Genomic DNA, 60,948 nt, shown 5'->3' with positions numbered 1-60,948 from the left:
GGATTTATCAAGTTGGAAACTCAGTTGATTATTACAAATAAACTGCAGCTGTTGACACTCACAGCTCAGAAAGGTCCACAAAAGCTGCCAAGTGTCAATAAAAGGACAAGTTAGTGACTCAAAGAGAAAGAGAAAGACTCTTGTTGTGGGGCGACATAGCTCAGGAGGTAAGAGGGGTTGTCTGACAGTCGGAGGGTTGCTGGTTCGATCCCCCAAGACAGCTAACCCCTAATTGCTCCCAACAAGCTAATTGGTACCTTGCATGGCAGCCTTTCATCATTGGCATGTGAGTGTGTGGGTGAATGAGAGGCATCAATTGTAAAGTACTTTGGATAAAAGCGCTATATAAATGCAGTCCATTTACCATCCATTAGTTGTCTTTGCCATGGCTTGGAGGCGATCATTTCATACAAGGAAAGACCAGGTGGTGTTGACAGTGATGAAGCCTTGCCAGACCAACTGAACTTGTTTTACGCTGCTTTGATGCCAAGACCACCAGTCCCCTGTATCACTGCCTGATCCCAACAATCTCCAAGTCCAGTTCTGAGGCCTTGATCAAGGGCAATGCACCCAGCCACCCCCAGCCCTTCTCTCCAGTGTGTGCTGTTTCACAGAAACAAACATACCAAATGCTAACCATATTTTCCTACATTTTTTAAAGTAATTTGAAAATTTCTTCATTTTGTCATCTTGTCTCTCATTTGGTTTCCTCAAATGTATAAATGGTAAATGGATTGCATTTATATAGCACTTTTATCCGAAGCGCTTTACAATTGATGCCTGTCATTCACCCATTCACACACACACACACACACACACACACACACACACATAGCAGCGGTGAAAGGCTGCCATGCAAGGTGCCAATCAGCTTGGTGGGAGCGATTAGGGGTTAGGTGTCTTGCTCAGGGACACGTCGACACAACCAGGGCGGGGGATCGAACCGGCAACCCTCCAACTGCCTGACAACCTTTTTACTGCTCTTACCTCCTGAGCTATGTCGCCCCCTATAGCTGTTGCTTCACCAGACTCAAATCCGTAAGTCATAGTGTAGGTGCAAAAGCACATTTAGAGAGTAGAGAAAGCATAGATAGTTTTTAAATGTTGTATTGAAATCAGCTGTGCATACATTTGTGTGAGATGTTATCTACAACCCAGCCCATACCTGTTTATCCAGTACGTCAGATCAACCAACATGAGCCCATGTTCAGCACAGGAATGCTGTATGTCCACTTACATGATGACATGAAGATATCATAAGAGAAAAACAGGATGGCTGTGGGATGGTATTTCCTACTTAAACGCCATTTTGAAGACAAAGGAGAAAGAAGACGGAGTAAAAGAAGGGAAACTGAATAAAGAACGGAGTAAGTAGCATGTTGTGGACTGAGATGGAGGGAATAGAATGTGGTGAAGGGGTGTGGGGAGGAATGGGAATCTGCAGCTATGATCACAATAACACACTTAATTCAGCAAACCAAAAAAACTGACAATAAATAGCATGATTTAGGTTTAACATATTTCCCATTTGGGACCAAACACAAAAAGTCATTTGAACAATACTTTAAAAAAATGTTTATTAAGGTATTTTTGATACTTTATGACGATTTTACCTCACTGGATAAGGAGGAAGTTACAGGCTGTGTCGTTTGATTAAAAGAGTATAGGCTAGGCTACATTTTCACAGTGACAACCTGTTGCTGTAACAAAAAAACAGACCGAAACTTTTGTCAAATAATATTGAACAGACATTGATTTTGCAGTGAAATCAGATGTAAATTCAGCAGGCAACGTATTGGTCTGAAGGCAGTAATACTGGTAAGGGTAAATAAATAAAAGTAACGTGGGTGAACACACCTCAGCACTAACATCAGTCGATAAACGTATCAAATGAGTTGAAGAATCGGTCCATAATAAATCAGCCATTCTGTTTGAGGTTTTGTGAGAATTGTTTTTCTTTCTTTTCCACTCAGTGTAATATTTATGAATAAACTTATTCTTAAGGAAATAATTCAGATGCATTTAGGACAAATATATTGTAGCGATCGCATTCAATGGCAAGCCAAGCAGGTCAAAATAAACTCGTGCTGGTTTATTTTACCTCAGGTTCTGCTCGGACTCAACATCTGCCCCCGAACATGTGATGAAAGCCATTTTATACTGGTCTGGAAGCCGTATGAAAATTACACACAGAATCTGACCATTGACTGTAGAAAGAATAGCATTTCATTTCTTGGCTTTTTAAAAATTGCATCATAGCATTTAATTATCCATCTATCCATTATCTAATATGCCTATTCCTGGTCAGAATCGCAGAGGGTGCTGGAGCCTGTCCCAGCATGCACTGGGCGAGAGGCAGGAATACACCCTGGACAGCCGCCAATCTACTGTATTGCAGGCAGACACACCATTCAGAGTCTCTAATTAGCCTACTGGAGTACTTGGACTACCACGCAGACACGAGGAGAGCAGCCAAACTCCACATGTAAATGCCGAGGCTGGGATTCGAACCCTGGACCTCTTTCTTGCTGTGTGGCGACAGTGCTGCCCACAACACCACTGTGCCGCACAGCAATTAATAATGTTACGCAAAATTATATCTTCATAAAATTGTCAAACAGTTACCCTAACCCTGACAAAGATGGAATAAATACAGTATTGTGAAATAGTATGCTTGTTCTTACTAAAGTTATAGGTCATAATTGTAATAATTAAGGTTAAAAAAAAAAAGAGTGTATTTCAGAATAAGCTAATTTCTGTTGGCTCGATTTGTTAAATGTAAAGGAGATTGTTCAGGGGCTAATGTGCAGTTGAACATTTTTAAATATGCAAAATAAAGTTAACACTGCCAATGTTTAGTTATAATTTTATATGAAATGCAATGGCAGGGATATCAGTATGAATTGTTGGGAGCCTATTTGCCTGTCTAACTGGTAGCCATGGCATTTTTCATCATGAGCAAAAAACTCATAAATGAAAAGAGACAAATGCTTTGGAAAATAAGGAAATGGGTCAAAGAATGAATTAAAATGAATTATGTGACCTACTACAATGAGGGCAACAATTAAAACGTTTAAAACCACTGGAGTAGTGTTAAACCTGTCCAGTAGAGGGTGATAGTGTATCTTGGCCCCATGCACCGTGAGGTAAACGGTTCAGGGAGCTAAGAACAATCCAGTGGCCACAGTTGGAGAATTACTCGGTTGAATCTGGGCATCACCAAGTTTCCAAATCACAGCTACAATTAGATGCTCAAAATTTACAATTAGTTACCTCCATGCCAAAAGCCTATTTGGAATGATTTCAAGAAAATAACTTTTACTGGAAGCGATCAAAAAATTTGAGCACCCATAATTTCCTAAATGGAATTGTCTAATCTACTGTGGTCAGATGAGATGATATTAGAGCACGTTGGTCTTGATTTAAGGATGAATATACAGAGAAGAGCTTCATACCTACCGTTACTGTAAATACGGTGGTGGGTCTTTAATGTTAAGGGGCTGTTTTGCTTCCACTGGTCCTGAGGCCCTTGTTAAGGACAAAGGCATCATGAACGCTGCCCAAGCACCAGGACGTTTTAGCCAAAAACCTGGTTGCCTCTTCCAGCAGACTGAAAGTGCATCTTCCAGGAAGACAGTCACCCCAAGCACATGTTACAATTTACAATTCACAAAGAAATACTTAACAGACCACAAAAACAACATTTTGCAGGCTTGAACTCCATTGAAGACCGTGGTTTCAAATGGAAGGGACCATTCTTAATCAAAGAACAAAAGATATTAAGAATCTGTAAAGATTCCGGATGGAGAATGGGTCTAACATCTCTCCCAACATCCCTGTTTTCAGTCTCATAAAACAACAGAAAAACACTCAGTGCCTTTATCCTGGCAAGCGAAAGGTGAAAAAAGTTCTGAATAGAGGGGTGCCAAATTTCTGAAAATAAATATATCATCTAAGAAATATACCTTATGTAACTCAGTGATTGCATTTAATCATTCATTAAATGTATTGCACATGGCATTTAAAATATACAGTCATGCACAATCATGAAGGGCACCAGATATTTGTATAATACTGAACATTTTTATGGCCCATTTAAATTTTTTAAAATTTTTTAAATGTTTCCTGTCAACACAATGCTATGTTGCGTATGTGTGTCTCTGTGTGTATGCATGTGTGTGTATGTGTGCTCAGTGTGTTCTCATTCTGTGTTTTTACAGGTTGGCTAATTTGGGCCATAACTGACCCGTTTTCCAATCTGGTCTAATGTGATCCAATATCTTGGGGTAGGAGGCGCTGTTACTAAAATGAGTCTCTCAGGGGAGCCAGACACCAAAGGAGGAACCCTCAGCACTGAGAGGAAGAGGTACAAATGCATGAATCAGATATTCAATGTGATATGAGTTAGAGCTGCAGTAAGAGGGTGAGTTTAACTGGAATCTCTCTCTCCATGTGCTGTGAGTTAGAGCTGCGGTAAAAGGGTGAGTTTAACTGGAAGCTCTGTCTCCATGTTTTGTTCACAGAGTCCAGGTAGAAAGAGCCGAGTCACCTGCACCCAGCTGTCTGTCTATGAAGAGTAATGAATCAATGTATAGTCCAATCTACTTCAAAGCAAGGTCTACCGGTGATCACAGGTAATTAAACATGATCGTATTGGCACTACTGTTGAATTAATGTTCAATCTTGCAGACAACTTTATTGTGTAGGTGGGTGTATTATATCAGATGAGGAGTATTTTGTGATATTCAGATGTTCTGTGAGTTAGAGCTGCAGTTAGAGGATGAGTTTAACTGCAAGCAATGTCTCCATGTGCTGTGAGTTAGAGCTGCAGTAAGTGGATGAGTTTAAATGGAAGCTCACAGGATGTTTTGTTCACAGGATATTGCCGTCACTGGAGTTTAGCTCTTTAGAAGAGACGCGTTCAGAGAAACTATCTTCCCCAAAAGAGGTGTGTGATCTGCTTTTTTCTTCAATGTGTTAATTTGGTTATTATGTATTTTCTTTGAACAGTCGGTTTCATTTGATCATATGTTACATATACCATGTACAATGCAGAGATAATGTTAATTGGTTCTGAATTTTGCACATTTCCTAAATAACATACTGTGCCTTTTCCAAATATTAGTGTCAGACATATTATTCACAATTTTGCCCTTCTCGAACATACAAAGCGCATGGCCAGTGTAGCCTGCAAGATGTGATACAGAGCAGGAACTAAGGGGGGGGGGGGGGTTTCTCCTAATCTCCTAATCGGTCACCCAATAGATAACAGTTTTTTCTGGAAGCATTTCACACGGCCTCTGAAGCCTGTTTGTTCACTAACACATCATGTATAAATAATGGGAAGAAGACTAAAACAAAGGCAATACACCACCCAGTGGTGACAATAGTTATTGCATTTGATACTTTTCATTGTGGTGTATTGCCCAGCCCTAATTCCAAATAGAGACTTTTAAACAAGAAGCATTCTGTGTACAGTTCACCTTTACTAAATGTATTACACAGCGCAACTAAATTATTATAAAGAAAGGCATTATTTAGGACAAATAGTATCTACAAAGCCATGAATCAGGAGCAAAAGCTGCACGATCAAACAAGGTTATTATAGTTTCGCATTTTTCATTAGTTTTTATTTTTATTTAAAATAACATAAGCTTATCACTTAAGCACCAATGTGGCCATAACAGTCTTAAAAAAAAACTATTTAACATACTATTTACATGCGCAACTAAAGGCCAGTTCAGATCAATGATTCGCAACGAGAGGAAACAGTTTTAGAATGTTACAGAGAAAATTGCAGCGGTGTGAACTGGTTAGTTGTAGAGCGTCTGAAGCCGTTGCCTAGGGTCTCAAAAGACCCACCTTGTCAAACCGCCAAGTGCAGTTTTAGAACGTTTACAATCAGACGTCTAAGAATTTTGCAAGTTGCATCCAGTCTCGTTGCGCATCATTGATCTGAACTGGCCTTAACGCACTGACGGGTTGGAATTGTGCGACGCACGAGGGCTGCTTAGGCTCAGAGTCACACCGACCGCTCCAGCTGAAGGGACGGTTTGTCAGTGTCTGAACCCCATAATGGCTGACATTGTGGCAAAATGCGACGGTTGGGGTATTTGGCAATATAGGTAGTATTATTCAACACGCAGCAACTTACAGTAACATTGGTACATCAATTAATTCACATAAACATGAATTAATATTATATGCGTTAATTTGCGTTCCAGGCATTTTGTATCGTTTATTTTGGTTTTAAACTACTGAGATGTGTTTGATGTGCAGAACGCGTTAAGAAGTTAGCGCTCTTGTTTGTGATTAAGCGCGTTTTGGGCTAATATCCACATACATTGGTGGTTGTCCGCTGCATTAAAGACATGCCATTTGTTATATTCTGTCGAGACCCGTGTTACAGGACCGAGCGCGCCTTTCAGAATATACGCACGAATAGCCTATAATTGAAATGAAACCGCAAACAGCCAATAATAAATTAGGAGAATAGTTCAGACTATTGTGATGTATGGATGCACATTATATGAATACACATTCATGGAGGTACTGTTGTAGTCTGTATTTTCCGGTCACTTGTCTCCCCAGTACTGTCTCTGTGTCTGTGTTCCCTGAGCTGCTTCACTCCCCTGTACTTGTGTGATTTCACTATTCGGGTGGTTCCGGGTTTTCGTGGTTTCCCCCCTTCTTTCCAGTCTCGCTTTACTTCCTGCTTATTTCTAGTTTTACTAATTTCTACTAATCCCTACTAATTTATAGATTGTAAAGTACTAACCTCACTAATATACTAACATGTGAATATTACTAATGGACTAACACACACTAGTTTTGGGTTTTTTATAGTTTAGATCACTATACTAATACATTAACCAGTCTCCCCTTTTCCATGCTGCGCTGTAGCTCCGCCCCTTTTCTTTCTAGCTTGCTCTAACTGCACCTCTCTCTCTCTGCACGTGTTTACCTGCTTCACCCAGGCCGTCTATTATCATTGTTGTCTATGTGATTCCAGTCCGCGTTTTGTCAGTCCCTTGTCATTGAATTAGTTTTCCTAATGTTCTTCACCTGGATGTTGTTTGTTACTCCTCCCTCACTCACTTAACCCCTCCTTGATTGTTACCTTCCCCAGTGTATAAATGTCAGTCTTTTCCACCAGCTCAGAGTCAGAACGTTGATCGTATTCATTGTGCCGATTATTTGTAAGCCTTTGTCTATCGAGATTCCTGCGACACCCCTTTGCCTGACTTCGAGTTTGCCTGCCCCTTTTGGTTTTGTTTGCTTCTGGTTTGACCTTCGCTTTGCCTTGACTTCTCTTTTGCCTGTCCCTTTGTACTTTCGCCATTCTGATCTCCTGGTTTTTGATTTTTTGCCTGTTTTTTCACTATTCTTTTGGAAACTCGATTCGGCACCGCCCTCTCTCTGATTACCTGGCTTCGAACCTCGGACTGAATGAAGACAACGTTTTTTGGATTTCCCTGGTCTGCGTGTGGGTCCTTACACAGAACATCACAGGTACATTTTAATTTGCTAAATGTTTGAAGCTATACATTTAATTTGCTCTTTCGATGCGCCCTCATTGAAATACATTGAGCCTTGAGGACAGTGCCAGTTGGAATTTGAAGCAAGCCCACACAATTCCTTCAGGAATTGTAACTTTTCTAGTTTCAGACTACTTTCCTAACGGCTATTTTGCGTCCTGTGACTTGGGTTACAGCTGTGAATATGTATGGATTCCTAGACGTGCTGATAGCGACCAGCCTTTCTCATAATTAACCTCAAATACGCAAGACAGGACACTTATACAGTATGCTACCAAATGTATGCCAAGTTCCATTTATTTATATGGGGTGGTCGATATACGTCCCCTTAGCAACCAAAAGATAACGCTGGACCGCCTCTGATTTATTTGCCGGCTCAGAAAATAAATCGCGAAAGTAGGCTAAATTGCAAATCTGTTTACGTTTTCCTGTCTGTCGAACGAAGGTGGTCGATAATAGGTGCTCTCACTCTAATCCCAGATGGGACTCTGGCGCTTTCTCCCCACTTTCGCCATGCCAGGCGTGGACGGATTGGCAACACCTGTGAGGTGCTTGCTTGTGCGACTGCGCCGACAGAAGGATATTAGCCCTCTGCTGGCGTAAAACTTGCACAGCTAAAAAAAAATAGAAGATAGATTTCATATCCAACCAAAATATAAGGCTTAGCTTATGTATGAAATAAATTGACAAAGACGAAAACTAAAGCCATTTTCTCTATATTTTTAGTTTATTTTAGTTAGTTTTGTAAGACACAATACAGATTCAGTTGGTTATCGTTTTTATTTTTATTTCAGTTATCGAAAATGTTTTTTCACACTTAGTTTTCGTTATTTCGGTAGTTTTCGATAACGATAATAACCTTGCTATCAAACACAAGCGTTTAGCAATGCTGCATGCTGTGTGGAAATACATGAAATGGCCAAAAGTATGTGGACACCTGATATACATTATCTTTTCATTTCATTCCTAGACCGCCAGGCCGGTGCTCTAATTCCGAATGATACTTCTGTTGCATTCGCATTGAGACGTCGTATACCAACAAAGTCATGGCCATGACCTCTGCGTGGTGGCGTCACACCCCCTTATATAACCGTGCAACTCCAGACATCCTCTCTTTTTACTTCTCACCAATTCGCAAGATATCAAGAATTTTGGCCACTCAGCCTTGTGACTGCTAGTCAGAGCTTCGGTGTTCCGTCCTCTAAAGGCTGTGGGTGAAACAGTTTGTCGACCGCTTCCCACGTTACCTTGGTGAGTTAGTTCGCTAACTCCGGCCTCGGAAAGTACATCGTTTTTCCAATTTTTGTTGTTACTGTAGCTGTCTGTTTTTCGACATATACGCAGTATTCTAACTAGCATCCTCCGATTCTTTGCTATCTTAGTACCGGCTTCTGCACCGTGAGCGCTCTCGCTGTACCAAGGCAGCATTTTTCACGAACCCAAACTCTGCGTTTCCGCAGTGTGGGCTAGTGTCTTTGTCGATTGAATTAAGAGAATTAAGACTGAATGTCTTTTTTACTGCTACTGGTTATTACAGTTGCTGTGTCTCGCAAAATAGCTACGCCAGTGACCTCGCCGGTGTTTAGGTAATTATTAAACTAGTTCAGGAGAGTGCTACCCGCTTCTTTTGACAGCATATTCCTATATCAGCTATAATTGCACTTCCTTACATGCTTCCCACGTGTGTTCAGTGCAACTCCCAGATGTTCCTGGGGGATGGTCACCACGCTTGCACTGACTGTCTCAGCAGCGATCATCATCATACTGATGAGGCATGCGTGAATTGCCCTACTATGTCCATTGAGCTAATTGAGAGGCTAGATTGGCAGAGGTCTCCTCTCGCTTACCCCCATCTGGAACAATTCATGATGGGGCCCCAACAAAATCCCTGAAACGCCGCAGCACGACCTCTGAAGGGGGTGCTAATACTAAACACATTAAAAAATATGATTTATCCAGCCAGGTTAAATCACATGCTGTCCAGATGGCAGCAATGGAAGAGCCCCTACAGGGACTTTGTAACCCAGCTCATCAGACCAGCTCTACTCCGGCTGTGTCTGCTGGAGCTGGTGCAGCGGAACTCTGTGAGCAGGATAAACTGTCCACTACGGCTTCTTGTTCACAGTTCTATCACGACAGCCCCCCTAGTGAGTCTGTATCACGGACTGATAGGGAATCTAACCAGGGCTCCAATGCGGAGTCCCGCTCTGCGGTTGAAAAGGGCAATGAACATTCTGTCTCTTTAAGAGCTATATTACGAGCGGCGTTGGCTAAGATGGGTAGAGATGACCCCCAGGTTGCAATCACTGACTCCAACAGATTTTTCTGCCATGTTTCGCTGGTGCCACCATTTTCTATGCCCACCTCGCAGGATTACCTGACCAAACTTCAGCGGTGCTGGGCAGACCCGCATGGTTCTGTGAAGCACCACACCAGTGATGAGCGCATCCTTGCCTCTATGAGAGATGCAGCTGCCTATGGGTTGGAAAAGATGCCCTCTGTCCACCCAAACATAGCAGCACTGGTTATCCCTCCTGACGAAGCCCTCCGTGCAGAGGCACGTTGTCCCCGGCCCCAGTGCCGCATGACAGATGACCTTCTCACTTCTCACCCTATGACACCGTAGCCAGAATGGCCCAGATGGGAAATTCCCTTTCTTGGGTGCTGCTGGCCCAGGCACAAACCATTCAGAAGTCTGAAATGGAGTCTGGTCTAAACAGCCTGAATGACGTTGCATTACAGACATTTGCCCTCATTACAAGGGAACTTGGTCGACTGATGTTGCTGCTTACGCTGACTCGACGCCAGGTATGGTTAGCCCAGTCGGCTCTACCAGATATCACGTATGGGAGGGTAGGACCCAGCGCGGAGTGGAAAAAACACAGGAACTCAAAAGGATAAATAAAGACTTCACTATTAACAATAAACAAAACAGGGAACCAAAAAGAGGCCACGATGGGCAAAACCAAAAAACTCAAAGACTAGAAAAAACTTGACACAAAAAACAAATGACAAGGAAGAAACAGTGAACAGAAACAGGCAGGCAAGGCAGGGCAGACAACAAGCAGCCAGAAACACAAGCAGGTCCAAAACACAGGCAGGCAGAAACATTACATTACATTACAGGCATTCGGCAGACGCTCTTATCCAGAGCGACGTACAGCAAAGTGTATAACCATAACCAGGAACAAGTATGACGAAAACCCTAGAGAGAAGTACCGGTCCAAGGGGTGTGTGACCGGGTGCTTCCAGCAGCAGCACATGCTTTATTGGTAATAACAGACGGATGACCCATGGGTTCGATCCACAATTTCAAGGGGTTACCAGCTACAGTTCCGTCACCGCCCCCCCGCTTTCTCTGGGGTCGAGACCACAGTTGTCTCAGACTTCGCCCAGGCCAAAGCCCTCGACAGGAGATAGAGTCACTCCTGCAAAAAGGTGCTGTAACAAGGGTAACACCCTCAGAACAGCACAGTGAATTTTATTCCAGATATTATCTAGTTCCAAAAAAGGATGGCGGTTTCCGTCCGGTTCTCAATTTAAGGGATCTCAACAAGTTCCTCAAGAGATATCCCTTCCATATGTTGCGGGCCACAGACATTCTTCATTCCATAGCCGCAGGAGAGTGGTTCACCGCAGTAGACCTGAACGATGCGTACTTCCACATCCCTATCCTGACAGAGCACAGGAAACTACTGCGCTTTGCCTACAAAGGCTATGCTTATCAGTTTGCCGTTCTCCCTGTCGACCTTTACTTAGCCCCCAGAGTGTTCACACGTTGCATGGGGGCGGCTCTCTCTCCTCTCAGAGTGCAATTTATAAAGATTCTGCCATACTTGGACGACTGGCTTATCTGCATGCCCACATGCCAGATGGCGGTCCGCTACACTGAAAACACAGTAGCCCATATTACCAGACTAAAACTATCTATCAACCATGAGAAAAGCAAACTCACCCCGAGTCAAACCATATGTTTCATTGGCATGTCACTCGACTCCAAAACAATGAAAGCGTGTCTATCTCCCTCACGGCTCACAGCATTCTCAGATGTATCTGCCGTTTCTGGCTGGGTGCACTTCTGAGAATGCACATATTTCAACAGCTGATAGGGTTGATGGTATCTGCCACAGCAGTCATCCCCTTAGGCCTCCTTCACACACGGCCAATCTTAAGGTGGTTCAACAGCCTGTCATTACACCCCAAGAGAGACAGGAGAAAATTAGTCAAAGTTTTGCGCCAGTGCATCCAGGCACTTCGCCCATGACGCAAGGTGGGGTTCTTGCTAGCTGGTGAAGAGATGGGGAAGATCCCATCAAGAAGAGAGGTTGTGACCACAGATGCATCACTGTTGGGATGGGGAGCAGTATGCCACCATCTTCTAGTCCAAGGGACATGGTCAGTAGTGGAGAGACAGGAGCACATCAACACCCTGGAACTCCGGGCAGTCTTCTATGCCCTCAAGCACTACTTGCCCCTCCTCAGGGGAAAACATGTGCTGGTGAGATCGGACAACACTTCAACACATCAACCACCAAGGTGGCGTCAGGTCAGGAAGCTCACCTGGCAATAGCTCATCAACTGCTAACATGGGCATTTCCAAGACTGGCCTCCCTCAGAGCCCTGCATCTACCAGGGGTTCAGAACAATGCAGCAGATTATCTGTCCAGACAGCAGATCCACTCAGGGGAGTGAAAACTCCACCCGGATGTGGTGGCAGAAATTTGGCAACGGTTCGGAATAGCACAAGTAGACCTGTTTGCCTCACAGGACTCCACACAGTGCCCGGAGTGGTATTCAATATGGGGACACCCCGGCCCTCTGGGCCAGGATGCCCTCGCACACGACTGGCCGAACACTCTACTCTACGCATTCCCCCTATTCCCGTTGATTATGGCAACGCTACACAGGATGAAACAATGCAGCCACCGGCTTCTCCTGGTAGCCCCCTACTGACCCCTGAGCACTTGATTTCCAGTCCTCCTCAGCCTCCTCCAAGGGCCACCCTGGCGCCTACTGTGCAGGGTGGATTTACTTTCTCAACTGAACAACACAATATGGCACCTGTGCCCATCCAGACTACACCTATGGGCCTGGCCTCTGTAGAACCCAACAACCTGTTAACCAAATGTGACCCAGTGGTTCTGGAGACCATTAAGAATGCTAGGGCCCCGTCTACGCGGCGGGCTTATGCTAACAGGTGGAAACTGTTCTCGGACTGGTGTGCTCACCAAAATGAGAATCCAGTGAACTGCTCTGCCCAGACTATTCTCCGTTTTCTCCAGTCTGTCCTGGATGAAAATAAATCATACAGCACACTAAAAGTCTGTGCTTCAGCTATATCTGCTAAGCACGCTAGACTCAACAATCAATCAGTAGGTAACCATTACCTGGTCAGCCTGTTCTTAAAGGGTGCTAAATGTTTGAAACCCATGGTAGTTCCCCGGGCATCCCCATGGGACCTACCTATGGTACTAGAGGCTATATCTGCTCAGCCTTTTGAGCCTCTAGCTACAGCAGACCTGAAGTGGCTCTCTTTTCTGCTAGCTATAACATCTGCAAGGCGCGTGAGTGAGCTACACGCTCTTTCCATTAGCCCTGCATGTATGCGATGGAGGTCGGACAACTCTGGAGTAACGCTCCGACCTAACCCGACCTTCCTGCCAAAGGTTGTTTCATCATTTCACATCAACCAGGCTATTGAGCTCTCAGCACCTTTTCATCCCACACCTTTTCAAAGCCTTGGGGATGAACATGCTAATCTTTTATGCCCTGTACGTGCGCTTTGCTGCTACATAGAGGCTACCAACTCATTCCGCCAAACAGACCAGATCTTTGTTTGCTATGGAAATAAATCCAAGGGTGCCCACCACCACCGCGCCGCCCTTGTCATCCAACATCTCATCCAAAATTATGGGCATTAATATGGAGTTGGTCCACTCTTTGCTGCTGTACCATTCCCCACTCTCCTAGGAAGGCTTTATAATAGATATTGGAGCATTGCTGCAGGAATGTTCTTCCATTCAGCCAGAAGGCGATTAGTGAAGTTGGGTACTGATTGGCTGTTTAGGCCTGGCTTTCCAATTGATCCCAAAGTTGTTGAATGTGGTTGAGGTCAGGGTTCTTTGCAGGCCAGTCAAGTTCTTCCACACTGTTCTGGACCAAACCATTTCAATATAGACCTCGCTGTGTACCCGGGGGCATTGTCATGCTTAAACAGGAAAAGGCCTTGCCCAAACTGTTGGGGAAGCACAGAATCGTCCAGAATGTGATTGTATGCTGCAGCATGGAACTAAGGGGTCTGGCCCAAACCATGAAAAACAGCCCCAGACCAAAGGGTGTCCAGATACTTTTTGTCATATTTGTGTATCTGTCCCTGTTGTGGCCGTCAAAAACACATGACACAAAAGGCAAGGATCCCAGTTTGTTTAGTTGAGTTTTTATTTAAATTACTATGATAGAGCACACAGTACTTCATGTGTTTGTTTCACACTGATACAGCACACCTCTACATGTGTTTATTTCACACTGATGCAGCACACCTCTTCATGTGTTTGTTTCAGTCTCTCCTGCGCACTCTGATGAAGCTGAAGAAGGATGAGAAGTTGAAACTGTTTCAGAGCCACCTGAGTCAGGATTGCCCAGAATGCTTTAAGAGTCTGTCTGAAGATCCTTCTGTGCTGGATAAGTTTAGGAAGATGAAGGAATAGTTCAAGAGTCATCAAATTGATAAAAAATGCACTGAGAGAGAGCAAGAGGATTCTAAGGCCCTGTACATAGTTGAGAAGATGCTGGAGACCTGTGGCAGTGAGAAGTTTCTGAAGATCACACTCCACATCCTGAGGAACATGAAGCAGAAGGATCTCGCCGACTCACTGGAGAGAGATGAGCAGCTCAGTAAGAGTTTTCTCTCATTGGTTCTGTGTCTCCATTAGAAGGCTGAAATGAATTTAGCAAACAAATCATGACAGTGATTAATGTTCTGATTTATAGCATTCACACTTATGTAAAGAAAACCAACATGTACACGAAGGCATTTAAATAAAAATGTAGCCTCACACAATGATTATGAGGTAAGCAAACGTACATGAGATTAAATGTCCCTGAGGGGAATTCAAAGGAGGAACCCTGTGCTCAAAAGCTGGTGGTTAAACCACTGTCCCATCCGACAGACTGCCCTGAGTTTGTATCCAGGGCTAAAGAGCACTCAGGATAACAAAATTAGATTTTAAAATCACCATGTGATATTTGAGGAAAGTATTTACCACACCGATTCATCCACAATGTAAACCTGAGAAATTAAATGTAAATGGCCAATTGAAATATTTATCATCTTTTAAACATAATTATTTCTCATATTTCCTCTCTTCAGATGAATCCATAAAAAGAGCCCAGCAGGCACTGAAAACTCATCTGAAGAAAAAGTTTGAATGCATATTTGAAGGTTTAACAAAGCAGGGCCACCAAACCCTCCTCAATGAGGTCTATACAGAGCTCTACATCACAGAGGGGGGAAGTGGGGGGGTCAATAATGAACACGAGGTCAGACAGATTGAGACAGCATCCAAGAGACAAACCACACAGGAGACTGCAATCTTCTGCAATGACATCTTTAAGCCTTTACCTGGGCAAAAGAAATTAATCAGAACTGTGCTTACAAAGGGCATCGCTGGCATTGGGAAAACCGTCTCTGTGCAGAAGTTCATTCTGGACTGGGCAGAAGGAAGAGCCAATCAGGACATTGATTTCATCTTCACCCTTCCTTTCCGAGATCTGAATTTAAAGAAAGAAAAAGCATTCAGTCTGATGCAGCTTCTGAAGCACTATTTTCCACAGCTGAACGAGATCAAAAGTGTTGAAGGTGATAAAGTCAAAGTTTTATTTATCTTTGATGGTCTGGATGAGTGTCGACTTCCTCTAAATTTCCAAAGCAATAAGGACTGCTGTGATATAACAGAGTCATCATCAGTGGATGTGCTGCTGACTAACCTCATTAAGGGGAATCTGCTTCCCACTGCTCTCCTCTGGATCACTTCCCGACCAGCAGCAGCCAATCAGATTCCTCCTGAGTGCGTCCACGAGGTGACAGAGGTACGAGGGTTCAATGACCCACAGAAGGAGGAATACTTCAGGAAGAGAATCAGAGATCGAAACCAGGCCAGCAAAATTATCTCACACATAAAGTCATCCAGGAGTCTCTACATCATGTGTCACATACCAGTCTTCTGCTGGATTTCTGCTTCTGTTCTGGAGACAATGCTGGGTAAAGTATTAAATAGAAAAATGCCCAAAACACTGACTGAAATGTACACACACTTTCTACTCATTCAGACTAATGTGAAGAATCAGAAGTATCGTGGCACCAATGAGACAAACTCAAAGAAGATATCCGCATCAGATACAGAAATCATCCTGAAACTGGGGCAGCTGGCTTTTCTACAGCTGGAAAAGGGCAATCTGATATTTTATGAAGAGGACCTGAGAGAGAGTGTCATTGATGTTAGTGAAGCTTCAGTGTACTCTGGGGTGTGCACAGAGATCTTTAAAGAGGAGTGTGGGTTAGATCAGGAGAAGGTCTACTGCTTTGTGCATCTGAGCATTCAGGAGTATCTGGCTGCCTTGTTTGTGTTTCATTCATGTGTAAATGAGAACAGAAATGTACTCAGAGCAGAAGAATCAGAACCTGACAGTGACAGAGTGCAGCTGTCTGAGTTACACAGGAGTGCAGTGGATCAGGCCTTAAAGAGTAAGAATGGACACCTGGACCTTTTTCTCCGATTCCTTCTTGGCCTCTCTCTGGACTCCATTCAGACTCACTTAGGAGGACTGCTGACACAGACAGGAAGCAGATCTGTTGGAGGAAGACACAAACCAAACTCTTTCTTTCAAAGACTATGGACATGGATAGGAACCACATCACCTGTACCAGACCCACAGACACAGACAGGAAGCAGATCACCTGTACCACACACGCAGGCACAGACAGGAAGCAGATCACCTCTGCCACACACGCAGGCACAGGCAGGAAGCAGATCTGATGGAGGAAGACAGAAAACAAACTCCATGTTTTCCTTCTTTCAAAGACTATGGAGACAGACAGGAAGCAGATCAACTGTACCAGACACACAGACACAGACCGAAAGTGGATCAGCGAGCATTGAGAAAACAGTCCAGTACATTAAGGAGAGGATCAGAAAACAGTCTTCAACAGAGAGGACCATCAATCTGTTCCACTGTCTCAATGAACTGAATGACAACTCTCTAGTGCAGGAAATCCAGAATTCCCTCAGATCAGGAAAACTTTCTGATAATAAATTGGAACCAGACCAGTGTTCAGCTCTGGCCTTTGTGCTACTGATGTCAGAGGAGATCCTGGATGAGTTTGACTTGAAGACCTACAACACATCAACAGCAGGTCATCAGAGACTGCTACCAGTAATCAGGAACTGCAGGAAGGCCAAGTGAGTATTATGTCATTAATAATGTAGATGATTGACAGCATATTTTACAACTTTCTTTTTCTAGTAAGAATAAAGTGCAATAAAGGCATGTGAAAATTTGGTTTTAAAAAATATATTTCTGAATCAAGATTTAACTAGTGCCCTCATTTGATGTTATATAACCAGTATATATGCAGTATCAAATGCAAAACCTCATCACTTATCATATATTTAATTTAATATACAATTACTATTTACTAATTTAATACATTTACTAATTATTTGCAAAGATAGCAATTGTGAAATAAATAAGGAGTTCATTGATAGGCAGAGTAATCTGTTGGATCAACCTTTGTCAGAACATACAATTCAAGCAGATTAAAATGAAGAGAAGCTATATTAAGTTACAGTATTAAGATAAGGGGCCCTATTTTTGGTGACAGCACAGGCACAAACACTCCTGGAATTGCTTTTCTTGCTTCTTGCAAATAAAATACTTTTCACATTCTCCAGGTTTGTGAGTTTTATGGTCTGTAGTTAATCTGGTTGTGTCACCATGGGTTTGTTGGTGAAATCGGGGATGTATCAATAGAACATTCGGCACTGTGTGAGTTTGGTGTTGAATAATGTGTTTGCAGTCAAACCAACACATACCAGGTTTTAACTTGTGCTATTTTGGCATTATAATTGTGCCACACATGTGGAAAGCTATATTCAGTTATGCAGTCCAATGCCGGCTATTTAGGCAGTGGAGTTAATTGTGTAAGCTACTTGAATGAGATAGTTGGGTGACTGGCTTTACACTCCTCTGATAGTGAGCTCCAAATACACTGGAAACTTGTTTTAATCGTGTATTTGGCTGGGTTAGGTCAATGTCTGATTGTGTGGACTTCTGTAATGTAGAAAATGCATTTTAGAATTTTGGATGGATTGGGTGGTACATTACTGTACAGCCCTCAGAAAGTCAGTGCATTCTTTGTGGTGTGCTGTGATCTACACTACATGGCCATATGCCATGGATGTGACATAGACCTCACAGAGGACACATTACAGGTCTTTCATACAGAGAGAAGCAGAGTCGCATGTGACTATCGCTACAGAGATTACAGAGAGTGCAGGGACAGGTTGGCTGAGGAGCCGTTTCACTGGTGAGTGTTCATTCATCTTATCAAGTGCGTGTCTGAAATGAATGACACTTAGTTAAACTAAAGAATTTTTTTGTTTATTTTAAATAGTGGTATGAAACAAAAATTGATAGCACAGAAACAAAAACGTTCATGGGAACAGAACCGTTTATTATAACTCTTATTATAACTGTTTTGTTTGAATATTAACTAAATAATAAATCAAAACTATTCAGGGGCAGCACGGTGGTGCAGTGGGTAGCACTCACAGCAACAAGGTTGTGGATTCAAATCTTGGCTTGGGGCCTTTCTGTGTGGAGTTTGCATGTTGTCCTCATGTCCATGTGGGTCTCCTCCGGGTACTCCGGTTTCTTCCCACAGTCCAAAGACATGCAGGTAGGCTGATTGGAGACCCTAAAATTGCCCATAGGTATGAGTGTGTAAGTGAATGGCGTGTGCGCCCTGCGAATGATTGGCGGCCTGTCCAGGGTGTATTCCTGCCTCTCTTCCAATGCACACTGGGATAGGCTCCAGGACCCCCCTTGACCCTGCTCAGGATAAGCGGGTATAGATAATGGATGGATGGAAAACAATTCAGTTTCAGCTTCATTGGTTTGTAGAGGTCCTCATAATGGTTGAAACAGTTCATAATGTTGGACAGAGAAAATTCTCCCCTTAGAATAACCAGCACGATGAGGTATATCCATGTAAGAAATGGGGCTTATTCCGCAGAATGAATCCGGAACCTACACACAACAAGATGGATTAGCCCGAACTGAAGAAAGCAGGGGCTTTCATAAGCAAAAAGTGTTTTAACAATAACATACATAATTCTACATCTGATTGGTATAGTTGAGGCCAAAAGTTTACACTCACCAAGGCTAAAGACATTCAAACTCATTTTTTCACAACTCTGCACATTTCATGTTACCATACATTTCTTTTGGCAAGTCAATTAGGGCATCTACTTTGTTAAAATCATAGGTAATATTTAAAAAAATCGATTAGAGACAGATTTATTTCAGCTTTAATTCACTATATCAGAATCTCAGTGGGTCAGAAGTTTACATACACTAAGTTGACTGTCCCTTTGAACAGTCTGGAAGATTCCAGAAATTGATCTAATGACTTTTTAGAAGCTTATAATTGGTTAATTGTCATAATTAGGACTTAACTGGGAGTTACTTGGCACCTGTGGCTGTATTTAAGGGTCTACCTTCAGAGCCACTGCATTTTTGCCCTCAATACCATGGGAAATCCAAGCAACTCAGCCAAGACCTCAGAAAAAAAATTATGGACCTCCAGAAGTCCGGTTCCTCCTTAGGAGCAATTTCCAAACAGCTGAAAGTACCACGAGCATCTGTACAAACAACTGCATGCAAATATGAAAATCTTGGGGAAGGAGGCACAAATTCATTCCCAAAGCTGAACAAACTTTGGTCCAAAATGTTCAACTGAACCCCAAGACAGCAACAAAGGATCTGGTGAAAGAGCTGGAGACATCCGGTACCAAAGTATCTACATCTACCTTTAAGAGAAAACTACATCGCCATAGCCTGAAAGGCTGTCGCACAAGGAAGAAGCCCCTACTCAAGACTGGCATAAAAAGCCAGAATACAGTTTTCAGGTGATCACTAGGATGAAGACCTAGCCTTTTGGAGAAGTGCTCTCTGGTCAGATGAAACTAAAATTGAACTGTTTGGCCAGAATGATCAGCGCTATGTATGGAGGAAAAAGGGTGAGGCTTTTAATCAGAAGAACACCATCCCAACTATGAAGTATGTGGGTGGCAGCATCATATTGTGGGGGTGTTTCTTCTGGAAAAGGAACTGATGCATTTCAGAAAATAGATGGCATTGTGTGGAAGAAGGATAATCTAGAAATATCGATGCAACACCTCAAGACATCAGCTAGAAATTTAAAACCTGGTCGCAACTGGGTCTTCCAGCAGGACAATGATCCTAAACATACTGTGGCAGGCTCACGGGTGTGGGGTTTCCACGTCACCAATTCAATAACTAAACACGCACACGAAACACAACTAGAGTGCAATTGGGGAATTTACACACGGAGGGAAAGGGGGAAATCCAGCAACCAATTCACAGTCCACAATCCGTTCTCGTTGTCCTTTCTCCGTATTCCAGGGGTAAACCAAAAAATCAGGTCCTCAGCCAAAACAGTTCGGTACACAGCGGGGTTAGTCAAACAGTCCAGGCCAAACAGGTAATCACACAGATATTTCTTAGCTTCTCTCACTCTCCTCAACACGCATTTCCCTCTTGGTACTTTACGCTGTTTGTGCAACCCGCTTCCCCTTTTATCCCCATGCACTTAATGGCTTAATGAAGCCCAGGCTTGCCTCGTTGGGGCAGGAAGTCCATATAAGGCTCAGGGGTCGAGCCAGCGAGCTGCAACATATCTGCCCTCAATTACCACTCCCCCCACCTCTCCCTGCCGTCTGCCACAATACCTAGTCCAAAGTTGTAACAAAATGGCTTAAAGACAACAATGTGAGTGGCTATCACAAAGCCCTGACCTGAATCCCATATAAAATTTGTGGACTGAACTGAAAAAGTATGTCCGAGCAAAGAGGCCCTCAAACCTGACAGAGTTACACCAGTTCTGTTAGCAGGAATGGAAAAAAATTCCAGCAAAGTATTGTGGGAAGCTTGTGGAAGGCTATCCCAAGCGTTTGATTCAAGTTAAGCAATTAAAAGGCAATACCACCAAATACTAACAAAGTGTATGTAAACTTTTGACGCACTGAAAATCTGATATAGTGCATACAAGCTGAAATAAATCTGTCTCTTAGCTATTGTTTTAAAATGACCTCTTATGGAAATAAAGTAGATAACCTTATTGACTTAACACAGGAAATGTATGGTAACATGAAATGTGTGGAGTTGTGAAAAATTGAGTTTTAATGTCTTTAGCCTAGGTGTATGTGAACTTTTGCCATCAACTGTATTAACTCTCCTTGCAGACTGAACAGCTGTGACCTCGCACGGAAGTCCTGTGATATTGTGGCCTCAGCTCTCCAGTCATCAAACTCACCCTTGAGAGATCTGGACCTCAGCTACAATAACCTGGCAGATTCAGGAGTGGAGCTGCTCTGTGCTGGACTGAGGAGTCCAAACTGTAAACTACAGAGACTGGGGTGAGTAGTGCTGTGTACTATGTGACATTAACTAAATAGAATTAGTGATTATGGCCTTGTAAGGGTTTGAATTTTTATACAAGGAATAAAACTAATAAAAAACTGAAATATCACATTTGCATAAGTATTGCATACGACCCTTTGCTATGACACTCAAAATTGAGCTCAGGTGCATCCTGTTTCCATTGATCACACTTGAGATGATTCTACAACTGGATTGGAGTCCACCTGTGGTAAATTCAATTGATTGGACATGATTTTGAAAGGCACACACCTGTCTACATAAGGTCCCACAGTTGACAGTGCATGTCAGAGCAAAAACCATGCCATGAAGTCAAAGGAATTGCCTGTAGACCTCCGAGACAGGATTGTGTCGAGGTACAGATCTTGGGAATGGTACAAAAAAATTTCTGCAGCATTGAAGGTCCCGAAGAACACAGTGGAGTCCATCATTCTTAAATGGAAGAAGTGTGGAACCACCAGAACTCTTCCTAGAGCTGGCCACCTGGTCAAAATGAGCAATTGGGGGAGAAAGGCCTTAGTCAGGGAGGTGACCAAGAACCCGATAGCCACTCTGACAGAGCTCCAGAATTCCTCTGTGGAAATGGGAGAACCTTCCAGAAGGACAACCACCTCTGCAGCACTCCACCAATCTGGCCTTTATGGTAGAGTGGCCAGACAAAAGCCACTCCTCTGTAAAAGGCTGACAGCCCACTTGGAGTTTGCCAAAAGGCACCTGAAGAACTCTCAGACTATGAGAAACAAGATTCTCTGGTCTGATGAAACCAAGATTGAACTCTTTGGCCAGAATGACAAGCGTCACGTCATGAGGAAACCAGGCACCGCTCATCACCTGGCTAATACCATCCCTACGGTGAAGCATGGTGGTGTCAGCATCATGCTGTGAGGATGTTTTTCAGCGGCAGGAACTGGGAGACTAGTCAGGTTTGAGGGAAAGATGAACAGAACAAAGTACAAAGAGATCCTTGATGAAAATCTGCGACAGAGCGCTCAGAAGCTCAGACTAGGGCGAAGGTTCACCCTCCAACAGGACAATGACCCTAAGCACACAGCCAAGACAACGCAGGAGTCGCTTCGGGACAAGTCTGTGAATGTCCTTGAGTGGCTCAGCCAGTGCCAGGACTTGAACCCGATCTAACATCTCTGGAGAGACCTGAAAATAGCTGTGCAGCAACACTCCCCATCTAACCTGATAGAGCTTGAGAGGATCTACACAGAAGAATGGGAGAAATACCCCAAATACAGGTGTGCCAAGCTTGTAGTGTCATACACAAGAAGACTCGAGGCTATAATCAATGCCAAAGGTGCCTCCACAAAGTACTGAGTCTGAATACTTATGTAATGTAATATTTCAGTTTTTTATTTTTAATAAATTTGCAAAACATTCTAAAAACCTGCTTTCACTTTGTCATTATGGGGTACTGTGTGTAGACTGATGAGAATAAAAATGAATTTAATCCATTTTATAATAAGGCTGTAATGTAACAAAATGTGGAAAAAGTGAAGGGGTCTGAATACTTTCTGAAGGCACTGTATGCTGTAGCATTAAGATTTCCTTTCACTAGAACTAAGGGGCCTAGCCCAAACCATGATAAACAGCCCCAGACCATTATTCCTCCACCATCAAACTTTACAGTTCCCAGTATTCGGGCTAGTACAGTTCACAATATGAATTTCGCCAAACCCAGATTCGTCCATCAGACTGCCAGATAGTGAAATGTGATTCATCACTCCAGAGAATGCGTTTCCACTGTTCTGGAGTCCAATGGTGGTGTGCTTTACACCACTCCTGCTGATGCTTGGCATTGCGCATGGTGTTCTTAGGCTTGTGTACGGATGCTTGTCCGTGAAACCAATTTTATGAAGCTCTTAACAAGCAGTGTGTGTGTGCTGACGTTGTTTCCAAAGGTAGTTTGCTGTCAGGCATTCATCTAACATTGACATTGAGTGATATATGCTACCGCAGTCATTATCGCAGCGTACGAGCACATGATGTGCCCTTAGACAGGGAAGAAAATATCTGAGAGCTGTCCATATAGTTAGTTGCCCTCAGATAACTGATGTGAGCTGAGTGCAGCTGGGTTGGCCACGTCCCATTCACCATGTGACCCTCCTATCATTTTGAAATGATATTGCCTCAAATGTTTGTTTAACACTGAGATCCAAGATAGGAAGTAGAAAACTGTCCTTCTTTGGGAGCTGGAAATAATGAAAATAAAAACTATGTTGGGTTCGATCTCTGGGAACCACACGTATTTCCCCCCTTTTGTAGGACGGGAGACATTTCTTCCTCTTAAACATGGGCAGAGTCATTTACCCTCTTGGGTTTGAGGGTAAATGACTCTGTTTAAATGGGGGGTTTCACTCTGAACTGGAGTCTGTAGCCCTTGGCTAATGCGCTCAGGACCCATTCTGGGCCTGACAGTTTCAAACCCAAGCAGATGGCACAGAGGGGCGGTGTCTCTGATGGTGATCAGGGCATCGCACACACTCGGGCAGGCATGCGAGTGTAGGTCCTAGAACATGCGAGGGAAACAGGCTTAGAAAGAACCATGTAGCGGGGAGCTAACATAGACTCACTAAGCTAAGAAAAGCAGCGTGGCTGGCTGGATATGAGCACTAATGAGCTAGCGTGGTTGGCTAGCTGTCCTGTTCCAGGTTAGCATGTGCAGGAAAAGGGTGTATGTCAAAGGCAGGGAGCCCGATATGGTAAAACAGCTTGTGAGTAAAGGCAGTTAGCTAGCAAAAGGTGAGGTTATCAGCACTGACCCAAATTCTGAAGTTTTCATGCCCAGTGGAGGCCAATATGAGGATATATTCTCTTGCGGACAGTTAAGTGATGAATTTCTTGTGAGACACAAGGTCAAAGCTGTGAGCAGAGTATAGGATGTTCACGAGAAGCCAATGTCAACCAAGGGCAGTAGCCTCCTATAGCATTGGACATGCTACTGTCTGTCAGAGCCAGACTTGGTGCAATGAGACACTCTGCAGAGGTCATGACCGGCTGTCATTCCCCATAGTTGGAACTCAAATACAGGATGATGACAGAGAAGTTTATTTATGGCACCAATGCAGTGATTGGTTGTTGCAGAGATGCACACCCTAGTCAGTGTATTAGTAAGCCACGTGCTTTGGATGCACTGTAGGAGAAAGAGCACTGCGTGACACAGTATGAGAGTCACCAATAACCACAAAGCGACTGCATTAATTATGTTAATAGACAGTAATTTAATTTCCATGTTTGTATGAAAGGTCTTTGGTACCAGGATAATTAAATAAATAGTTTGAGCTTCCTTTAAATGCCAAAATAAAGTCTGACCTGACCAGAACTCTAGTACCTACCGCCACCACCAGCAGACCCCCCGCACCCCCCCCCCGCCCCCTACAGGGACAGGGGCACTGCATGGTAATTATACTGACAATAAATAAGGGACATTGTACTACTGGCATGCCCTAATGATTGAATCTATCATTCCTGTATATGTTGCATGTCCTCCTGTAAGGGTCTATGGTGATGGTCTTTCTGAGGACTGTTTTATACTTGTGTATTCTGCATAATTTGTGTGATTTGCATGGTGTGTGACAAATGGGCTGAGCATTTAAACGGCATGTTGTACAGGTACAGGTTGTTTGCTATGTGACCACACTTGACCCTGTGGAGTGACGTTTGGCAGTAACCAACCAATCATCAACTGTGCTTTGCATGCGGGCTCTGGTTGCAAACTACATGCTTTTAGTTATAGGACATGTATAGGACATCAACTCAGACATGGTCTGCAACCTCTGCACATCCCACACATTCCATGCAACCTCCACACCGATCTAATTTTGCATGTACTCTGCTGAAGTGTAAAACAGCCTTGTGATTTTCCGCCCTACTTACAGATACCTTCAATTCCATATCTTTCATCTACTTTAATAAAGTTTTATCACATCCATACTGTATGCTACAGGAATGAGGCACAGACGAGGCAGACAGTGCTGGCAACATCCCTGTGGAGGACTTGTATTGTGACAGTGGTATGACAATGAATAAAGACAGGGAAAAGTGAAACACAAGATGAGATCAAGTTACTCTAATGTTGGGGGAAGCAAAAGTGCTTGGGAAGGGCAGGCCGTTTTGGATGGTGCATCATGGGGACTGGAATTCTGGCCACAAGGAGGGGCACGTCAGAGTCTGGCACAAACAAACAGACACTGTTAGTCACTCAGTGAGGGGAAAGCCAGCATACCCCTGGAGTGAGACCATGAGGTGCAGAGTGGAGGTGCTGAAACTCAGTCCTGTCCTTCCGGCGCTGTCCAGGTCTGAGTGCGGAGTGGAGGTGCTGAAACTCAGCCCTGTCCCTCCGGCGCTGTCCAGGTCTGAGTGCGGAGTGGAGGTGCTGAAACTCAGCCCTGTCCCTCCGGCGCTGTCCAGGTCTGAGTGCGGAGTGGAGGTGCTGAAACTCAGCCCTGTCCCTCCGGCGCTGTCCAGGTCTGAGTGCGGAGTGGAGGTGCTGAAACTCAGCCCTGTCCCTCCCGCTGTCCAGTCTGAGTGCGAGGAGTGCTGAACCAGCCCTGTCCCTCGCGCTGTCGGGTTGAGTGCGATGAGGCTGAACTCAGCCCTGTCCCTCCAGCGCTGTCCATGGAGCGGCAGGCTGGGCCGGTGAGACACAGGTGAAGTGGAGCTGAGTGGCGAAACTGCTGGAACCCTATTATTTTTGGTCTGATTATTCTTAATATTTATTTTTCTCCCCTAAAAGTGTTTGTGCAGCAAAAACCATAACCTATGAACATGAAACTTCACAACATGGTCTCAAATTCCCCCCACTACTCAGGCCCCAAAACCTAGCCCATAGGTGGCGCTGTAATAATCAAGTTTTGGCGTTTTGGCAACAAGAACAGTGTGGCCTAAAGTCAAAATTCTTTCTTCATGTGAATCTCTCAAGTCATGTGCATCTTTGCGCCAATGGTCTTCTGCTCTAAAAATGTCAAATTTTGCAACTTTTTCTCAATTTTCTCAAAAACCTATTTTCAACATCTCATCAGAAACCATTGGCCCAATCGTCCCAAAACTTAGTCAGGATCATCTACAGACTTCACTGATCTTAAGTTGTTAAAGACATTTCGATACGTCAATCCATTTCCAATATACGAGCCAATCAATTTTTATCAAAATGCCTAAGTACAGTTGATGTCTTGTAGCTTGTCAACGCATTGTCTAATTTTCACGAAACTTCACACGTACGATCTTTACGACATTCTGTGGACGATCCCCAAATTTCTTACAAACAGACCACTAGGAGGTGCTATAACTAAAAATTGCTTTTTTTCCAGTGACAAATTTTCAGAATAAGTTTAAATTTGGTACAGTGGCTCATGGTCACATTTTCTAACTTTTGTCAAAATATTACTTTGATAACTTAATCAATGTGGCTGCCAGCAGCCAATCAAAATTCAGCAGCTTCTAATCTCTATTGTGAACGTCCAATCGACATGCCATACAGCCATTTATGACACCATGAAGAAGCGGTGTACAGAACCTTGGAGCAAACGGCCAAAAGGTGGCACTACAGCAAGAATGTTTACCTTTTAGCCTGTATCTCAGAAATTACTTGACCTAAATTCAAAATTCCTTTTTCTTCTGTTTCCTACAATGGACTTTTATCAATTTGCATCATATATTTGACTTTTTATTATTCATATTTTTCTTAAGAAATGTTTACGTTGCTTGGAGCCTTGAAGCCAATTCAACAGTTTGAGTGTGTGAATTTGGTAGGTCCGATCAAGGATTCTCCGTGGTGCTGGGGGTTAACCCCACATCATGATATGCTGGAGGTCCCCTGAGGTACCAAGGCTGTATAATGAAAAATTACCTCATTATCTAGCCTATGTGTCAAAATTTCCTGGGCCTTGAGTATTTTTTGTGTGTCCAAACATACACTGGAACATGCTTTCCAAAATAGCTCAGTGGTAAGCTGTTTGTCTCGCAGTCCTTTGGTTGAGGGTTCAAATCCCAGTGGTGGTATCGTCAACCACTTCAAATCTGCATCTGAGCCTGTGTTCATAATGGGCATTGTCTGCAAAATCATCTACACTGCTTTGACCCTGGTATGAATTTGTAGCATAAATCCAACATGTAAAAAGTTAGATGTATGTTGAGGAGCGTACTTTCCTCATCCTAGTGTGTTTTATTTTAGCTAAAAATCAGTCTGAGCAATCTCTTGATCATGCTTAAAGTTTTTGAAGACAATTTGTTGTTGTAAAAGACTAAAACATTATAGATGGATGAGTAGGAAACATTGAACTCAGTGAAAAGGAATTTGTTTCCCAAGCCAAAGGTTGAGGGTTCAAACCCTGCCTTTGCCTTACTTCACCTGGTCTTAATTCTAAATCGTCAAGTTCTTGGGCTGACTGTGTCTCATCATTTCAGCTTGAATTCATGAAAACCACATTTAATTAATAATTAAATAACAAACAAGCATCCAAATTGTAAGGCCATGAGGGGAGCTGTAGTGGAAGGTGGGTATTTTCCATTCCAGTGGCTCCACCCCCCTCCAATTGCCAGCTCCGCCCCCTTGTTAAACCCACCTGAAAACCATTCTACCTAATCAAGCTCAGTATAAGTAGGAGCCCATACAGTGGTGAAGGTGTGGGAGTTTGGAGTTTTCTTTGTGAAAAATACTGCGTGAGTGTTACAGATATTGTGTTGGAACCTGTGAATGACCTGTTTTCTGTCCCCGATTATCTTTTGACCCATTTTCTATGTGAGGAACTGAACCGTGTACCGAACTGTGCTTGTTTTTTGACCATTCTTTTGTCTACAATTTGTCTTGTCGGTAAGCAGCTTAGCTGCCCAACTTTAGACAGGGCCCAAAAGACCCGTATAGTTAGGCTCACTTGGACCTAGCTTTTGGTTTGTATTATTTTGCTTATTTTCAAAATAAATGTCCCGGTTACATTGACCGAGACAACCATATCTGTTCTTGTGTTGGTGTTAAATTATTGCACCCGTCACCCCTCCCCGGTGGCACCTCCTATCGTTGGGTTACAAAATGCTTCCAATCTGCTTGGACCCCGATCCTCGCTGCTTGAGGCTTTATTTAAATTGTCATTGAGAAGCATAAATCAAAAGCTAAATTGATTTAATTTATGCAATGGTACAAATGGGCAAATACATAAAAAAATACCGGTACTCGGTATTCGGCCAAGTGTTTCCTTATTTTTGGTTTCCGTTTCGGCCAAGAATTTTTATTTTGGTGCATCCCTAACCCACACCATAATACATATATATAAACATGTGCATTACTTCCTGTTTATAAAGTGGATGGGAGGGTTAAGCCCAGAGAAAAGATCATAGAAAAGGTTAGATGGGCCCTTTGCCCCAATTCACAGAACATACAGTATAAGAAAAGCGGCCACTCGGGTCAGAATTCTATTTGTCTAATTGTCAGAGTTCAGAATTCAGTCCAGTTGGACGTGTAATTCTCAGGTGCAAAGTGCTGCAGTTGGAGAGTGTAGCTCAGGCATATTCCTCAGTGCATCATCAGGCTTAAAATCCTCAATTTCACTCTTCATTGCTGAACACTATCATTGGTACATTTCCCATATTAGATACATGTTTTATGTGTACCTAAAATAATTGCCATAATATATGAACTCTTCTTTGCAGACTGATCAGTTGTGACCTCACAGAGAAGTGCTGTGATATTGTGGCCTCAGCTCTCCAGTCATCAAATTCACCCCTGAGAGATCTGGACCTCAGCTACAATGACCTGCGAAATTCAGGAGTGGAGCTGCTCTGCGCTGGACTGATGAGTCCAAACTGTAAACTACAGAGACTGGCGTGAGTACCACTGTGTGACCTAAAGTAAACAGAATGAGTAATTATGGCTCTATGCAGTGAACGGTTAAAAAGCTCTTTCTCTCTCTGTTTACTCCTCTGTCTACCAGCATTCTTTCTTTACCCATATCTGAATCATCCCTCTCAATTTATCACAGCAAAAAACCTTATGAGTCTTAAGGTTGCCAGGTTTGCGGTTCTTTTGTAGAATGTCATGGTGGACTCTGTAGTATCAGATAACAGGTGATGACTGGATACTGAATGTTTGATTTACATGGTAAAATATTGTATTGTAAAATGTTTCAGGTCTGTCACACATTGCAGTCTTCATCCATCTCCATTATTCATTACCCGCTATGAACTCTAATGAAATTCATACATTTACCCCACTCTCTTTCACACCCTGTCCTTTTGATGAAGGTGAGTTTTACTCCTTCATCACACACCTGTGTGTGCTGCAAGATTGTGGTGTTTCTGAATGGATTGTGAATAAAATGGTATTTTACTCTGCTGGTAAAGCCGGGCATTCACTCGCCGGCAGGGTATGTGCGTACATCATGGTGGGGGAGTGTCAATCTGAGCAACATGTGAGATGCTGTTTAGATGCAATGTTACATCGTTTAGTTTAGTCACTTTTCTGTGGTTCCAGAAAGATTAAAAATACCCCACCAGAGTAATTATCTTCTCAGTCAAACATGCATTTGTTAGGATTATGTGACTGCTCAATTTGTCCCTGAATCAGCAGATCAAAGATGATTTGCTACTATGATGTATTTGCAGAATCAACATCAAATATGGAGCCAAATCTAACTTGCTTGTTATGGTGATTTTTTTCTGGGTGCAAATATGGATCAATGACATGTTTTACAGATTTCATATTTTACCAGCATAATTGGGACAATGCAAGTGACAAATGTTTAATAAAATCTGAAAAAAGTTGGGGGCTTAATTTATCTAAACATAATTCTTCAGAATCACTTTACTTCTCTTGCTGGGCAGAGGGTAGAGGGCATAAATGATCATAATACAGCAAGAAAAAAGGAGACTCCTCACTGCCATAGAGAGTACAGGGTCATTCTATAGCAGGAACACAAGGAGACTCCTCACTACCATATAGAGCACAGGGTCATTATATAGCAGGAACACAAGGAGACTCTTCCCTGCCATAGAGAGTACAGGGTCATTATATAGCAGGAACACAAGGAGACTCCTCACTACCATATAGAGCACAGGGTCATTATATAGCAGGAACACAAGGAGACTCTTCCCTGCCATATAGAGTACAGGGTCATTATATAGCAGGAACACAGGGAGACTCCTCCCTGCCATATAGAGCACAGGGTCATTATATAGCAGGAACACAAGGAGACTCCTCACTGCCATATAGAGCACAGTGTCATTTTATAGCAGGAACACAAGGAGACTCCTCCCTGCCATATATAGCGCAGGGTCATTATATAGCAGGAACACAAGGAGACTCCTCACCGCCATATAGAGCACAGTGTCATTTTATAGCAGGAACACAAGGAGACTCCTCTCGGCCATATAGAGCACAGGGTCATTATACAGCTCTGGAAAAAATTAAGAGACTACTCCAAATTTTTCTTAAATCAGCATCTCTACATGTATGGCAGCCATTCCATTCCAGTGTCTGTTGAATTCCAACACAGGCACACCTCATTCTACTTAACGAGGTACTGATTAGGTGATCACCTGAACCAAATCTTTTTTAACAAGGAAAAGTATAAAAACCACTGCTGTGGCCATCACTATCCTCTTGCAATAGGACCAGCTGGAATGCAAACACAGTGCTAGTAGTACCTCAAAAGTAATTGGAATCAAAAAATAACTATTGACCATGCCAAAACAGTTGAAAAGAAAAGTTTTGAGTGAGTAAACGAATGGTTCAATTCTGGCTTTACTGGCAGAAGGATACAGTGAGCGTCAGGTTGCTTCCATCCTTAAAATGTCAAAGATGGCGGTTCATAAAAACAAGGTCAAGCAGCAGACATTGGGGACAACAAAGCTATAGACCGGCAGAGGGCGAAAACGACTCTCCATTGACCGGGATGACCGCCAACTCATTTGAATGTCACTCAACAACCGTAGGATGACATCAAGTGACCTACAAAAAGAATGGCAAACAGCAGCTGGGGTGAAGTGTACGGCGAGGACAGTTCGAAACAGGCTCCTAGGGGCAGGGCTGAAGTTGTGCAAAGCTAGAAAAAAGCCCTTCATCAATGAGAAGCAAAGAAGAGGCAGGCTGAGGTTTGCAAAAGACCATAAGGATTGGACTGTAGAGGATTGGAGCAAGGCCATCTTCTCTGAGTCCAATTTTCAGCTTTGCCCAACACCTGGTCGTCTAATGGTTAGACAGAGACCTGGAGAGGCCTACAAGCAACAGTGTCTCGCACCCATTGTGAAATTTGGTGGAGGATCGTGCTTCAGCAAAGCTGGAATCGGGCAGATTTGTCTTTGTGAGGGACGCATGAATCAAGCCATGTACAAGGTTATACTGGAAGAAAACTTGCTTCCTTCTGCTCTGACAATGTTCCCCAACTCTGAGGATTAGGTTTTCCAGCAGGACAATGCTCCATGCCACACAGCCAGGTCAATCAAGGTGTGGATGGAGGACCACCGGATCAAAACACTGTCATGGCTATTCCAATCTCCAGACCTGAACCCCATTGAAAACCTCTGGAATGTGATCAAGAGGAAGAGGGATAGTCACAAGCTATCAAACAAATATATAGCAGGAACACAAGGAGACTCCTCACTGCCATATAGAGCACAGTGTCATTTTATAGCAGGAACACAAGGAGACTCCTCCCTGCCATATATAGCACAGGGTCATTATATAGCAGGAACACAAGGAGACTCCTCACTGCCATATAGAGCACAGTGTCATTTTATAGCAGGAACACAAGGAGACTCCTCTCGGCCATATAGAGCACAGGGTCATTATACAGCTCTGGAAAAAATTAAGAGACTACTCCAAATTTTTCTTAAATCAGCATCTCTACATGTATGGCAGCCATTCCATTCCAGTGTCTGTTGAATTCCAACACAGGCACACCTCATTCTACTTAACGAGGTACTGATTAGGTGATCACCTGAACCAAATCTGCTGCTTCAGCACTGCTTCAGCTGTTAGCAGGTACAATATCGCAGGTCTGACCAATAATATCATGAATGGTTAGATAAAACCTTCATGTTATTTTATATACTGGTGTATATATTTAAGTTGTTTGTGACAGTAAGCTGCTTAGTTCTTCACTGGCTCCGCTAGCTAGGTAGGTTCATGAATTAATGTTAAGGTAGGTTGGGCTGGCCAGCTAGCTAACTCGTGCCTGTGAGTCAAAGCCAAAGCTAAACTTACAACAATGGCAACAATTGTCAGCTTGAGGGCCATGTTGTTTGAAGAAAATTATAAACAAATGATATTTGCAAAGTGTTAATAGTTATTATCAGATAATTGTTTTATGTAACTGTGTGGTTCTAGATTTATTTTCAAAGAATAACCAGCTGAGGTAACGGTAAACGGCTCAGAGCGAGCTGTCATCGCCATGGTAATCAACCGACCATCCTAACGCCACATTTTAAACAGAGTCGTCAAGGTTTTGTGGCAGAAACTGGCTGCAAAAGCTCATCCTGAATTGAAAAGAAATAAAACATGTCAGCAAAGTGCCTCAACAGAAATCAATAGAAGAAGTGCTCGAGTTACACTCGGATGTGTTTAAAGAAGAGCTGGGCGCAATATCAAGGCAACAATTCTGGTGAACCCTGAGATCTGCCCAAAGTTTTGCAAAAGCAGCCCACTGCCATTTGCCATGAAGGTGCAAGTTGATGCTGAACTGGATCGAATGGAGAAGGCCAACATAATCACACCAGTGAAACACAGTGAGTGGGCAGCACCTGTTGTGCCTGTTGTGAAAAAGGACAACACCATCTGTTTATGGGGAGATTACAAATTAACAGTGAACCAGGCTGCCACTACAGAGACGTACCCATTGCCTCGGATTGAGGAGCTGATGGCCACGCTGAGTGGAGGGATGGTGTTCTTAAAGATTGACCTCGTCTCAACGTACTAGCAGGTACTTCTGGATGATGAGTGAAGGAAGCTGTTGACCATCAACACACACAGAGGGTTATTCATCTACAATAGACTGGTGTGAGTTCAGCACCCTCCATCTTCCAAAGAATTATGGAAAACCTCATGAAAGACCTCAATGTTGTAGTTTATCTGGACAACCTACTTGTCACAGGGAAAACTGAACAGGAACACTTGCAGAAGCTACAGAAAGTGTTGCAGAGGCTGCAAGAGAGCGGATTGAGAGTCAAGAAATCCAAGTGTGAGTTTGGGAAAAAGCAGACTGAATACTCGGGACATGTGTTGAATAGCCAGGGCATTCATCCATCTCTAGACAAGGTCAAAGCAATCAATGATGAACCAGCCCCCATCTGTGTGAAAGAGCTGAGAGATTTCCTGGGGCTAGTAAATTACTATGGAAGAATAATCATGCCCAACCAAAACACTGTGCTTTCTCTGCTCTATAGGCTGTTGAAAGACCAGATGTCATGGGAGTGGAAAAGACAAGAGCAAAAGGATTTTGACAAGTACAAAGAGTTGCTGACGAGTGAAAGGATCCTTGTGCACTATGATCCAAATCTACCTCTCACTCTGGATTGTGATTCGTCGGCATATGGCAAAGTCTATGTTTGGCTGTCATCCGGGGCTGTCATCCAACACAAAATGCCGACAGGAGAAGAGCACTCCATTGCTTTTGCGTCACGGATGCTAGCCCCTGCTGAGAATAAATATTCTCAGATTGAGAAAGAGGGATTGGCGCTGATTTTTGGAGTTTAAAAGTTTCACCAGTACCTGTGGGGGAGAAAATTCAAACTTGTGACTGACCATAAACCCTTACTAACACTATTTGTAGAGCACAAGAGCCTACCTGCCATGGCTGCAGCCCGAATCCAAAGATGGGCAATTATCCTCTCTGCTTATGATTATCACATTGAGTACTGTGCCTCAGAAAAGCATAGTAATGCAGATGGACTTTTGAGGGTTCCCCTGCCTGACACGAGTGATACTGGGACCATGACCATGTCAGAGAGCATTCACGCACTGACCATGTCAGAGAGCATTCACGCACTGACCATGTCAGAGAGCATTCACGCACTGACCGTGTCAGAGAGCATTCACGCACTGACCATGTCAGAGAGCATTCACGCACTGACCATGTCAGAGAGCATTCACGCACTGACCATGTCAGAGAGCATTCACGCACTGACCATGTCAGAGAGCATTCACGCACTGACCGTGTCAGAGAGCATTCACGCACTGACCGTGTCAGAGAGCATTCACGCTGACCATGTCAGAGCATTCACCACTGACCATGTCAGAGAGCATTCGATGCACTGACCGTGTCAGAAGCATTCACGCACTGACCGTGTCAGAGAGCATTCACGCACTGACCGTGTCAGAAGCATTCACGCACTGACCGTGTCAGAGAGCATTCACGCACTGACCATGTCAGAGAGCATTCACGCACTGACCGTGTCAGAGAGCATTCACACACTGACCGTGTCAGAGAGCATTCACGCACTGACCATGTCAGAGAGCATTCACGCACTGACCATGTCAGAGAGCATTCACGCACTGACTGTGTCAGAGAGCATTCACGCACTGACCGTGTCAGAAGCATTCACGCACTGACCGTGTCAGAGAGCATTCACGCACTGACCATGTCAGAGAGCATTCACGCACTGACCATGTCAGAGAGCATTCACGCACTGACCGTGTCAGAGAGCATTCACGCACTGACCATGTCAGAGAGCATTCACGCACTGACCATGTCAGAGAGCATTCACGCACTGACCGTGTCAGAGAGCATTCACGCACTGTTAGCTGACCACCTCGAGCAAGCTCCACCGAACGCTGACCAGGTGGCACGTGTGACACGCACAGACTGCGTGCTACCCAAGGTTCTGAAGTATGAACGGATGGTCTGATGATGTGGACGAGAGTCTGAAAGCCTTCCACACACGCAGATGTGAACTGTCAGCTGAGCGAGGATGTGTCCTTTAGGGCACCAGGGTAGTGATTCCTGAGAAATTGAGGAAGACGGTGTTAAAAGAGCTGCATGCTGGTCATCAAGGTATTGTGAAAATGAAAGCCCCCGCACACAAGAATGTATGGTGGCCTAAAGTTGATGCAGATGTTAAGCAGGTTTGCAGAGCGTGTGAGTCGTGCCAGGTGGAACTGAAGACACCTCGCCAGGTACCGTTACATCCATGGGAGTTTCTGGGCCAGAGCTGGAAAAGATTGCACATAGACTTTGCCAGTCCTTTCTTAGGACACACATGCATGATAGTTGTGGATGCATGCTCCAAATGGTTGGGGGTGTTTAGAATGCTCAACATCACCTCACAAGCCACCATCATGAGACTAAGAAGAATGTTCGCAGCATATGGTCTTCCAGAGCACATTTTCGCAGACAATGGAACGCAATTCACATCTGAGGAGTTCAAAAACTTCATGCAGCAGAATGGTGTCCTTCACTCCACAAGCGCTCCTGGGCACCCTGCCACGAACGGCCTTGCAGAATGGTATGTGCAAACATTCAAGAGTGGGATAAAAAAGCTTGCACACACCGCACTTGATATAGAGGTCAAGATCTCCCTCTTTTTGAGGCAGTATCGCTCTACTCCAAATTGTAATACAGGTCAATCGCCTGGAGACCTGTTCCTGAACAGACGTGTGCATACTCGCCTTGACTTTGTCCACCTGAACACAACGGTAACTGTTCGTAGGAAGCAATACATCCAAAAGTTCTACCATGACTAACAAGCAGTGGACAGGTTTTTCTCTGTGGATGACAGAGTGTATCTGAAAAATACCACAGGGGGAGGAAATAAATGTATTCCTGGAGTGATAGTTGAGAAAACAGGGTCAGTGTTCTACAAAGTCCATGGAAGAGACATCACAGACAGGAGACATGGGGATCAGTTGAGATTCCGAGTCATAGATGATGGACTTGATCAGAAGATTGACTGTTCAACCACCGACACACCAACCCAACCCTGTGCTCTCAAAGAGAACCTGTCAACATGTCCTGATCCTGTGCCCGCCAACAGTGTGGAGGTACCAGCAGCATCTCAGAGTCCACGCCGCTCATCCAGAGTTAGGAAACCACCTGAACACTATGACCCTTAAAACACAAAACGAAAGTCTAGCAAAATGGGCTGAGGGGTCAAGTTAAGGACTGTTTTTGTTTGACACGGTTCTACAACAAAAGGACTGTTCTGTCTCAAGAAGAGTTTATGATAGAAACATAAACTGAGGACTAAGACACAAGAGAAATGAAAAAAGAGTACACCATCGTTGAAAGTACTTTATGTGTGTGACATGTTACATTATGCAGGAACAATGTCACAAAGAATTTATGCGTGTGTGTGTGTGGTCTCTCCACAGGCTGGGTTGGTGTAAACTCACAGAGGGCTGCTGTGATGTTCTGGCCTCAGTCCTGCGTTCTCCTCACTCAGAGCTGAGAGATCTGGAGCTCAGAGACAACGAGCTGCAGGATTCAGGAGTGAGAGCGCTTTCTGCTGGACTGGAGGACCCACATTGTAAACTGCATAGAATGGGGTGAGTATAAACAGAAACCCCTTCAATAAATAAGGGCTACAATGTGACTACAACACTGATATTAATGTTTAATGTGAAAACAGACACTTCACAGAACTGAAACAGCATGTTCCTGTTCTTTCTCTTGGAAGAATAAGACTCTATACACATGAATGGATAAATTTAGAATTTGTTTCCTGAACTATAGTGGGATGTAAACTCAAATGTGTTTGATAATGACTCATTCCACATCCATTTTACTTTATATATAGCTGTAGAAGTTGTGTAACACACTGCTGTGTGTCCTTCTGTCTGCAGGCTGTCAGGCTGTAGAGTCACACAGAGAGGCTGTGATTCTCTGGCTTCAGCTCTGTGTTCAAACCCCTCATACCTGAGAGAGCTGGACCTGAGATACAATCACCCAGGAGACTCAGGAGTGAGAGCGCTGTCTGGTGCTAAACTGGACTCACTCACACTGCTGTAAGTACAGAGAGTTTCCACACTGCACCTCACTCACACACACACACACACACACACATGCACGCACAGACACACAGACATGCACACACATGCGCAAAATTGGTTGGGGGGGGCATGGAGAGCACTGTACAAACCAGCGTTAGCCGAGAGGGTTGGGGATCTACAGTGGAGGGTGCTGCGCGGGATCACTGCAGTAAATAGTTTTATTTCTGTGATGAGCCCGGCAGGATCCCACCATTGTCCATTCTGTATGGAGAGAGAAACTGTTTATCATTGTTTTTCGGGGTGTGCCACACTTTCTTTTCCGGGAAGTTTATTGTGGCTACTGAGGAACATTTGCAAGTACAGATTTCTATCCTTGGTTTCCCATACAATCAAAGACAGATAAGTGCCAGCTCATTCATTTCATTTAAGGGCGAAAATGGCAGTTTCTACAGATGGGAAATATTTGATTGGTGGAGGGGACAGGCAAGATGTAGGTTGTTGTAGTTTGGGGTTTGGTTAGGGACACAGTGATGGTGGAGTTTTGGTATTACAAAGCAATGGAGAACCTGAGAGTGTCAGAGTGTGTGTTATAAGGGTGTTTTATGTTCAGTGGAGGGAGGGGAGATATTTTTGCACATGGAATAGGGTGAGGGAATGGAATAAGTTTCCTTTGTGACAGATTTGTGCGTTTTTCATATGATCTTGGTTTTATGTTTTATTGTGTCTTTGTTTTTATTTATGTGATGTCATTGGTGTGTTGAGAGTGGAAATAAAGGATGGTTAAAATTTTGAATTCTGTTTTGCTGTTCTTACAGTATGGACCATGGAGGAGAGAACAGGACCAAACCAGGACCCAGGAAATGTGAGTCTGTATTGACACAACACTTTCCATAGATACATACTCTGTTGTGTGTGTGTGTGTGTGTGTGTGAGAGAGAGAGAGAGAGAGAGAGAGAGAGAGGTTTATCTCTTACACACTTAAACATACAAACAGAAACACACATGTACACAAACACACACACTATCACAGCTCTTTCTCTCTCACACACATAATGAGTTGAATATTAATAATGATAACTAATCTCATTAATGTCTCTGGTTTGCAGACGGCTGTCAGCTCATACTGGATCCAAACACAGCGAACAGATTCCTGTCTCTGTCTGAGGGGAACAGGAATGTGGTACATACACCGGGGTCAAAGGAACCATATCCTGATCATCCAGAGAGATTTGAGAACTGGCCCCAGGTTTTGTGCAGAGAGAGTGTGTGTGAGCGCTGTTACTGGGAGGCTGAGTTCAGTGTGTCTGAGGTGGGATGGGTTTATATAGCAGTGACATATAAAGGAATCAACAGGAAAGGAGAGGGTTCTGACTGTGTATTTGGATGGAATAAAAACTCCTGGAGTCTGGAGTGCATTAAACAAAGATACTCTGATAAACACAGTTACTCTGTCTGGCACAATAAGAACCAAACACACATACCTGCCCCCCCCTCCCCCTACCGCAGAGCAGGATTGTGTGATGATGATGAAGATGGTGCTGGTAGAGGAGTGTGTGTGTACAGGGTAGGAGTGTGTGTGGACTGTCCGGCCGGCACTCTGTCCTTCTACAGTGTCTCTGACTCTGACACACTGATTCTCCTGCACAGATTCCACACACACTTCACTCAACACACACCCCTCTGTGCTGGATTTTATGTGTGGGAGTCCTCAGTGTCCCTCTGCTAACTGGAGTAGAGACACACACACACATTCACACATGCACATGCACACACACACACATGCACATACACACACACGTGCGCATACATGTGCATGCACACACAAAATCATATACACATACACACATATATACACACACACATTCATATACACATACACACACATACACCCACATACACACACACACACACACTTCACTCAACACACACTCCTCTGTGCTGGATTTAGAGTGTGTGACTCCTCAGTGTCCCTCTGCTAACTGGAGTAGAGACACACATGCACACACTCATATACTCTATCAGACACTCTTGCACACGTGCTCACAGACCTACACACACACACACACCCTCTCTCTCTCACACACTCCATCACACACACACACTTACTCTCACACACACCCTTTCTTTCTTACAGTCATGCACGCACACTCACAAATACACACACTCATGCACACGCACTCACACACCTACGCACGCGCACATTCATGTGCACACACACATGCACACACACACACCTACACACATGGATACACGCAATCTCTCGCACACACAAACACACACATTCACCAGTGCACTCTCACGTACACACACACACACACACACACACACACACACACATGCATACACATGCTCATACCCGTTTGCACACACACACACACACACTCTCTCTCATACTCAATCAGCTAACACACACACCCTCTCTCTCTCACTCACACAAACTCACATCCAGATTCAATCAAACGCACACACACACACACACACACACACAAACACGCGTGGCAACACACATACATTCTCATTACCATACGCATGCACACACATGTATAAACACATACACAATCTCATACCCATACACACACACACGGACACACACACATACTCGTCCACTCACACATATGCATTCACACTGATACACATACATGCATGCACACACCATATACACATGTATACACAAACATTACATACCTGTACACACACACACATATTCACAAAGGCTCTACAACGCACCCACATACAGACATATACACATACATACACTCATTCTCAATCACAGACACACACTCACATCCACAGTCACACACACACATTCACACAAACACACACTCACACACACGTATAAACACACATACACAAATTATCTTACCCATACACACACACACCCGTGTGCACACACACATACTCATTCACATGTACACACACACACACACAGACATACACACATACATGCATGCACATGCACACACACATACATTCTCTTCCCCATACACACACGCAACCCAGGCACACACACACACATACTCATGCACTCACACATACTCACACACTCACACACATACACATACTCACATCCACAGTCACTCCCACAAACATATGCGCACACACATTCACAAATACACACTGTTGGACAAGTAAGGATTAATTAAGAATATGTTTATTTTCTGAATCCAGCGGTTCCAACAGTCAATACCCTTGCTAAAATGTTCAGCACTCTGAATATTGAACCAAGTTATATTGCATGCTAGAACCCCTCACTTAACCTACACGTAAAATATATTTTATTAGATTTAATTAATTAATTATGTTTAAAATTATCAATTAAATTGCCAAATTCTTTGATAGGTCAGTGTACAGAAAACTGGTGGAATAATTAAACAATGTTATATCAGATTTTCCAATTAAAAATTTTGTGGCCATTAATAAAGCATGTTGAATATGTTTGCCTGATTGAAATGTGAAAGCAGGTATTCTTTAAGGAATTACAGAAGAGAAAGGAAGGGGGTCAGATCTATAATTCTTATGCCCAAGGAACTAGCCTGACCCTAAAGATTGCATTAAATCAACACTGAAAAGTAATGGGGAAACTAGCTTAAGTGCATTACTAAAGAATGCATGGATCTCCAACCCCCGATGTGGTGTCTTGTCTCATATGGTTTCTCTCTTCTGAGGAGGTGAGACCCATAGATTGTCAGCCTAGATTAGGGTATCAGTGGAATTTAAAATTGCCCCAATCACATTTGCTTTGATGTTTGTGATGGGGAGGCCTGGCCACATTTTTATTCACTGTTTTGCTCTCTAAGGCCAAAATCTAAACACTACATATCCTACAACACACACACAAACACACTCTCACCCAATCACACACAAACACGTCAACACACTTGCAACCTTCCTTGACCATTACCTTACCAGTGAAATTTCAGCTGTGCCCAATTTTAACCTCAGTACAGCTTAAACCCTGTATATAAGAGTATGATCTTTTAGCAGGTTCAGGTTAAGCACTTGCTGTCTAAATATAATTTTATTTTTTTAATATTTAAATATTTATATTGCAAATGTTCAAGGTGTGTTTATGTACTTTTGATTATTAAAACATTAATATAACATTGAGAGTAATAATGGCAAAAGATGGAAGATTAAAATGTTTCTGAAGTAATTCTGTCTCCTGTTTCTGCATCTTTTTTAAAAGAAGCCAGTGGCAAACTCCTCCACTTAAATGTGCATTTTACTAGTTTTTACAGTTGCTTTCATTCATTTTCACAAGTGTAAATTTCTGTGGGCAAATGCAGCTGATAGGGAGAATGCAGAATGATCACTGCAGTGTACTTATTTTATTTCATTAGTGTAAACAATGATGGATTGAGTTTCTTTATTTATTCTGTTAGGATTGTTTTGTTTTTTTTTGCTTTAATTTTCTGTATTTTAAGACAATAATATGCAGTGATTAAACCTGAATTATAAAAATATCAAATGTTTTGCTGTTGTGATTTATTATTGTGTGATGTATTGAACTCCTGTGACACAGTAGTACTTATTTCACATTCTGTTTGGGATTATGTTTGGGCTCAATATAAGTGGATCAGCATGGGGCTAAAATCTGCAGTTGAAGCAATGACATTCATCTACAGTAGTGGAAATTAAATTATATTATTATAAGAAATGTTGTGTAGTGTCTGATGAATGCTTGCTTCTGTTACTGTAGTGTAACCACAATTTAATACATTATGAAAAGTCACTGCTTGTCTTTTGAGCTGGTATGTTTATGTTACCTCTCAAAGAAATGGTTTTCCTGTAGGTTTGAACCTGGATCTGCTGCACATCAGTTGAATGGATTAGACCACTAAGCCAAAATCAGGGCAGAAGTGTGGTTTGCCTGACATCCAGTCTCTTGAGATGTTCCTGAGACCCTACAGTTTTTCTCATTTTTTCAGATGCATTTCTAATATCTGCAGTCACACATTACAAATGCATTACAGTATGTTATGATTGCTTTGGCTCAATGTGGAAAACTCAATTTGCCAAACTGACTGGAAAAATTCTTACCCTAAGACACTAATTGCAGTACCTACCAACAAAGTTCACAACTCTAAATAAGTTTTCACGATACAGTCGTCTCGTATTACTACAATGTTCTAATGCTTATTGCTAGACATGCAGATTGTGAAATGAAGTCAACATGTTTGCAATCCTGTCTCATCACTTCCAGCAACATTGCCCAGGTGAGTCGCTTTGCAGCATGATTGGTAATCCCAACATAAAAGGCTGTTTTACAGCACTACATTCAACAGTGTCTGAAAACATGGAGCAGCCCAATGCAGCTGGCATTGATGTACTGTAATAAATGTAAGACTTAATGCTTAATTAGCAAGTCTCCTGAGGCAATGTACCGTTCTACCCATAGGTGTTTGGTTATGACTGGTTACATTTTTTTAGTACTTTTCATTTTAAGTCTCTTCTACATTTCTTTGGACCTGTCTGTCTCTTACAGTAATGAGCCTGGTTATAGTCATTCTTTTGTGTGGGTTTTATTGATGGTTAGATACATTTGAAGTACACACAGTATGTACCGTGTGCTCTCACAGTTCTATGAGGACAGCCTACAGTTGTATGTTTGTAAAGGACAGCTCTACACACAGTTGTATTTTGTAATGAGCAGGGCTTACAACAGTGTGTATGTTGTGTAAGGTAAGGGCTTACACACAGTGTGTATCCTGTGTAAGGGACAGGGTCTACACACAGTGTGTATCTTGTGTAAGGCTCTGCACACAGTGTGTATCTTATGTAAGGGACAGGGCTCTACACACTGTGTGTATCTTGTGTAAGGCTCTGCACACAGTGTGTATCTTATGTAAGGGACAGGGCTCTACACACAGTGTGTATGTTGTGTAAGGGACAGGGCTCTACACACAGTGTGTATCTTGTGTAAGGGACAGGGCTGTACACACAGTGTGTATCTTGTGTAAGGGACAGGGCTCTACACACTGTGTGTATCTTGTGTAAGGCTCTACACACAGTGTGTATGTTGTGTAAGGGACAGGGCTCTACACACAGTGTGTATCTCGTGTAAGGGACAGGGCTCTACACACAGTGTGTATCTTGTGTAAGGGACAGGGCCATACACACAGTTTATGTCTTGTGTATGGAACTACAACCAAGAGAATGATCCACAGAACTGAGTGGCAAGAAAACTAGCTAAAAAATGCTAAGACCAAGTGACTAACACACAAACGGTGTAATTTGTGACCAAAATATGTGCAACACAAAGAACCAATAATACAATATTTTCAACCACAAGAGACTTCAAGGATAAGCTAGAATGGGAGACCGGCGACCTCTGGTGGTCATCAGTTGGAGTTGTGACATACATTGTTGAAAGTTCTTCATTTTGGGTTGACCTTTCATGTTTTGCTTAGCAACATTTTTGTTAATGGAAGCAGGATGGAACTATATTTGGTAGCGAGTTGAATATACAGCAAAATCATAATATGTTGTCTCAGTCATTGCTTGATAAATAACTTATAGGCTAGAAGAAAGCAATATCACACTTATTGTGAGGTTGTGCTGTTATACTGTACAGCAGGTAAGCACTGCTGTGATTATCTTCAGCACTCCACTTGTGGCCTTCTGCCTACGATGTGATATTGCTTAAATATACAAACTACTGCCATTTTAAGATACTGCAATGTACGGTATATGGTACTATATGTCACAATATTCACACTATTGTCAGAGATGTGCAAAGGGCATCTCATTTAGTAATTCCTGAGATTGTAACATAATTGTAACATTGTAATATAAATTCCCCATTTTTTAAGCATACAATAAGACTCTTTACCTGTATTGTTTATTTTGTACAGCCTTTTTTGCTCATGTCAATAAAGGAAAGAAAGATGAAAGCTTAAAGAAACACAAGTCTGTAAATCTGCATTATGTCCTGTGCTCTACGGTGTCTATGTCAAGAGAAGCAGTGCTGGAGTACATCTGAGATTAAGGCATTGGAAGACTGCAGTTCTACATGGAAGTTCAGGCCAGCAAGAGAGCCACTCAGCAAGCAAAATGGCTCCACCTTTAATCCACTAGGACAATTACAGAAACTGTTCTTTCAGGTGGAAAGCATAACAACATACCCCGAGTGTGTGCCCCCTGATCAGATATGTTCACAGCAGTGTAGTGTTAGGCGCAGTCATATTATCTGTGTCCTGATTGGCTCCCTGCAGTAAAGCCCTCCGGAACCCCCGTGTTCTTCCCAAGAGAACAATTACTGGGCATTCTGGGACTTTTGAAGACCTTTGAAAAGGAGGTCTACATACATCAACGCTCAGAGACAGCTGATCAATAGCATGAGCTGCTCTCCCTCCCAGTTTAGGATGAGGTGCACCACCCTGGAGCAGGCGGGTTTAAATTACTGCTCTTCTCCTGCTGAATGAGCAACAACCCTGACTTCACCCAAACCAAATACATGTGGAATTATCCCTTTACGGCCATCAGTAAATAAATGAGCAGCATTTTTCCATGCATGTTTCTCTATTCTTATTGTCTGTTCGATGTTCTTGGAAAATCAATAAAACAGTGAATTATAAAAGAGCAATATGGTCCAGACCCTTCCCCTGCTTGGCTCCCGAGGGTTGGGGGGGGGGGGGGGTGGCGACCTCCCCACTTCAGTCAGAATGGTGGAGACACTCCCCAGTTTCTGTCACTAACTGAAAACTCATCCCTTCAGGTAACACCCCACCCCCAGCTTTAGCCACAGCAGGTGACATGGCCCATCCCAACCTACAGTATATACTGGGCTTATCACTTGCCCACTGTGCAGCCCAGTGTTATGATACTGTGATGCACTCATACTGCTAGCTTTGTATTAAGTAGATGTATGCTTCGCCTTCTGCTTTGTACTTATCTAATATGTATGTTCTGCAGTCTATAAAACTATCAATAAAGGTATTTGTGGTGTGGGGATGGCTGGTTTAAGCAGCCACACCTGCCCTGGGTCAAGCTAATTAGACCTGGCCAATTGGATAATTGGTTAATAATTAGATAATTGGCCAGGCTAATTGGACCCAGGAACAGGAGTGGCTGCACCTGTGCGTAGTGAGGTAATCACTGCGCACAGGTTAAATCTGCCATCCCCACCCACATCAGGAGCTTCTCTGTCATGACAGTGTTTGAGATCTGCTCACTTGGCTGTAACATCTTGCCAAACCCTCGTGGAATAAATGTGGACTGTTTTAACATCTTCTCCCTGTGTCTCTGTGCTGGAGGGCCCCAAAGAAAGCCACTTCGGTGGCCTGTGGCAGGCGTGTTTGTCACAGTGGCGCCCAACGTGGGGCTCCTCCGGCACAGCAAAGAGGCACAGGAGGGCCAGCCAGGAAGTACACTGGACGAGGGGCGGCTGAGGTGTTCCCGACAGGGCTTCGGGCGGATCCTCCGGGCCAAGAATGGGGAGCGGAAGATGACCAGGGAGGGGAAGGAGGCAATCCTCAGCTGGGACGCTGAGGAGCTGCACCTGGCCGAGGAGGCAGGTCAGCGACGGGCGGTGCACGAGAGGTGGTCGCGCCGTGAGCTGGACTTGGCCGGGAAGGCGGGTCAGCCACGGGCGGCGCACGAGCGGTGGCCGCGCCGTTTTGCTTCCTTTCTCGTCCGTTTGGTTGTTTTTCGTTCTTTGTTTTGGCCTGGTTGGTTTGCCGGAGCCCATGAGGGGATAAGCCTGCAGCCGCCTGCCAGCAGAGCCGACTGGCGGCCACCACAGCCACGAGGGTTCCTGGGCCCCAGCACCACAAGGCCAGTCCACCAGCCCACCAGCCCAGCCACCCCACCAGAGCCCCTGGAACAGCCCAAGCCGGTGACGCCCCACCAGCCAGCAGAGCAGCCCAGGACTTCCCGTGCTCCAGGAGGGAGGAGGAAGAAGGGCTGCCTGGTCGTACGAAGGAGGGTCACCGCATGTACTGGACTGTTCCGGGGCCACCCACCCTGACTTTTTAAAAATTTTTTGCGTGTTTGGAGTGTTTTGTTTGTTTGTTGTCTTTGGCTTTGTTGGGAGTGTGGGGGTGGGGGTGGGGGGAGTAGGCTTCGGCCAGGATTCTCCCTGGCCTCAGTTTGGCGTTGGGGGTATGTGGTGTGGGGATGGCTGGTTTAAGCAGCCACACCTGCCCTGGGTCAAGCTAATTAGACCTGGCCAATTGGATAATTGGTTAATAATTAGATAATTGGCCAGGCTAATTGGACCCAGGAACAGGAGTGGCTGCACCTGTGCGTAGTGAGGTAATCACTGCGCACAGGTTAAATCTGCCATCCCCACCCACATCAGGAGCTTCTCTGTCATGACAGTGTTTGAGATCTGCTCACTTGGCTGTAACATCTTGCCAAACCCTCGTGGAATAAATGTGGACTGTTTTAACATCTTCTCCCTGTGTCTCTGTGCTGGAGGGCCCCAAAGAAAGCCACTTCGGTGGCCTGTGGCAGGCGTGTTTGTCACAGTATTGTTTTCAAAGCACTTGCAGGTTGGTCACTGACCCTGCCTGCGTTGAATATTAACTCCTGATGATTTACTACTTTATAAGTCACTCAGGATCAATACCAATTGTAAATGCCTCATGTTCACTACTGTACATGTGTAATCAGGTATCATGTCTTATTTGCTTTTGTTTTTGTTTTTTTATTCTTGAATATGAAGCACTTCGCATTTCATGTTATGTATGAAACGGTCCAATGCAAATAAATTTTATTATTAGTATACCTCAGCATATAAAAATGTGCCGGAGTGAGGAAGTGGAGCTCAGTAAAGTGTCTGTATCACTGTTAGGGATCGCACTTCGCTCTGAGTTGGCAATATGCACTCCTATTAATCACTGGAGATAAGTAATTTGCTCACAACTTAATCGATAGTGCTCATCCAAGTGCCTTAAAGGATCTTGCTGGTCTCTAAAAACAAGTTCCCTTCTGAATGCTCCTCTTACAGTGATGACTCATTTAAAGGACCTCTTAAATTATGCATTCATTTCTGCTGTTGCTGTGTGTGTGACATCACTGTGTGGCTTATATTGGCTAGGTCCATGTTATCCACCTAATTTAAGCTTGAACCTGAGGTTTTGCAGGTTTGGGCTTAAGACACTATTGCCCCTGTAACCAATCTGCCTGAATTGTGAACTCGCTTCATGAAACTGAAAATCGTGAGTTTATTCTAAAATGTCAGCAGACTAATCGGGTTGACTGAACCACGTATGTGAAACAGGGCCCTGGTAATTCACAGAAATCCATTAGGAGCAAAGTACATCTCTGCCTGCCATAATCTGAGGGAAAACGGCTGACCACCAAATGTATTAATTTAATTGATTAATTTATGAGTATTAACTTATTTTCTTTTTTTGGGCATTATTATTATTATTATTATTATGTTTGTTGTTGTTACTACAGTTAGCGTAGCAACATTCATACACACTCTCACAAATACGAACTTTCACACACAAGCACATGCATTCATACAAACACAAACATTGTAACACACGCCCACTCACTCACACAAACACAAACATTCACACACTTACTCAAATGATCAGTTAATTACGGGTGCAGTATCTCCAGTGTATGTATTTTGTCCCTGGCAGGTTTCTTTAAATCACAAAGTTCCCCGCAAAACTACAGTTGCAATCAAAATTATTCAACCCCTCTAACCCATAAGATGTCTTTGTGATGTGAATAAAATTGAATGACAAGGTATCAGCTAAGGCCTTTGTAAACAGAAATACATGTTTATTAGAACAGTGATTTTGAAAACATACAGCTGAGTTTACTATTTGTTACAAGGAAAAAAATGAAATTCTCTCCAAAAAAATCAATGACCAAATTATTCAACCCCCAAAATCAGTACTTTGTGGAACATCCTTTAGTTTTATAACTTCCAATAAACGCTTCCTATAAGTGCTCACAAGCCTCTGACACCTCTCTTGTGGAATCTTGGCCCATTCTTCCTCTGCAAATGATTTAAGTTCAACGATATTCTTTGGTTTTCGTGATGCCACTGCAAAGATTTTCAAAGGGATTTAAATCTGGGGACTGAGAAAGCCAGTCTAGGACATTCCAAGATTGTTCCCTGAACCAAGCTTTGGTTGACTTTGATGTATGCTTGAGATCATTGTCTTGCTGGAAAGTCAAATGATCACCAAGCTTCAGCTAATGCACTGAGGGCATCACATTCTTTTCCAGAATGGCCTGGTATTTCAAGGAATCCATGGTGCCAGTCACACGCTGAAGATTGCCAGTACCAGAAGCAGCAATACACCCCCACAGAAGGACTGACCCACCTCCATACTTGACTGCGGGGATGGTGTCCTTCTTGTCATAAGCTGCACCTTTCTCGCGCCAGACATACCACTTATCCATGGGTCTAAACAATTCCAGTTTTGTCTCATCGCTCCATAAAATATTCTCCCAAAACTCCATAGACTTATCCAAATGATGTGTTGCATATTGAAGTCAATTCTTCATATGCTTACTGGTTAAGAGTGGAGTGCAGCGAGATGTGCGGCCATGAAGGCCTTGCTTGTTCAATATCCTTCTTATCGTCTGTACTGATACTTTTGTTCCAGCTGGGGGCGACATAGCTCAGGAGGTAAGAGCGCTTGTCTGGCAGTCGGAGGGTTGCCGGTTCGATCCCCACTTTGAGCATGTCGAAGTGTCCCTGAGCAAGACACCTAACCCCTAATTGCTCTGGTGAATGAGAGGCATCAATTGTAAAGTGCTTTGGATAAAAGCGCTATATAAATGCAGTCCATTCACCACCTTTCAAAAAGTCATCCTGTAAGCCTTTGGCAGTAATATGAGGGGTTTTCTCAGCAGTCCTTATGAAGTGCCTGATACCAGAGGAAGGAAGAGTAAGAGAAGAGAAGACTTTTAAACTTCCTTATGACGCTGCCAATTGTGTCTCTTTGAACATTCAATATCTTGGAGATCTTTTTGTATCCATTGCCATTTTTATGCAATGAAATAATTTATTCTCTTAACTTTTGAGAGAGCTCCTTTGTCTTTGGCATGTTTGCTAGTCAGTTTCAAACTGATGTGAAGAAGTGCAGAAATGCAGTGTAAGTCACTCTAACAGACCAACAAATATTTTTAAAAAGGTGATATTGAATGGGGGTTGAATATTTATGTTATGGCTGAAATACAAATTTACATGCTACTCGGAAATCTTAAAAAATACATTTTTATTTTGAATTTTAACAGAACACACAAGTGACACACGTTGTTTTTTTAGTTTCAAGTCTCCCAAAAAGCATACATTTAAAAATATTTACAGTTTCCACGGGGGTGGAATAATTTTTATTGCAACTGCATTTAAAAAGGTGTGACTTGGAAAAAGTTAGGAATCAGTGGGGAGAATATGGCAAAATTATACTGCTGGTTTTGTAGCTTGAAACAGCTGAAACACCACCTGCCTGTTCTTGTAACAACTGCAATAGCTATTGGTCATATTTTAATCTAATTCAGTTTTCAGTCATTCTTTTAAAATTACAAATTGAACTAGAACTGGGGCTCTTTTAATTGGTGCCCCTCAAACCCCTTAGGCTTGACACTGGATGGCAGAGAATGACCCTCAAACCCCTTAGGCTTGACACTGGATGGCAGAGAATGACCCTCAAACCCCTTAGGCTTGACACTGGATGGCAGTGAATGACCCACAAACCCGGTGCCGTCTGATAGCACTGCCGTCAGTCTGAACTGATCCTGGAGGTATGAGGCTCATTAAAGGGATAAACAAAGTGAGCTGCATTGATTTTTCAGGGTCAGTTCTGACAGGAGGAGAACATCAGCTAAAGATGAATTCTGCGCTCATATCAGAAAATACTTTGCTACCTGGGAAGTTGTCAATTTGTGGAATATATCGCAAGGTCACAGAGTCAAGTTAAAGACCCTCTGGGTGTTAGAGTCCAGGCTTGATGCAACGCTGCATACTGTCTAGTCTGCGGGTAAATGAAGAGCCTAGATCAGGGGTGTCAAACTCCAGTCCTGGAGGGCCGCAGTGTCTGCTGGTTTTTGGTGTGTTTCAGCGCAAGTCAGTAATTCAAGTCATGATGGTTGAAAAGTTCACGCACCTTGTACTCATAGGCTTAATTACCTGCGGATTAAAAGGAAACCACAAATACCTGCAGACACTGTGGCCCTCCAGGACTGGAGTTTGACACCCCTGGCCTAGATAAACTGAATGGGCTTTTCTCTTCATAATTGTTATGGTTCCCTGCCCTTGTGCCCTAGTGGCTGCTTGTGGTGTTGCAACATTGGTTTTGATTGTCTTACTAATAGGAAATTGGTGTCACCTGGAAGGGGTCCTACTTAAGGGGCCCTCTGGCTGATGCTCTCTCTCTCTCCATTCAGAGGACAACCTGCAGTCTGGCTACACTGCGCATTTATTTTCTTTTGTAGCGTTCTTTAATTGAACATATTTTTGACTTGCAACTATTTTGTGTGATCTCGTTTATGTTGCGACTCGCCAGGGGCTGATCGTAACGATAATTTATTCTTCTGTTCGAGATGGGCTGAATGGCCAGTTCTCCTCATTATGTATTGTTATGTTCAGTCTGGGAAGTAAATAATGTTTGCCTTTATAGATTGTCAACACTGAATACTGAACACAGGTGTTATTGCATGCTAAAACCCATTACTTAATCAACATAGAAATGATATTTTGTGTGATTTAATTTAATTATTATTAAAAAGGACAATCCATTAACCCATTAAGACTTGATGCAACATTTGCCTGCTTCTCCCTTTAGAGCCGGATGAGACGTGAGTGTGTATTAAATGCTGTTGTCGTTTTCAAGACACGTGACCGATGAAATGCATAATGATTCGCTGAAATGCACGTTGGGAAGGGAGCATGTGTACAAGCTGGCTGAGAAAATATGTAGTTGAGATACATTTTCTTTAGTACTGTAGTACTGCTGATCTTCGGTAGCACTGCTGCCCCTCTGTAATACTGCTGCTCAACTGTAACCCCTCTGTAGCACTGCTGCACCTCTGTAGTACTGCCCCTCTGTAGCACTGCTGCACCTCTGTAGTACTGCTGCCCCTCTGTAGTACTGCTGCCCCTCTGTAGTACTGCTGCCCCTCTGTAGCACTGCTGCCCCTCTGTAGCACTGCTGCCCCTCTGTAGTACTGCTGCCCCTCTGTAGCACTGCTGCCCCTCTGTAGTACTGCTGCCCCTCTGTAGCACTGCTGTCCCTCTTTAGCACTGCCCCTTGGTATTACTGCTGCCCCTTTGTAGCCCCTCTGTAGCACTGCTGCCCCTCTGTAGTACTGCTGTCCTTCTGTAGCACTGCTGCACCTCTGTAGCACTGCTGTCCCTCTTTAGCACTGCCCCTTGGTATTACTGCTGCCCCTCTGTAGCCCCTCTGTAGCACTGCTGCCCCTCTGTAGCACTGCCCCTTGGTATTACTGCTGCCCCTCTGTAGCCCCTCTGTAGCACTGCTGTCCTCTTTAGCATGCCCCTTGTATTACTGTGCCCTCTTAGCCCCTCTGTACACTGCTGCCCTCTGTAGTACTGCTGCCCCTCTCTTGCACTGCTGTCCCTCTGTAGCACTGCTCTCCACCTGTAATACTGGCTGTCCCTCTGTAGCACTGCTGCTATTCTGTAGTACTGCTGCCCCTCTCTTGCACTGCTGTCCCTCTGTAGCACTGCTCTCCACCTGTAATACTGCTGTCCCTCCGTAGCACTGCTGCTATTCTGTAGTACTGCTGTCCCTCTGTAGTACTGCTGTCCCTCTGTAGCACTGCTGCCCCTCTGTAGTACTGCTGTCCCTCTGTAGCACTGCCCTTCTGTAGTACTGCTCTCCATCTATAGCACTGCTGCCACTCTGTAATACAGCCCCTCTGTAGCACTGTTGCCCCCCTGTAATACTGCTGTCCCTCCGTAGCACTGCTGCTATTCTGTAGCACTGCTGCCCCTCTGTAGCACTGCCCCTCTGTAGCACTGCTGTCCCTCTGTAGCACTGCCCCTCTGTAGTACTGCTCTCCATCTGTAGCACTGCTGCTCCTCTGTAGTACTGCTGCCTCTCTGTAGCACTGCTGTCCCTCTGTAGCACTGCCCCTCTGTAGTACTGCTCTCCATCTGTAGCACTGCTGCCCCTCTGTAATACAGCCCCTCTGTAGCACTGCTGTCCCTCTGTAGCACTGCTGCCGCTCTGTAGCACTGCTGCCCCTCTGTAGTACTGCTCTCCATCTGTAGCACTGCTGCCCCTCTGTAGTACTGCTGCCCCTCTGTAGCACTGCTGCCCCTCTGTAGTACTGCTGCCCCTCTGTAGCACTGCTGCACCTCTGTATTGCTGCTGCCTCTCTCTAGTACTGCTGCTCCTCTGTAGTACTGCTGCTCCTGTGTAGTACTGCTGCTCCTCTGTAGTACTGTTGCCCCTCTGTAATACTGCTAAGCACTGCTGCTGCACAAAATATATTTAGCATAAGCCCAATGTTTCCGTCCCATATTATTTACTTACTAGAGGACCAGACAGCGAAGCATTCTTATTCTATTATTTCTTACATTATTCTTATTGAAATTAGTCATGTCAAATGTTACTAGTGTGAGGATCAACATATTTCAATTGCAGGTTGGCGTTCCCCGTTAGCCCATCTGGATTCAACCCACATGCCAAACCCAGGTCCCGTGTATTGCTACCTGCAGCTGCATTTTATTTTGCTATATATTGGAGTTCATTTTTTTTGTTTCACTGTTTTGGTCCTTTTATGATTAATTATAATTAAAGTCATAATAATAACAAATAAACTACATTTGACATAGAATATTCAAAATCATTGTTTTCTGATGCACTTGCACAGCTGTGCCACATACACTTACACTGCTTCCAAGAAATGTCCCCTGATTTTCTTCCAGAAATCTGGTGACCCTAGTTTATGGTATCTTGAGCAACTGTTATATTTTCAGAAATCAACATATAAATAGCATGGCTATAGCAAGTGCATTGTTGTAGAAATATTATGCTCAATAAGATTCTTATTGAAGACAGTAGTGGTTAAAAGTGTTAATCGTGCAGCACAGTCCTGTACCTGAAATGCTGGGATTTTGTGGTATATACAGGACAGTTAGAAGGGGCAATGCTGTTAGGCAAAGGGTGATGTTTCTTGGGGTCATGTTGCCACTTTGGATCCTCTGCCTGCAGGTTAACACTCTTCCAGCCACTTCACCGGCCACTTTATTAGGTACACCTTGCTAGTACCAGGAACCTGACTGCAGCAAGCTCGTTAGCAAGACCTGACCGCAGCAAGCTCGTTAGTGAGACCTGACTGCAGCTCGAACCTGACTGCGTTAAGCGAGACCTGACTGCAGCTCCTGTTAGCGAGACCTGACTGCAAGCGAGTGAGCTACCCTCTTAGCGAGACCTGACTGCAGCTCGCTCGTTAGCGAGACCTGACTGCAGCTAGCTCGTTAGCGAGACCTGACTGCAGCTCGCTCGTTAGCGAGACCTGACTGCAGCTAGCTCGTTAGCGAGACCTGACTGCAGCTCGCTCGTTAGCGAGACCTGACTGCAGCTCGCTCGTTAGAACCTGACGCACACTTGTTAGCGGACTGATGCAGCTGCTTCGTATGGACTGAGTGGGTACGAACCTGCGTGCAGCAGCTGGTGGCCGCGTTGCGACCTGCACTGCAGCTCGCTCGTTATAAGCGCACCCTATTAATAGCTGGCATGATTGCTTGGGGTATGGACTGGTGAGGGACACACAGTGCAGCAAGCCTGTGCCGCGATTGGCAGTAACCCTGTCTCCACTGGGTTCTCCCATCCTGACTATAATCGTCAAATCTCCCTAATTAGATACTTGCAATATCTGCTTAGGGATAATTTACCCTGTTAAGGCCACATTGTGTCAGAAAGTACTGTGCTGGCAATTAAGAATAAATGCTCCATGTTCATAATCCAAGACTTTCTATCAGTCAGATCAGCTAATGCTTTCACTTTCTGCTGCCTGGAAAATAATTTATTTAGAAAGAGGCTACATTATTTAATTGATTAAATAAACCTAAACCATTGTAGATAGACAAGAGATCTATTACAGATCAATAAGTAACAAAACATACTGTCAGTTATCAACAAACAGTTCAGACTCAAGAATCGGGGTAAGCTCACTGTGATCAATTAAGTTTTACAGGACAAGACAAACATCTGCTGCGGTCTCCCAGGACCAGGTCGGTACCCCAGAAGCTCTGAGTCCCCAGGACCAGGACGGGACCAGATACAGCTAACCAGCAGAAACTGTGGTTCTCCAGGACCAGGATTGGGTACCCCAGCAGAATCTGTGGTTCCCCAGGACCAGGGCTGGGTACCCCAGCAGAATCTGTGGTTCTCCAGGACCAGGGCTGGGGACCCCAGCAGAATCTGTGGTTCCCCAGGACCAGGGCTGGGTACCCCAGCAGAATCTGTGGTTCTCCAGGACCAGGGCTGAGGACCCAGCAGAATCTGTGGTTCCCTGCACGACCGCTGGTTTACCAGCAGAATGCTGGCTTCTCCAGACCAGGGCTGAGGACCGAGCTCCTGTGTCTCCCTGCATCTCACTCTGCTCTGTTTGCAGCTGTGTGGCCTGGCCTTCCTGTCCCTGCTCCGCTCTGTTTGCAGCTGTGTGGCCTGGCCTTCCTGTCCCTGCTCCACTCCGCTCTGTTTGCAGCTGTATGGTCTGGCCTTCCTGTCCCTGCATCTCGCTCCGCTCTGTTTGCAGCAGCTCGCCCTGCGGCCTCCTCTGCTACAGTCATTAAAGCCAGGGCTGCGTCTCTTTGGGCTTTTCAGAGCATGAAGCCTGGAACTTAATCCTCATATCCTGATTGCCCTTAATGGAGCGAACTCTTTGTGTTCCACAAGCCCCCGCTCCCCCTGAGTCACGGCAACCCCGTGACTTTATTGAGGTCATGCATACAGGGAAATGCATACAGCCCCGGTGACACTGTTCTACATCAGAATTTCCTGAAAAACCATTGCCCTCTGGAAGTGCTCATTTCATATACCAGCTTCTTTTAACTCTGTTGATTGCATGCAGTGTTACTGCCCAACATTTCCTTCTGTTAATTGCTTCTTTTGTGGTGTTTCAGTGTGACAGTTATATCTGTTGATTGGTGCCATTTCAGGAGAGGTTGTGCCATTTCTTTAAATGATCAAACCCAGTGTTGTAATCTGGAAGGGCTTTAAATGATCAAACCCAGTGCTGTAATCTGGAAGGGCTTTAAATTATCAAACCCAATGCTGTAATCTGGAAGGGCTTTAAATGATCAGACCCAATGCTGTAATCTGGAAGGGCATTAAATGATCAAACCCAATGCTGTAATCTGGAAGGGCTTTAAATTATCAAACCCAATGTTGTAATCTGGAAGGGCTTTAAATTATCAAACCCAATGTTGTAATCTGCAAGGGCTTCAAATGATCAAACCCAATGCTGTAATCTGGAAGGTCTTTAAATGATGCCACTCTTTATTACATGCAACATGGAGAGATATACACAATGCATCTGTTCAGTGCTTCTCTGAACAAAGGGGAGCAAGCTTTCCAGTCATATATTCTGCGTTCACGTGAGTGTTTATGCCAGGCTATATACTTATCTAGACTCTAGATTGATCCAGTCATTCTAGACTGATCCAGCCATTCTTATTCTAAACTCCTCAAAAAAAGTTTGGAAATTTGTGTTTGGCCGATCATATCTCTGTTGTCACTGTATTATTAGCATTGTCTGTTATATAATTGGAAAAACTGTTCATTTCCCTTTACAATGATGTCCCATTTGTAAGGATCATGCATCTGTGGGATGAGCAGCACAGCTAATTATGTGGGTGGGGTCCCAAGTGAAATGTGCCAAATTTCTCTGCCAGTGTCAAACAAGGAACAAACAAGACATATTGGTAATTTTACGCTTTATTCATTGAACAAACAGTCAGGAGCCTCAGTAGCGGGTAGAAGAACCATACGCAGCCACAACAGCCTGGCACCTCTTCCTCATGCTGGTCACCAGCCTGGTCACGCGTTGCTGTGGGATGGCATTCCATTCCTCAACCAGGATTCGTCGCAGGTCAGCCAACGTGGTTGCTCACTCTAGCACATACAGCACGCCCGAGCTAATCCCACAAGTGATCAATTGTGTTGAGGTCTGGGCTGTTGGCAGGCCATTCCATTCAACCACGTTGGGGCCCATCCACACACTGGAACAGAGCCCTAACAGATACCAGACCATGGGGCACATCCACACACTGGAACAGAGCCTTAACAGATACCAGACCACGAAGCCCATCTACACACTGGAACAGAGCCTTAACAAATACCAGACCACGGGGCCCATCCATACACTGGAACAGAGCCTTAATAGATACCAGACCATGGGGCCCATCCACACACTGGAACAGAGCCTTAAAAGATACCAGACCATGGGGCCCATCCACACACTGGAACAGAGCCTTAAAAGATACCAGACCACGGGGCCCATCCACACACTGGAACAGAGCCTTAACAGATACCAGACTGCGGGGCCCATCCATCTTCAGTTTGTGTTGTGAAATGGCAGCAAAATGAGAAGTTTCTTTCGGAAATAGATGGACTGGTGACTTTTTCCATGGTGCACCTATTGCAGTATCAAGTCTATTGTCTGTAAGTTGTGTCCTGCATTCATCCCATCCAATATTGTTGTTCTTGACTTTTGACTTCCATTCCCATCGGGGGGTGGGGGATGGGGGGTATTCACATAGGACATTCAGGATAAGAGTTAGCTTCTGGCCTTTCTCCTCCAGCTAGGGCTTTTATTATGCATTTGCGATGATGTGGTCAAGGTCATAATGGCAGTGTTCCACTTGGGATTTGACCCCACACCTTTCTGGTGTGCCAACTGCAAATCAGTGCCGTGTTGTCTTCCAGGTGCTGTAATTGGAGGTGGATGGTCAGTGGTCGGCAACCTTTGACATCAGTACTTTTAATGGCAGGCTTAGATTTTGCAAGTTTGAATGAATGACTTATAGACAGTGCTTTGTATGTGTGAGTAACTTGACATTTTTGTATATTGAAAATGTTTTTCTATAGATATAATTTCTTTTTGTACTATGTTTGCTATGAGTAAATGATAATAGTAATGCATATAAATGTAGGCTATGAGAGAGATATGCATACACATAAATACATAGAAACACATATACATTCTAGCTGAAAGAAACACATAGGCACAAATTCAGTCATCCTTACCATGAATGACAAGTAAATGAACGTGTTTGTCATATTTTTAAATGAAAGTGTTTGTAATAGGGTATTGTGTACACAACAGAATTGTTTGTATGTTGGGAGAGGAAATCTGTGGGCCTAGCTAACATAAATTTTTTAACATGCTGTTTGCAGGGTACCTACAGAAGCCAAGTTAAAAAATAGTTAACAGTGGAAACAGCACAGCGCTCAATTTGACCCTTCTCACTTTAAGAAAATATACCTGTGAAGAAACCCATAGCTTATGGCTTCTCCTTTGTGACTTTAACTGTGTATGGAACATTGCGATATAATTTGCATGTCAACATTGCCCAAGGATAGACACAGATAAAAACAGTTATAAACGCTTACTTAATGGCCATGAATGGTAAAATTGACCGTCATTATCCTGGTTTTCATATGACCTGTAACGTTACCTGAATTGCAATGAATATTTAGGTTCTTAATTCTGGTGCGTTATATATGTTATAGACTCACGCTGTCAGCTAGCTGACATTAAACTCAGTCAAAATGCTGAAGGCAAAATGTCTAAAGTCTGGGTGTATTTTACCCAGAAGGATTCAGAAGGAAACAATAGGACGCGCCTTTGCAAAAAAAAAAAAAAAAGCCTGTGCGAGGGCGTAGATTGGACTGAGGTAAACATGCCTGTGGGAGGGTGTAGATTGGACTGGGGTTTACCTGCCTGTGGGAGGGTGTAGATTGGACTGGGGTAAACCTGCCGTGGAGGGCGAGATTGACTGGGTTACCTGCCTGTGGGAGGGTGTGATTGGACTGGGGTTACCGCTGTGGAGGGTGTAGATTGGACTGGGATAACCTGCCTGTGGGAGGGTGTAGATTGGACTGGGGTAAACCTGCCTGTGGGAGGGCGTAGATTGGACTGGGGTTTACCTGCCTGTGGGAGGGTGTAGATTGGACTGGGGTAAACCTGCCTGTGGGAGGGCGTAGATTGGACTGGGGTTTACCTGCCTGTGGGAGGGTGTAGATTGGACTGGGGTAAACCTGCCTGTGGGAGGGTGTAGATTGGACTGGGGTTTACCTGCCTGTGGGAGGGCGTAGATTGGACTGGGGTAAACCTGCCTGTGGGAGGGTGTAGATTGGACTGGGGTAAACCTGCCTGTGGGAGGGCGTAGATTGGACTGGGGTTTACCTGCCTGTGGGAGGGTGTAGATTGGACTGGGGTTTACCTGCCTGTGGGAGGGTGTAGATTGGACTGGGGTTTACCTGCCTGTGGGAGGTGTAGATTGGACTGGGGTTTACCTGCCTGTGGGAGGGTAGATTGGACTGGGGTAAACCTGCCTGTGGGAGGGTGTAGATTGGACTGGGGTAAACCTGCCTGTGGGAGGGTGTAGATTGGACTGGGGTTTACCTGCCTGTGGGAGGGTGTAGATGAGACTGGGGTTTACCTGCCTGTGGGAGGGTGTAGATGAGACTGGGGTTTACCTGCCTGTGGGAGGGTGTAGATTGGACTGGGATAAACCTGCCTGTGGGAGGGTGTAGATTGGACTGGGGTAAACCTGCCTGTGGGAGGGCGTAGATTGGACTGGGGTTTACCTGCCTGTGGGAGGGTGTAGATTGGACTGGGGTTTACCTGCCTGTGGGAGGGCGTAGATGAGACTGGGGTTTACCTGCCTGTGGGAGGGTGTAGATTGGACTGGGGTTACCTGCCTGTGGGAGGGTGTAGATTGGACTGGGGTTTACCTGCCTGTGGGAGGGTGTAGATTGGACTGGGATATACCTGCCTGTGGTAGGGTGTAGATTGGACTGGGGTAAACCTGCCTGTGGGAGGGTGTAGATTGGACTGGGGTTAACCTGCCTGTGGGAGGGTGTAGATGAGACTGGGGTTTACCTGCCTGTGGGAGGGTGTAGATTGGACTGGGGTAAACCTGCCTGTGGGAGGGTGTAGATTGGACTGGGGTAAACCTGCCTGTGGGAGGGCGTAGATTGGACTGGGGTTTACCTGCCAGTGGGAGGGTGTAGATTGGACTGGGGTTTACCTGCCTGTGGGAGGGCGTAGATGGAGTCTATGATGTGGCAAGATGGCTGGGTTGCTCCTGGCACAGCAGCTCAAGAGTTCGGCAGCTGAGAGGGGTTGGCAAATTATTCCTGGAGTCCTGGAGGGGTACACCTTTTCAGCTCCCCTAGAGCCTGGAACCTTCCTCCCAGCTGGATGAAAAAAAGTGGTTTTTGTGTGTGAATTTTCACTTCTTAACTAACTTCTCCCCTGGGGATATAGGCTCCTTTCCATAATAAATGCTGCAGTCCTGTGCACATTTTTGAGAGTAAAATGAGAAAAGAAACACATCTCTGCTGCTACGATCACAGACAGTTTAAGGCTAACTCTTCTTTACAATTAAAAGAGGTGCACACCTATTCAAGCTCAAGCTCATATTGTCTCACTTTCAGACCAGTGCAACCATCGGCAATGAAGCAGTGATCATAAATGAAAACAGGAGAGGGGAGTTTATGGATGCCTATGGTTATGCACCCAAGCCCATCCTGGGAAGATTAGGGTAAAATGCCCCCCCTCCCCCAAAATCCAGGCTAATGATCAAAACAAATGCCTTTGCTGTGTAATTGAACAACCTTGCCATCTGTAAGCATTGAAAAGATTTTCAAGGTCTTTGGGTTTATGGCTGGAGCCCCTTCTGTGACCTTCTGATAAGGTCCATGATGAGGGTCAGCACACAACGAAATGAATGTTAAAACATAAAATGGAGGGCAGAGTCTGCATGTGGTTTAATACAATCTACACCATTTCAATCACAAAGAAAGCCTGGGGATAGCACAAATAGCACCAAATGGTTTACCACAGAATAATAAATAATACTATGTTGATTTGTGCGATGTTAAGCCTGACGTGGTCAGGTCAACTGCTGGGAGTAACCTGAGATTGAACCCAGTGGCTGGCCCAGTTCAGTCCTCTAATCCCCTTGGGCAGGACCCTTGTCCTGAGACGCCTTCCCGCTAATTAAAGGATAGCTCTGTAGGTGCTGCCATGGCTGTCAAACCTGAGACTCTTTCAGTGGTGTCAGCGGCATTTGAAGGCTGGGCTGATGGATACAGGCTGTACATCATTAGAGCCAGTCTGAACGCTCTGATAGACGAGCACAAATACTTTCCCCTGGAGGGCTCGATGGGTTACATTAAGTTCTCTTCTGTCCCTATTCAGTACTGCTGTTTGTTTTCATGTACTGATAAGAGGCATCATTTCCCTTACTTTCACTGGCTCTAAATGTGCAGATCATCACACAAATGCAGCATATGGGCCAAAGGATGGAAAGTGTAGATTAGCCAGAGATATATGATATTAGTATGGTACATAGGGACTGAGCACAGAGGTATATGATATTAGTATGGTACATAGGGACTGAGCACAGAGGTATATGATATAAGCATGGTCATGTACACGGTAGAGATAACATGGTATATGGACTGACAGAGGTATATGATTATATGTAGGACTAGCCAGAGTATATATAGATGGTACATAGGACTGAGCACAGAGGTAATGAATGTGTGGAGCTATGTAATGCAGTGC

The 60,948-nt window shown here is 44.2% G+C and overlaps 1 protein-coding gene across 3 annotated transcripts; it reads left to right on the top strand.

The window, feature by feature from the left end:
• The first annotated feature begins 1,286 nt into the window (after positions 1–1,286).
• LOC135242412 (NACHT, LRR and PYD domains-containing protein 12-like) lies at positions 1,287–40,565 on the top strand. 3 transcript variants are annotated; one of them, XM_064313492.1, is made up of 12 exons: positions 1,287–1,367; positions 4,221–4,366; positions 4,524–4,634; positions 4,879–4,948; positions 14,099–14,432; positions 14,908–16,996; positions 21,083–21,256; positions 28,929–29,102; positions 36,580–36,753; positions 37,051–37,212; positions 38,013–38,059; positions 38,304–40,564. In XM_064313492.1, the coding sequence occupies exons 5-12, from the start codon at positions 14,324–14,326 to the stop codon at positions 38,921–38,923; spliced, it is 3,549 nt and encodes a 1,182-aa protein (XP_064169562.1). In that variant the 5' UTR covers positions 1,287–1,367; positions 4,221–4,366; positions 4,524–4,634; positions 4,879–4,948; positions 14,099–14,323; the 3' UTR covers positions 38,924–40,564. The 3 variants fall into 3 exon arrangements, with proteins under 3 accessions (XP_064169562.1, XP_064169564.1, XP_064169563.1); XM_064313494.1 differs by lacking the exon at positions 21,083–21,256 and having other exon boundaries at positions 38,304–40,565; XM_064313493.1 differs by lacking the exon at positions 28,929–29,102.
• Positions 40,566–60,948: the final 20,383 nt, after the last annotated feature.

This window comes from Anguilla rostrata, chromosome 16 (genome assembly GCF_018555375.3).
Source record: "Anguilla rostrata isolate EN2019 chromosome 16, ASM1855537v3, whole genome shotgun sequence".
Classification (NCBI taxonomy): domain Eukaryota; kingdom Metazoa; phylum Chordata; class Actinopteri; order Anguilliformes; family Anguillidae; genus Anguilla; species Anguilla rostrata.
This window is presented reverse-complemented; position numbering and strand designations above follow the sequence as displayed.

Bases quoted from the DNA above. Each gene is read 5' to 3' on its own strand.
- LOC135242412 (XM_064313492.1), top strand. From the start codon at position 14,324: ATGCTGGAGACCTGTGGCAGTGAGAAGTTTCTGAAGATCACACTCCAC. The intron at 16,997-21,082 runs GTGAGTATTATG...CTCTCCTTGCAG, and splicing joins AGGAACTGCAGGAAGGCCAA to ACTGAACAGCTGTGACCTCG. The intron at 37,213-38,012 runs GTAAGTACAGAG...CTGTTCTTACAG, and splicing joins CTGGACTCACTCACACTGCT to TATGGACCATGGAGGAGAGA.